This window comes from Bos indicus, chromosome 7 (assembly GCF_029378745.1).
Source record: "Bos indicus isolate NIAB-ARS_2022 breed Sahiwal x Tharparkar chromosome 7, NIAB-ARS_B.indTharparkar_mat_pri_1.0, whole genome shotgun sequence".
Lineage (NCBI taxonomy): Eukaryota > Metazoa > Chordata > Mammalia > Artiodactyla > Bovidae > Bos > Bos indicus.
In genome coordinates, this window is record NC_091766.1 from 103,236,986 (window position 1) to 103,309,074 (window position 72,089).

The following is a 72,089-nucleotide window of genomic DNA, read 5'->3' on the forward strand; positions in this document are numbered from 1 at the left end:
TTACAATTTTAAGAGTGGGAGTGGAAAGTGGTGTTGAGCGTAGTGTTCTCTTATTTAACAGAAATGTCATGGTTATCTGTTATACTCATCAGTGGAGGAATGAGGAAAGGAAAGGGATGTATTGAAAGATATCAGGTTAAAAGGTAAATTGAATCTGCTGTAACAATTTTGAACCAAATCTTATCTAACATATTACCTGATTTGCAGCTCTAGAAAGTATAGGTAAAGACATACTTCAGAAGTCTGTTGATATTAATTTTATATACTCACTTTAGAAAAGCTTATTTTGAAAGAGTTTAAAAATAGGGACAGATTTGTTCAGCAAGAAAAGTCTTTTTAGAAAAGATTCAGTGAATATACATATAAATGCAAATACTTTTATGCCAGGCCCATGAGCAGGGAAGCTTAATACACATTATTGAAAAGAGATGGGTTGGGGGAAGAGAAATATGATCCCGATACACATTATGCAATGCAGGATTTTTGTTGTTCAGTCACTAAGTAGCATTGGCCGTTTGCAACCCCAAGGACTGCAGTAGGCCAGACTCCTGCATCTTTCACTGTCTCCTGGAGTTTGCTCAAACTCATGTCCATTGAGCTGGTGATGCTATCTAAACATCTCTTCCTCTGCTGCCTGCTACTCCTCCTGCCTTCAATCTTTCCCAGCATCAGGGTCTTTTCCAATGAGTCGGCTCTTAGCATCTGGTGGCCAAAGTATTGGAGTTTCAGCTTCAGTAACAGTCCTTCTAATGAATGAATATTCAGGATTGATTTCCTTTAGGATGGACTGGTTGGATCTCCTTGCAGTCCAAGGGACTCTCAAGAGTCTTCTCCAGCACCACAGCTCGAGAGCATCATTTTTTTTGGCGCTCAGCCTTCTTTATAGTCCAACTCTCACATCCATACATGACTATTGGAAAAACCATAGCTTTGACTACATGGATATTTGTTGGCAAAGTTATGTCTCTGCTTTTTTTTAAATATAAATTTATTTATTCAAATTGGGGGTTAATTACTTTACAATATTGTATTGGTTAATAACTGTCTAGATTTGGCATGCCTTTCCTTGGAAGGAGCAAGCATCTTTTAATTACATGGCCACAATCACTATCCACAGTGGTTTTGGAGCCCAAGAAAAGAACATCTGTCACTTTCCTCCCTTGTATTTCCATGAAGTGATGGGTTAGATTGCCATGTTCTTAGTTTTTTAATATTGAGTTTTAAGCCAGATTTTTCACTCTTTCACTCTCATAAAAAGGCTGTTTAGTTCCCTTTCTCTTTCTGATGTTAGAGTGGTATGATCTGCATATCTGAAGTTATTGATATTTCTCCTGGCAATCTTGATTCCAGCTTGTGATTCATCCATCCAGGCATTTCGCATGATGTACTCTGCATATAAGTTAAATAAGCAGGGTGACAATATACAGTCTTTTCATACTCCTTTCCCAAATTTGAACCAGTCCATTGTTCCATGACTTGTGCTGTTTCTTCTTGATCTACATACAGATTTCTCAGGAGGCAGTTAAAGTAGTCCTGTATTCCACTCTCTTTAAGAATTTTCCAGTTTGTTGTGATCCACACAGTCAAAGGCTTTAATGTTGTCATGAAGAAGATGTTTTTCTGGAATTCTCTTGCTTTCTCTATGATCCAATGAATGTCGGCAATTTGATCTCTGGTTCCTCTGCAGAGTTCCAGAGAATAGCAAGGAGAGATAATAAAGCCTTCTTAAGGGAACAATACAAAGAAATAGAGGAAAACAATAGAATGAGAAAGACTGGAGATTTCTTCTAGAAAATCGGAGGGATCAAGGGAACATTTCATGCAAGGATGGGCATGATAAAGGACAGAAATGACAAGGACTTAACAGAAGCAGAAGACATTAAGAAAAGATGGCAAGAATACACAGAATAACTCTACAAAAATGGTCTTAATGACCCAGGTAACCACGATGGTGTGGTCACTCACCTAGAGCCAGACATCCTGGAGTGTGATGTCAAGTGGGCCTTAGGAAGAATTACTACAAACCAAGTCAGTGGAGGTGATGGAATTCCAGCTGAGCTATTTAAAATCCTAAATGATGATGCTGTTAAAGTGCTTCACTCAATATGCCAGCAAATTTGGAAAACTCTGCTGGCTACAGGATTGGAAAAGGTCAGTTTTCATTCCAATCCTAAAGAATGGCAATGCCAAAGAATGTATACCTCCGTATAATTCTTTATTCTGCAAAAGGCTTAAGCCTCTAAAATGCTTTTTTGTCTTTTGTAGAGTTCCTAAATTTCTCCTCTGATTATCAATGGGAAATTTGACCAAAACTGTATATGAATAATTGACCTACTCCCAACTCCTAATTTTACCTGTAAGAACAATGAGACATAGATTTGTTGTTCGATCTGTGAATGAGCTAACTATAGCTGACCTTAGCCAATGCATGACCTCTGCTGGAAGGAAGAGCCTGTGCTGTGTGGGGGAAAAAGCAGCAGCTTCTCAGGGAATAAGAACAATGAGCAGAGCCTGTGATGGGGCCCATCACTGACTCTGCATCTATCAAATATACACTGCTGAAAATTATTTTACAGAATTCTATTAATAGTTTTATATACTTGCATAGTTGTCTCCTTTTATTCTTCAAACTCACTGCAGATGGTGACTGCAGCCATGAAATTAAAAGACACTTACTTCTTGGAAAAAATGTTATGACCAACCTAGACAGCATATAAAAAGCAGAGACATTATTTTGCCAACAAAGGTCTGTCTAGTCAAGGCTATGGTTTTTCCAGTGGTCATGTATAGATGTGAGAGTTGGACTATAAAGAAAGCTGAGCATTGAAGAATTGATGCTTTTGAACTGTGGTGTTGGAGAAGACTCTTGAGAATCCGTTGGACTGAAGGAGACCCAACCAGTTCATCCTAAAGGAAATCAGTCCTGAATATTCATTGGGAGGAATGATGCTGAAGCTGAAACTCCAATACTTTGGCCACCTGATGCAAAGAGCTGACTCATTGGAAAAGACCCTGATGCTGGGAAAGATTGAAGGTGGGAGGACAAGGGGATGATAGAGGATGAGAGGGCTGGATGGCATCACTGACTCGATGGACATGAGTTTGAGCAAGCTCCGGGAGTTGGTGATGGACAAGGAAGCCTGGCGTGCTGCAGTCCATGGGGTCACAAAGCGTCGGACATGACTGAGTGACTGAACTGAACTGATTCTTCATTAGAACTGAAAACAAACCTATAACAAATCTATCAGTCTAGTCGTGTGTGTGTGTGTGTGTTTATTGGAAACAGGATAGGGATGAGAGCTTGACTTTGTAAATGAATGTATAATATACTAAGATGCTAAATATTCTGCATTAGCTTGGGGGACATGGCCTTGTAAATTTGAATTCTGAGAAGCTAGATTTCTTATTGACTGAACTTAGCAACATGAAGTCCTAAAAAACTAAATTTTGGTGCAGGATATAGACAACCTTAATCCAGACGTAGATATAATACTTCAGCAGCCAATCCTGAGAAGATTATTCATGATGCAATCCAGTGCAGCTGGTAGCAGTGTATATCACTGAAGATAAACCCAGAATAAATAACATGCCTGGTGCTGCTAATTCCTTAAAATCAACATAAAAACCTTGCAAGCTATTTCATGCCAGGATTGACAAGAGGTGATAATGTTTGAGAACTCAAAGGACATACTGCAGTGAACAGACCAATGGACAGAGCGGTGTTTAAGGTGTGCTTGGGTGGAGAGTAAAACAAACACGAAGAAGTGAAATTGAAGTGTTTCATAACAAACCGCTTTACTTTAAACTGCCTTGGAATGTTTTCCACATATGGAGAGTTTCAGAGATCAGCATCACATAAAATGGCATTCAGATGAAAAGGGTGATGATTATGCAAAATTGAAAGAGTTTAAAGAGAATAAACTCTTGAGTCACAAAATGAAGATTTCTTTTTTTATCTGTGACCTTACTATCTTTGTGGTATTAATGTAATACTTCAGATTTGTAATTACAGATTTCCACACAGACACGAAGTCTTTGCGCATTATGAACCTTCACCTGTCCATACTCATATCAAAAGCCTCTTTTTATTTTGAAGTGGTGTTTTTAACACATGAAATCAAGTAAGAACTGTCATTTTTTCGTGCTACGCTAAACTCTATTTGGTTTGTGACAATTAGAGATATCACCTTACGAAGTATTTTGTATGTTAGCTACTAAATGGAGAAACATATTAAGTCTTCAGAATATGCTTCCTAAATTGAAGTAAAAATTAGACAAATAATATTTCTAGTAGATTCTCTTTTTTGAAAAATAAAAGAGTTGGAAAGCAATAAATAAAAAGATAATGTGTACCAATCACAACTTAAGAATCTGTATGAAAGTTTCATTCTTTTTTTTTTTTTTTTAGAGCCAGGGAAAATTAAAATTATTTTTAACTAACATCGTCAACTTATTTAAGAAGAAAATGGATAAATGGCTTCTATTCTTGCTCTTAGAAATAATTTTAAAGTCAATGAGATATGTTTGTGTGCTTCCATGTGGAATACAACCTATACTATAACTTCTGAAAGAATTTCTGTATCATTTCCTTTCTTCAATAAAATTATTAATATAAATTTATTGTATTTCTACTAAAAGTCAAAAGTGAAGCTTAGTGTAAGGTTTTATCAAAGATAAGTAGATCATGGCACAGTCCTCAGATCTTTAGGCAATTATAGTTTAATTAAGAAAGGTTTAAGTACTATACTTTTTAAAAATGTACATCAAAATTAGAACATATACTTGAAACAAGTCAATCTTTTCTGGATATCTGAACTTCCACATAAGTCACCTGTGTTGTAGATAATAGACATCTTGTTCTTTAGAAGGGTAGAAAAACAACAGTCATAGATTAAAGAAACACCTGAAAATTTAAGGAACAATATGTTAATTTGACTTATCATCATATTCAAAAGAAGAGCATACTACAGTAATATTGTGTGAAAAGTCTTCACTTCTAATATGCAACACAGACTGTAAACATAGATATTCATTTGACTCTTCTTTCAGATAATTTTGTACCTTGGATAATTTTTTTCACTTGCAAATGAGATATTTTGAAGTTTATGTCCCAAATTACATGGATACGCATTATTTTCTCTTTATGGGGCAGCAATAATGTCAAAATTGTAATCCAAAACATAGATGTTTTATTTCAGTTTCTATTTTTACATAATTTGTGTGAAAATGCTGTCTCATATCCTTAAAAATTATGTTTGTAGACAAGAATGAAGAGAGACTACAAAACAGTATGAAATGAATCAAAGTGTTCTGGAAAGCAATTATATGTTTCTGTACTTTAAAAAAAATTCAGCCAACAAGCTTGTATACATTTTACATTCAAAGTGGTTTACCTTTTTTTTGTATTATCAAATATTTTAAATATCTCCTTTTAAAGTTGTATAAATTAAAAGGTTATTGTGAAAAATGTGAATTATTTATAGTTTTAATTTTACCCTGAAAGTTCTCATGTCTTTTTCTTTATTGTCTTTCTATATGAAATAAGACTGGTTTAAGCATAGGTGTTTGTGAATTTTTCTTTGATTTTTATTTTCTGTGTTGTAAATATAAATGCATTTTGTTAGGCAGGTAATTTTGTTCTTTCTGTCTTATAAATGGAAAGTTCAATGAAAATATAATATAGAAATGACTGGAATGCATTCAAGTCCATTTCCCCTTAACTCTTCAAAAGCCTAAAACGACTGCTATTGAAACATCACACTAAGTCATTTAAACAGAGCTAATTGTTTCTTACCATCACCACAGTAAACATTTTTTTTTCAAAATGAGAAAATTCTTAAATACTGCACAGTGGGATGTTCCTAAAATATTTTTATCTATAAATGAAACTTTATGCAAAAGATGAATTTTAATAGTCACCTATACAGTCAGTGAAGGTTTAAAATAATTCTGTGGTAAATGAGTGGGTTTTGGAATTAGATTCCATGCGTAAAGCATAAAATATGAAAGATGACACGCTAGCAAGGGAAAACAAGTTCTGCTTCCATTGAGTAGCATCCAACATCACAATCAAGGACCACTGAGTAAAGCTGTGGATTTCACCCGGTAAATCATGATTAAGTTTGAGTATGATCCTTTAATGATGTTAAGTAATGAATTTTCCTCTGGTGTTCAAGCAGTAGGACAGGTCCCTGTGGTGGGAACATATGTCTGTCTTTAAACCGCTGATCTGCAATGGTACCCCTTGAAATATTCTCATTATAAGCAGCCTTTCATAATGGCTCCATGTTTTCCTTCTAACAGTATTATTTTCTAAAATGAATTTGCTGTTTGAGAAGTCAATGTCCGTCCCGAGGGATGGCTTCATAGACACTAAATCATTTTAGAAATTAATATTGTTAGAAGGAAAACGTAAAGCCATTATGAAATGTTGAAGGGAAGCGTCCTACACCGTCCTGACAGACAGAGAAGGGAAAGCAATCTTAAATCTTGGCTTCTGTCTTCACACAGACGATAAGGGTGCCAGTAAGTGCTGATTAGGATGGTGGTTTTTATGAGGTAGACACCTGTTAAGTAGGAACTGGACTGTGACCATCATCTCATTTCCCACACACCGCTGAACAGCGATCCATTTTTAATGACTTGGGGCCATCATTTCTAAGCCAGTAGTTCTAATATGGCCCAGGTTGGTACTGCAGTGTGTATTTAAGTTCCCTTATGTACGAGAATGAAACTAAATGGGATTGCTCACTTTTTTGCATATATACAGATTTTTACTTTTTTAACCTAATGAAGATTTATACAGTTTTCACACAACAGCGAGACATAAATGCTATTTAAATTCCCATAGACTATAAACCAGGAGACAATGGAACATAGCCAGTGACATACAGCAAGGTGTAAAATTTTCATGGTCTAAAGATATTGAAATCTTACAGAGTCTTTTATCCTATCACTGTGGAAGTATGTTAGAAATCAACAAAAGATATTTGAAGATAATCCATGTATTTTCAAGTGCAATGTGACATTTAGCAGGAATCTTTGACTTAGCTACTGAAAGTTAAAAGACTGAAAAATCACAGAAGGCTATTGCAGAGAAGAAGAAATGCTCACTTTTGTACAGAAATATAATATAAAATGGTACCTTATGGTAAAATTAAAAAATAATTTTGACTAAAATTTTATTCTCACCTCTAAATTCAAGAAATATGTACACATGTTTGGTGTGTGAATGCTCAGTCTTGTCTGACTGTATGTGACCCCATGGCCTGTAGCCTGCCAGGCTCCTCTGTTCATGGAAATTTTCATGGAAATTTTCCAGGCAAGAATACTGGATTGGGTTGCCATTTCTGACTCCAGAGGATCTTCCCAACTCAAGAATTGAACCCACATTTGCTGTGTCCTATATTGGCAGGATGATTATATACCGCTTTGCCGTCTGGGAAGCCCATAGATGTGTATATGTATATGGATGAAATATACATGCACTCTTAATGTTGTAGCCATATTTGCACATAATTTTATGAAGAAAGACATACATGAATTAATTGCCACATTTCTGCAGACCACTTTAATACCAAATTGTGCTACTACATGTACACTCCACAGAGTTTCTATATAGTATTTTTAAAACATAGCTCCAGACATATTAGTACTTCAGTAAAATATCTTCAGTGACATCCCATTTCCTATCATTTCTTAGCACGGTAGTCCATAACCTATCCAGTCTATCTTTCTAGACTTATCTTCAAATACCTCCACCCTTCCCCACAGGCACCTGTACCTTTACTCCAGATAGACTGATCATTACAGGTCCTGCACTTTCCAGCTCTGGTCCTCTTCTCATGTTACTCTGGCTGACTTAAATCCACCCACTCTGTAAATCTGCTTAGAAAAATCTCTGTGGATTTTCCTAAATCCAAATCAGGTATTGTCCTCTGTCCTCTTATTCAGAATTAATATCTCCTTCGTTAGTGCTCACAGAGAATATTTTTACCTCTCTCATATCACTGGTCAACTGTGGAAATATTTTATACTCTGTTATGATTGTATCTGTTCAAATGGTTATATTCCTAACTAGACTTTAAGTTCCATGGATTCTGGGGATATACCCTTGACAATTGGTTGGCCGGAGACAGTGCCCTGTTTTGACATCAGGTGGTGCAGATTTGGGTCAAAAGCGAAATGGAAGTGGGGCAGTAAACAGACCCTAGGCAGTCAGTTGGTAAGAGAGAAAGCTCCTAAGAAATACTCGTGGATCACATTTTCTGCTTTGCCGATAGTTCACATTGCTTCCTTGAAAGTATTTTTCATCTCCCCCTTAACTCAATAGTCATGTCAAATATTACACTTTAAAAAACTTTGTTGAAAGGGTGTCACTTTTGGAGACTTTCCCCAGGTGAAAGAAAAGTCTGCTGATTCCACTTCCACTCTACAAACCTTTGAGCCCCGAACTGTACAAATATGATAATGGAGATTCAGAGAGGCTTGCTGATGTTCTATATTTCAGTAAGGAAGCCTAACATCCTGATAAAAATAAAGTCTGCTGTGATTTCTACACTTATAAACTGAGATGCCATCTGACAACTGGACAGCAATATGCAAATCGCCTCACTGTGATTTTAAGGCTCTTTCCCTGTAATTCTGCTGTGCACACGGCAGAAAGTCTCCTGTGCTTTTCACACATGTCCAGTGTAATTGTCTTGAATCTGATATGAACCTGTCCTCTGTCCCAGCGCTAACAATAGTAGTACAGGAACTAAATTGGGCTGGGAGAAATCAGCCTATCAACTCCTTTCAGAACAACCTCAATGGTGTTTCTCTATCTTTCTAATTTGGAACTGACATTGATGTTCAAAACTCTAGTGAATCAGCTCCAGCCCAGACATCCCTGGTTTTATGTGTTTAGACATGAAATGAGCTTGGGGTTATAGCTAATGAGCTGAATAACAATATGAGCATCTGCTCAGTCTTCCTACTATTCTTATCTTGGTGAGGTTCCTCTTTGCTTTCCCATCTTCCATGAAGTTTCTTCACATTATAACCTAACTCCCTATTTGTACCTAGGCAGTTTCCAACTGCTGAGCGCCATTTCTTCTTTTTACGCTGCAAGATTTACTCTCATCATGTGGATATTCCCTTTTGCCTACTCTGTATATGGAGTTTAGCAATCTTGCCGTGCCTTGCTTGGCTTTTCAACGTGATTGTTTATCTATGTACCTCACGTAGAGGATTTCATTCTTTACTGCTCTCCTCCAGTACTTCTCTTGCTCTTATTTTTTTTTATTACTAATAAAATATAAATTAAATTTTATGCGATGACTTGCTTTAATTTATTTTCTGTATTGAACTAAGCATTTCATGCAGTTTGGTGATACGTGATTAGGAGACCTTATTCATTTTTTGAGAAACACCATGTTAGGCAACCACTAGCCTGGACTTAATGGTTATCATCTACTATTCATGCTCTTTCATAATCGTCTCTCCCTAAATGGGGTCTAGGATGACTGACTTTCTTCTAAGAAATTGAAATGACAAGCATGATGGAATGTTGCTGCCTAGGTTAGGTTATAAGGATATTGTGGTTTCAGTTTCGTACATCCACCCTTGTTCTCTTACTCACTGGTTCTGAAAGGAGGTCAGCTGACCTGCAAGGAACACAGAAAACAGCCATAGTCCAATAGTCCATAGGTATTGAATCCTGCCAACGACTATGCAATTGAGTTTGGGAGCATAGCTTTCCCTTGGAGTCCTCATATGAGCACTAGCCTTGGTTGATTAGTACCTTGACCACGGGTTTACATGCAGAAGGCGATGGCACCCCACTCCAGTGCTCTTGCCTGGAAAATCCCATGGACAGAGGAGCCTGGTAGGCTGCAGTCCATGGGGTCGTGAAGAGTCGGACACGACTAAGCGACTTCACTTTCACTTTTCACTTTCATGCATTGGAGAAGGAAATGGCAACCCACTCCAGTGTTCTTGCCTGGAGAATCCCAGGGCTGCCATCTATGGGGTTGCACAGAGTTGGACATGATTGAAGCGACTTAGCAACAGCAGCAGCATGGGTTTACAAGAGACTTTGCAGCAGAGCCACCCAGCTACACCATGCTGAGATCTGTGACCTATAGAAAATGTAAACTAACAAATGTTTATTGATGTATGCACTAAGTGTTGGAGCATATATTAATAACAGGTAGCCAATACTGCCATCAAAATCATGAGCTCTTAAAATTATGACAATGAAGAAAAGTGTCTAGTGGTGAAAAAATTCCAATGCCACCCTCTTGTCATTTATAGGAGGATAATAAAGGAGAGTTTCTCACTTGCCTCATCTGTCATTCCTATACCTCCTGGCAATCATCAAGCATAAAATATAAAATTTCTTGCTGCTTTTCTTGTTTGATTAAAAAAGGTTATTGTAACATATTACAATCAATAAATAATACACACTATATCTACGTATCTACTATATCTACACTGGTTTTCTTAACTTTTTTTTGTATTTATTATAATGAGTCAAAAGCATCGACTTGTTCCTTACAGATCAGCTTCACTAATTTTCTAAAGAATGTCTTTTTATACGCATTTACTCTTTTAAGGGGCTTCCCAGGTGCCTCAGTAGTAAAGAACCTGTCTGCCAATGCTTCAGATGTGGGTTCAATCCCTCAGTTGGGAATATTCCCTAGAGAGGGAAATGGCAACCCACTCCAGTATTCTTGCCTGGGAAATCCCATGGACAGAAGAGCCCGGTGGGCTACAATCCACGAGGTCACAAAAAAGCCCACACAACTTAGCGACCAAACAACAACAGCACATCTTTTAAATCTTCTAAGACACTTTGACGTGCAGATTCTTCTCTAAGTTCCTAAAATTTTAATTATAGAGGCTCTTTCCCATGTTAAACTTTCTTCCGCATTTTGTTCTCCTGTGTGTTCTTTTTAATGACTATTTTACATATCTGTTGCTGTTATATAAATCACCCCAAAACTTATTAGAAAAATAACAACCATTTATGTGCCCATGACTCTGAAATTTGGGCAAAGATCATTTCTGTTCCACGTGATTAGCTGAGGTCACTGACACAGTGCATTTGTCCGGAAGTTTGATTAGAGCTGAAACATCAAATATGCCTCAGGTCACAGGAGATGTGCCTCGGTGGCTGTGTCTGCAACAGCTATGGGCTGTCCAGGCATCTCTTTTTCTCTGCTTGGTTTCTATAGCAGTGTAGCCAGAACTTTTTACATGGTCCCTCAGGGTTTCAAGAGAGTGAAACGTGAAGCTGGCAAGCCTTTTTAGGGCAAGGCATAGAACTAATTCAGCGTCAATTCTACATTCTATTGATAAAGATAAATTCTGAGGCCAACCTAGAATATGAAAGAGAAAACAGATAAGATCCCTTGATGGGAGGAGTGACTTCTGTACCCAGCAATGGTGATCATCTTTCGGAATTATAAATCACATGCAGGAATTAGAAGCTTTAGTTATGTGATGCCTATTCCTGATTATATTTTCTAGAATGAAAAACAATTTGGTAAAAGGCAAGCAAAGCTTGCTGAACTTTAATGTATGTGTCTCTGTATATATAAATATTTACACACATATGTATGTGTATGTATATGCTACTGCTGCTGCTGCTGCTAAGTCGCTTCCGTCGTGTCCGACTCTGTGCGACCCCATAGACGGCAGCCCACCAGGCACCCTCATCCCTGGGATTCTCCAGGCAAGAACACTGGAGTGGGTTGCCATTTCCTTCTCCAATGCATGAAAGTGAAAAGTGAAAGTGAAGTCGCTCAGTCGTGTCCGACTCTTAGCGACCCCATAGACTGCAGCCCACCAGGCTCCTCCGTCCATGGGATTTTCCAGGCAAGAGTACTGGAGTGGGGTGCCATTGCCTTCTCCGATGTATATGTATATTTATGCATAAATCAATATCAGCATTTACCTGGTCTGTATACTTGAAATTATAACACTAAGACCATAAATCCTAGAAAAGGTAGAAAAAGAGTGGAACGTTTTTAGATGGAGCAAGGGATATTAAATTCCCAAAATAAACACTACCTGAGTAGCAGAGGAGTCAGCAGAAACTTTAAAGTTTCATAGAAAAAGAGGATAAAAGGAAAGCATTGAGGGAAAAAGAGCAAGTAAAGGTAATCTTTAAAGAGTTAGAACATGCCTGTCTCTATAGTTTAAACAACTGAGAAGAGAGGCAGTTTCCCTGTCAAAAGATATTAATAAAAGAAATAGCCACACGATGTGTTCTAGAGATTTATGGTCCATGTTTTTTTTTTGAGCCCCTGTTGCTTCTAGAAGTATATAGTATTCACATTGTTAAAAATACAGTGGAAGTCGGATAAACTGTGTTTGTAATCTTAAATTTTTAGCTTACTTTAAAATATGAAATCTTATCTTATTTTTGGAGGAGGATTGAGGAGCCTGCTATCAGTGAGTAAAAGTAAATGGAAGGACCTCTGTAAGTTATTTGAAATAGGATATAATGTGCACATTCAGGGAATTTGTGGAATCCTGGCATCAAAGAAGTAAAAAACCACATTTGCCAGAAATTGGAATAAGAGCATGCTCCTAGACAATTAGAATGGTATCCAAAACCTATAGTATTTCTGCAATATTTATTTTGTATATTAATTGCAACTAAACCGTCTTTTAATAACTAGTACATAATTCTATGTACCATCTTTAATCAGCTAGTACATAATTTATTTTCTAAGAATGATTGGTATTAAGCAATTTATTAAGAAATGGTACTAAAATGTTGGTTTTATTTATATATTTTAACATTTTCATTGATATGTAATTTTACACATTAAAATTCACCATTCAAAGTATGTAATTCAGTGGTTTTTAGTATATTTACAGAGTTGTGCCAGCCATTGCCACTGCCAGTACTCAGCCACTCAGTCGTGTTGCACTCTTTGCGACCTCATGGACTGTAGCCCACCAGGCTCCTCTGTCCATGGAGTGTTCCAGGCAAGAATACTGGAGTGGGTTGCCATTTCCTATGTCAGGGGATCTTCCCCACCCAGGGATGGGACCCCCGTCTCTTGCATCTTCTGTATTAACAGGCAGATTGTTTACCACTGCGCCCCTGGGAAGCCAACCCATTACTACAGTTCAATTATAGGACGTTTTCATCATGCCTAGGATAATTCTGGTACACTTTAGGAGTCGCTCTCCATTGCTACTCAGTACCAAACACTCAGGTGCTGCTAGTGGTAAAGAACTCGCCTGCCAATTCAGGAGACATATGAGACTCAGGTTCTATCCCTGAGTGGGAAAGATCCCCTGGTGCAGGGCATGGCAACCCACTCCAGTACTCTTGCCTGGAAAATCTCACTGTCAGAGGAGCCTGGCAGGCTACAGTCCATGGAGTAGCAAAGTGACTTAGCATGCACTGTGACATGTACCCAAGTCTAGGCAACCACTGGTCTTTTCTCTATTACCATAAATTCTCTTATTTTGTATTTTTCACAAAAACATCATGCATTGCATTGTCTTAAACCAGAAATAATGTTGTTACTGTTTACCCATATTTTAAGATTGTGTGACTACTTCATTCTTCTTTATTGCTGGATAATATTCTATTGTGTGAATATGTTTGTTTTATTCCATTCAACAACTGACATCTGAATTGTTTCTACTTTTTGGCTATCTTGAATAATGCTGCTTTGATCACTCATGTATGAATTTATGTATGGACATAGATTTTCATATTGGCTATACCTAGGAGTGAAATTGCTGGGTCATCTAGTAACTTAATGTTTAACATTTTGAAGTATTGCCAAAAAATTGTTTTCCAACGTGGCTTTGCTGCCGTCTATGGGGTCGCACAGAGTCGGACACGACTGAAGTGACTTAGCATAGCATAGCGTAGCATATGCTACCTTCAGTGAGTGAGGATTGTAATTTCTCTATATCTCCTTGCTATTTCTTCTTTTTGATAATCATCTTTCTGGAATTGAACTGCATCTAATTGTGATTTTGATTTACATTCCCTAATGGCTACTAGGACTTCCCAGGTGGCTTGTGGTTTCAATCTGTGGGTAGGAAGAGTCCCTGGAGAAGGTAATGGCAGCCCACTTCAGTATTCTTTCCTGGGAAATCCCGTGGACAGAGGAGCCTAGTGGGCTACAGTCCATGGGGTCACAAAAGAGTCAGACATGGCTTAGTGACTAAGCAGCAGAAGCAGTAGCAGAATGACAAAAAATCTTGAGCATCTTTTCTGGTGCTTTTATTAGGCAAGATGGAGAAATATCTATTCTTTGCCCAATCATTAATTGGATTAGTTGTCTTTGTTTATATATTCTGAAGATAGGTCTTTCAAGGTATGATTTGAAATACTAGCCTTCTGTGGGTTATGTTTTAATTTTCTTGGTGATACCATTGGGTGGCTGAGTTGAACACAACTGAGCAACTGAGTATACAGGATTGATTGGCCAGGATTTTGCTGAGGATTTTTGCTTCTGTATTTGCAAGGTGTATTGATTTTTAGCTTTCTTGAAAATTTATTGTTTTCTTATCCATCTTGCAGTTTTCTTTTCTTAGCCTGATTTTGTTATCAGTTTTTGCTTCATAGAATGAGTTGGGAATTGTCCTGCCTCTTCAGTATATTTTGAAGATTTTGTGAAGAATTGACATTTACTATTTAAAGGGTTAGTATGATTTACCAGTGATGCCATGTAGGTCTCAGCTTTTCTTTTGTGGGGGTTATTTATTACTAACTCAAACTTTTTACTTGTTATGATACTTTCAGATATTGTATTTTCTTTTGAATGAGTTTTGGTAGATTTTGCTTTCTTTAAGGAATTTATCCAGTTCATTTATTTTATTTTGTTAGCTTAAAATGCCTCTAGTATTTCCTTACTTTTTTTGTTTTTTGGCCTTTGTAAATTCTGTAGTAATTCCCCCTGTTCCTGTCATGATTTTAGTAACTCGAGTCTTTTTTCTTTTTCTCGTAATCGATCTAGCTAAATGTTTGCTAATTTTGTTAACATTTTCATGAATAATTTTTTGTTTTATTGATATTCTTTATTGTATTTTATTTTCATTACATTGCCTTATCTTTGCTTTGAGTTTGCTTAGTTTTCTCTTCTTTTTCTAATTTCTTATGGTCTAATTCCTTTAGCTGAATTGAGTATATTTTGATATTTAGTGATTTTATTTTCATTTGTCTCCAAAATATTTTCTAATTAATTTACTTCCAAGTATTTTATAAATTTCCATGATTATTTTTAATTTAATTATCAATTATTTAGGAGTTTGTGTAACTGTCCTAAATTGCTTTCTGTTATTGAATTATAATTTAATTACATTGCACTTAGAGACATATTTTGTATTTTATTTATTTTTTATTTATTGATGCTTGTTTAATGGCTTAGCATATGGTCTTTTCTGTAGAAAGTTCTCTGTGGACCTGAGAAGAATGTGTGTTCTACTGCTATTGGGTGAAGTGTTCTATACATATTTCTTTTTTAAAAAAATAAATTAAATTTTATTTATTTCATTTTTATTGAAATATAGATTTACAATGTTGTGTGAGTTTCAGGCATACAGCAAAGTCATTCAGTTATACATACATATATATCTATGTTTTCAGATTCTTGTCCCTTATAGGTTATTACAAAATATTGAATATAGGTTACAGTGCTATATCGTAGAGTCCTTGTTGCTTATCTGTTTTATATATAGTAGTTTGTATAAGTTAATCCCAAACTCTTAATTTATCCCTTTTTCTGCACTACTTTGGTAACGAAACATCTGTTTTCTGTGTCTGTGAGTCTACTTCTGTTCTGTATATAAGTTCATTTGTAATTTTTTGTTCAAGATTCCACGTCTAAGCAATATTTGTCTCTCTGTCTGGCTTTCTTCACTTGGTATCATTGTGTCCAGGGCCATCTATGTCGCTTCAAATGGCATTATTCCATTCATTTTTATGGCTGAGTCCTATTCCATTGTATAAATATATCAAACCTCTAGTCACATTTATTATTTCTAATTGATTTATAGTGTTTACAAGTCTTCTGTTTCTTTGCTGATCTTCCCTTTTTTCTTTCCATCACTTAAAGTAGGCATATTGAAGTCTGTAACAACAATTGTTCAGTTTTATATTTCTCCCTTAATTATTAGTTTTTGTTTCCTATTTTGGGAGGCTTTTTTCATATTTATAATTTGAAATTAATATAAAGGCAGCATACTAAAATGTATGCAGTGCACCTGAAGACTGCTCAGAAGGCACTTTCTTAATAAAAATATCAAGGTTGTTGTATAGATAAAAATATAATGAACATTTGTGTTGATTACAGTATTTGTTCAAAAACATGTAAACTAAATAGACTACAGTTTTTTGTTTTTTTGTTTTTTTCTCACTGTGTCTAAATAATATATACCAGATTGGGATATTAAAATTACTCCAACTAATAAAGTTTTCAAATTCTGTCAGTTAACTTACTCTTTTAAAACATGAATAGTTTATACATTATTTGCACTGATGGCAATTTTTTATTAATTTTATGTCTCTTGTCAGTTTTAGCATGTTTATTTGCACTTGTTTGAACATAGCCCACAACTATGTCTATCACACTCGAATGAACCAACACATGCCTATGCTTTTGAAGCGCTATATTAACATTACACATTTCTTCCATTGCTAAAGTACACTTGCCTCTACTTAAAGTGTATTTATGACATGTAACTATAAAAAAATAATCATATACAAGTTGAAAAAAATGACAAGATAATTTATACTAGTGAATATATTTACAAATAAATTATTTTAAAAACAATGAGATCTAATAAAACTGAAAGTCAATCAAAAAATAGAGGCTGTGTATTAGTATCATAAACCGAAAACAATGACAAAGTAATGTCAGTGGGGATTTATACTGAACTGAACTCTGGAAGGGTGATAGGATAGATCAAAGCATTGAATTTAGAATGAGCTATTCATATGGGAAAGCAAAAAAAAAAAAGTATAGATTCTAGCCATATAAAACTGTCAGCTTGAAAATATACTGCTTGCATGGTCAATCACTTGGATAGCATCATTCTGTGATATATTAAATATAGAAGCTATTTCTTATGGCTTTTGAAGTATGACAAACAAAATAGTGAGAAATTTTTTTTTTAATGATATGTTCAATGAAAGAAAACTACAATGAAATTCATCCAAGCTAATATTGGATAATGATAGGTATTTATGTTCTTTTTATTTTTTTAATAATTTATAATACATAGTGAAGTCTTGCTACATAATCAAATAGTATTTATCATTTGAGATTACAAGTAGCTTTCCAATTCTATATAATATTCAGCAATAGAAATTAATTCAACTACTAGTTCAAAGTTCTACAATATAAACTTTAATTCAATTAAAAATACAGTATTGAAATAGGAAGGCAAAATGAATCTATTTTCCCATCTCTTTTGTTTCCCAAGTTCTGTGTTACAAGATAGTCTGCACAGGCAAAATATAGGGAAATATCAATATGTCACTCTTACCAGTTGATATTTATTTTTAAATGCTCCTTAAATGATAGGACTTTATACTAACTTTTGGAGCAATTAAATCTTAAAAATGTTAATTAACTTGCAGAAAAAAATAGTGGACATACCTTATTTTGTTTTTATAGTGCGTCTGTTAGTTTGGATAGACATTTTGAAAATAAACAGCCTGGATATTTGAAATGGACAGAAGGAAAGTGAACAAGAAAACCTCTGAAGGAAAATAAGAAATATTGTGGTCTACTGAATATTTGAATTATACTTGAATAGTTTACCAGAGATGTGTCAAAATTCATGTTCTGCTGAAATTTCATTTTTCTCTTCATTCAGTGAACTGAGATGCTGTCTGCATGTAAATAGCTCTGTGGTGCTTTTTTTAATAGCCACGGTCACTTTGTGACTCTAAAAATTAACTCTATGTGAAACCAGAAAATAGGGATCCCTAACTGGGAACAGAAAAATTTTTTTTTTTTATTTTTACTTTGTTTTTACCCTCTACACATTGGTGAAATCTGCAAATATAGCCAACAGTTATATAGTAGTTATAAAATTCCCATATATATGATCTTGGCTTGAGATTGAAAGACAAGATTACATTCATATTCCCCAATTTAAGATGCCCATTTTCAGGACTGATTATGAATTCTGTAAGCAATAAGATTTGGCATGCATGCTTTATTGAAAGTCTCCTTAACAAATAATACCCTTTTTTTTCCCAGTGATTTTTGGTGTTGAGGGAAAATGCTTTCAGAGGACAATTTGTGGTTAATGCCTTTCCGTGGGTAAAATCCCACTGAGAAGTGCTCTAGCTAACTTGCCCTGGGTTGTGTTCCAACTTAGTTTAAGGGACTTTAGGGGACACACTCCTGCTGATTCCACTGTTCTTTCCTGTCTTCCTTTTTTTTGTAATCTTGACCCAAAAACTATTTTAAGTGATGTCTGATTTGGCTTCCTATGGTTCTCAAATGTTCACTGGTAAAGGGTTATTGAAAGAATCTGTGACTCTCCCTTTCTTTTCTTGAATTCAGAGTTTCTGATGTTGATATTAATGTGAAAGGGTCATCCACAAAGAGACAAAGAACACTAATGTTGTAAGGCTTCTCAGCTCTTTTCCTTTATCACAGTTGGGGGACTCCAGACCGTTGGGATCAAATATCTTCTATCACCTCCTTAAAAATATGAACATCTGTGTCATCATTGGCCTGTAGGCTTGTCAGGCTTATTCCTAAAGTATTCCTCTCTCTCTATAGTCCATTGATTGAACATGACAGAACTGTAAGATTTTCAGGCTAAAGGGCACCTTAAAGGTCAAATAGTCCAACCCCTTTACTTTATGGAGTTAGGAAATTGAAGCCTATGGTGAGTAGGTTATTTGTCTGTGGTGTGGACAAAGGTACAGAAATGGAAGAGAAAGTAGTATCTCTGTCTACTAACAAGGGGACTCTACATGGCATTTGGATTAGTGTTATTTTCCCCTGTCCCCTTAATACTTTCCTATCTTACCAAACCTTGCCCAGATCCTAGGGAATCCTCTGATATGATAAGTGAGTTGAAGAGGCAACAGGGTTTAACATTCAGGACACACTGAACAGAGGTTTAAATTACAGACAGCTTACATATGTCTAAAGTGTTTGTTTTTCTAAACATATCATATTACTAATCTAATTTTGATTTCATGCAAAAATAAATGGTAGTTTTTTTTTTAATCCAAGTCTTTGGTAAAAATAGAGTACTGTCTTAGCTAGATCCCTGTAGGAGTGGTGAATAGGATTCTCAGTGGAGGATGTCTACGACAATTGACTTTACAAGCAACTTAGTTTTTGAAAATACATTCTGACTTAAAAATCACCCTGAGGACTTCTGAGAGAAAAAACAACTCAGGATCTTTAGTTACATAGTTCTTTAAGGTATAGGATAACTTGAAGCTAGATGACTCAGCGTGAGTCATGTAAGTAATGGCTTTTGGTAAATTGTACTTGTACGAGGACTTGTATGAGTAACGTAATAAATTCTTCCTACTAGAGTAATAACATTTCAACTGAAGGGAGACCAGAAATAAAGGAATAATGTGATTTATTTTTGGTGGCGTGACACAAATGTATCTATTCCAGGGAAGAGGAAAGGATAAGAATCTTCTGAAAAGGTGCAGAGAAACACATATAAAGACTGGCCAATAAACTATTCTCCTAAATTGTTCAAAGGGATACAAAAGCTTTTAGAGACATCCAGTCCAAACTTCTTCCAAATAAAGGTGGAAGAAACATTGATTTGTCCTTGATGTAAATGCTTTCCATAAAGGTGAATCCACTTCTTAATGAAGTAGTCTCTTCAATTCTTAGCTAGGAATTTTTATCTTCTTTCATAGAGGAGGTGAAAATCTATATCCATGTATTAATATCTACTTCAAATATATACCTTGTCCTTTTCTACAAATTTTAGGTCAAACTTGGAAAGTAATAATTTAAGTACTGAGGCTAATTTCCATTTATCTATGATAGTGAATGAAACTGAAAATATTAAATATCCACAGCTAATGAGAGATATATCAATAACCTTAGATATGCAGATGATACCACCCTCATGGCAGAAGGTGAAGAAGAACTAAAGATCCTCTTGATGAAAGTGAAAGAGGAGAGTGAAAAAGTTGGCTTAAAGCTCAGAAAACGAAGATCATGGCATCTGGTCCCATCACTTCATGGCAAATAGATGGGGAAACAGTGGAAACAGTGTCAGACTTTATTTTTCTGCAATCCAAAATCACTGCACATGTGATTGCAGCCATGATATTAAAAGACGCTTACCCCTTGGAAGGAAAGTTATGACCAACCTAGACAGCATATTGAAAAGCAGAGACATTACTTTGCCTACAAAGTTTCATCTAGTCAAGGCTATGGTTTTTCTACTGGTCATGTATGGATGTGAGAGTTGGACTATAAAGAAAGCTGAGCATTGAAGAATTGATGCTTTTGAACTGTGGTGTTGGAGAAGACTCTTGAGAGTCCCTTGGACTGCAAGGAGATCCAACCAGTCCATCCTAAAGGAGATCAGTCCTGGTTGTTCATTGGAAGGACTGATATTGAAGCTGAAGCTCCAATACTTTGGCCACCTGATGTGAAGAGCTGACTCACTGGAAAAGTCCCTGATGCTGGGAAAGATTGAAGGCAGGAGGAGAAGGGGATGACAGAGGATGAGATTGTTGGATGGCATCACCAACTCAATGGACATTGGTTTGAGTGAACTCCAGGAATTGGTAATGGACAGGGAGGCCTGGTGTGCTGTGGTTCATGGGATCTCAAAGAGTCGGACACAACTGAGTGACTGAACTGAACTGAACTGATCATTCTAAAGCTTTATGATTTTTATAGCTTTATGAGAGTAAAAGTTCTTAAAGGAGAAATGCATAAAACTAGCATATTCATATTTAGTCAAATTATGTCTTCATTTTAATTGACATGTTCACAGTGAACAGAGTATTTTCATTGATAGTCTTGGTTTATATGAAGAATCTTGGAGAGTTTTATTTCTTAAAACTGTAAAATTATTGCTTACTCAACATTATTTAGTGCGAAATATAACAATGTTTAAAGTTTTATAATTGAATGTTTGGTCTCCCGTATTTGGTTTTCAAATTTGCCTACTATAAGTAAGTGTTCTGTTTAAAATGAAAACTGTGTTCTAAATGTTTAAACATTTGTATTGTTTCAAAAGTGGTTCATAATGGCACAATGTGAGGGCCACATGCATTTCCATTGATTGTCATGTTCAACCACTGAAATGTAGGACAGGCAGAGAGTCATCTGCTAACTGCTAAGTCACTTCAGTCATGTCCGCCTCTGTGTGACCCCATAGACAGCAGCCCACCAGGCACCCCCATCCCTGGGATTCTCCAGGCAAGAACACTGGAGTGGGTTGCCATTTCCTTCTCCAATGTATGAAAGTGAAAAGTCAAAGTGAAGTCGATCAGTCGTGTCCGACCCTCAGCGACCCCATGGACTGCAGCCTTCCAGGCTCCTCCATCCATGGGATTTTACAGGCAAGAGTACTGGAGGGGGGTGCCATTGCCTTCTCCGAGAGAGTCATCTAGATGATATTAATGCTTTGATTAGGAAAGCATTAGGAAACTTTCTTTTGCAATTTGAAAACATTACTTTGAACACGTAGACCTGACTATCCAGGACATAGATGCAAATGATGGTAAGATAAGAAGTCATGTTCTCCAGTAAACTCAAGTCCATACAAGCCTGTGAATCTTTCATAGCCAGGTAGAAGAAAGCTGTCCTAACTCTGAAATTCATAGCCTTTAGGGTTACAAAAATTTCGAATGAAAAAAATTTAGATTGCATAAGAATCCCATTGAGTGCTTGTTTAAAACAAAGAATCCTTGACCCTTTTAAGAGCTGACAACTTGCATGTGAGACCTATAGAGTAGTACAAAGCCCCATACTCAGAACGGCCTCCCACATTTACTTTAACGCTCTGCTTCTTTCTTTATTTTGAACTAATGTTTTGTAAATTTTATTTTGAACTAATGTTCTGTAAATGAAGTCCAACGAGACAAGTGAGCATGTGCATTACCAAAGAACATACATGCAATGTGTTTGCCCTCTAATTCTTATCACACCATTCACATATAGCATTTGTGATGTACCATGACAGAGAATTCTGCTTTGTGATGGCTGGGAATTCAGACAGACTCAAATGAATACAGGGTTAGCATGTTACATACAAAATAAGCAGAGGAACAGGGAGCTCTGAGACGGGTTTATTCAAATTTCCTTTAAATCAGAATTTTCCTTCAACGTAAAGGTAGTGAAAATCTAAGAAACATGAACACTCAAGAAACTCCATTATATCTATTCCTACCTTTGTTACTTCCCTGTATGTCCAACCACTTATGCTGAAAATGATGACATGGGCAGAAAAGGAAAGATTAGACAGTCCATAGCTTGTTTCCTTTCTGTCCTTTCTTACTCATCGCTAAGCCTCAGGTAGAAAGTTCTGGCAGAATGTGTGCTTATCAGGAAATGAAATAACAACCAAGTTAGTTTTGTGGAGAGTTTAGCGTTTCTAGTAATGTTGAAATACATTAATGTGTACCATATTCACTAAAATTAGGAATTGCGTAAGTTAAGTAATTCCATATACAGATTATATGTGTTTTAAACTGGCATTACACAATATAAAAATGAATACAAAATTCATGCTACTTTAAATTTTTATTTTTTATTTATTTGAAACAACATTAAATAACAACAGCAAGTATGGCAAGATGAGTGAGAAGGCCAACAGCACAAAGAAAATGGGAGTAAATTTTTCTATTTAATGGCACTTTCTTCCTTCTTTTTAAACAAGAGCACACATGTTTTCATTTTGCACTAGACGCTGAAAATTACTATTTCAGTTGGTCTAGAATAGATTTGGACACCTGCATCTTTAACGAGCTCTGATGCTTTTTAAACATAGAACGTACTGTCCCTATACCTCTCTTTTGATTCTTGTGAAGTATTCCCTTGTATTATTTGTATTTACATGAATATAGTTCTGATCACATAAGGCTGCAAGGTTCATTGAGGTAAGATATATGGAATACTTCAGGTATTCTACAGTGTTTAGCTGCCTGTCTTCCATTGGGCATCTTTTTAGAAAACATTTGTTATATAGTAAAATCATTTAAAGAGATACCTGACAATAGTCTAACGAAGTAAGAGTAGATAAAACAATTTACCAATAAGATTGCATTTATAAAAAAAAAAAAAAAAGTCCACTGTAACTGTCATGACTTACTTTTGCATGAAAAAGCGAAAGTCACCCAGGCGTGTCCCACTCTTTGCAACCCCGTGGACTATACAGTCCATGGGATTTTCCAAGCAAGAATATTGGAGTGGGTAGCCATTCCCTTCTCCAGGGGATCCCAACTCAGGGATTGAACCCAGTTCTCCCACATTACAGGTGGATTTTTTACCAGCTGAGTCTTTTGCATAGTACCCATTAAAACAAGTGTTAAAATGAGTCACTTCCATATATAAATTGTAAACATAAAATATTTCTCCAAATAATTCATAATTTAAAGAAACTATTGAATATATAGGGGCTTTCTTGGTGACTGAGATGGTAAAGGATGTGCCTGCAATGCAGCAGACCTGGGTTTGATCCCTGGGTCAGGAAGTTCCCCTGGAGAAGGAAATGGCAACCCGCTCCAGTATTCTTGCCTGGAGAATTCCATGGACAGAGGAGACTGGCAAAGTACAGTCCATGGGTTGCAAAGAGTCAGACATGACTGAGCGATTATCACTTTCATTTTCATTGGATACATAGTACAGATTCATGCTTTAAAACAAGATTTTCTGAAATAATTTTATTTGCACAAATGTTTTTCTAGTGAAAATTCACTATATTAAACAATTATTGTCTGAACTCTTCTCTGAGTGAAAGAACAGGAGAGCCAAGTTCCATCCTCCAAGCTTCAGCCTGCTTTCCTATTTACAATCTGCAGTACAGAATTGGAGGAAAAAATGTAAAGTTTCCAAATACTTTAATCACTGTATGGTCGCCACCCCCCAAATCTTTCTTATGAGGTTTAAAATATGCCAGTCCCCGACAAAATCTTTCTTATGAGGTTTAAAATATGCATCTTATCTTTTAATTTAAATTATATTTATCTTCACTTTTTTTTTTACTTAAATTTTATTTTATTTTAAACTTTACAATATTGTATTAGTTTTGCCAAATATCGAAATGAATCCTCCACAGGTATACATGTGTTCCCCATCCTGAACCCTCCTCCCTCCTCCCTCCCCATACCATCCCTCTGGGTCGTCCCAGTGCACCAGCCCCAAGCATCCAGTATCATGCATCGAACATGGACTGGCTACTCGTTTCATACATGATATTATACATGTTTCAATGCCATTCTCCCAAATCTTCCCACCTTCTCCCTCTCCCTCTCCCACAGAGTCCATAAGACTGTTCTATACATCAGTGTCTCTTTTGCTGTCTCGTACACAGGGTTATTGTTACCATCTTTCTAAATTCCATATATATGCGTTAGTATACCGTATTGGTATTTTTCTTTCTGGCTTACTTCACTCTGTATAATAGGTTCCAGTTTCATCCACCTCATTAGAACTGATTCAAATTTACTATTCAACATAGTTTTGGAAGTTTTGGCCACAGCAATTAGAGCAGAAAAAGAAATAAAAGGAATCCAAATTGGAAAAGAAGAAGTAAAACTCTCACTATTTGCAGATGACATGATCCTCTACATATCTTCACTTTTAAATTAAACTAAAATGTCCTGGAAAGACTGAGGGGAAGATTCTGACCATTGCTAAGATGTTAAGATGTTAAAACATTATTAAAACAGATCTACTAATTTTTAGAAAATAATTATTTAATAATTGGAATTGAATAAATTCAAAACCAGTGGTTACCTGAGTCAAACCTGTGAGATTGAACTTCATTTTTTTTTTTTTTGTAAAACAAGTGCACAAAACAAGGGTAATTTAGTTAGGAGTTTTACCTTCTAATCTTACAGAATGAAGTCCCTAGGGACAGTCTCTTACAAATGAGAAAGTGTGAAGTTATTCATAAATTCAGGATCCCTTTTAAAAAATGTGTAATAAAGCATTTTATGTATGAATGCTCCAGAGGGTATAATCATTGAATACTTATTAAAGATTACATATGGGCTTTAGTCCTGTGAAAAAGGTGATCTGAGTAATAACAGGTTGTTGGGTAGGAAGAGCTCAAATACTTCTAAGTATCTGAGGCCAATTATCTGAAAACTCAGGAGGACTTCAATGGTAGTTCATAATTACTCATTTGGAGTGGTAAGTCAGTTGAGTTAAAAATCCCTATATAAATACTGCCATAAATAGAGTTGGTCAAGGTAGATGAGAGCAAGCTTGTGCCTGCAGGTGTGCTGTCCATTAACAGCCCCAAGCCGGAGACCCCAATCAGCTTCTACAGTCCTGAGAAAACTGTGCTATTTTATTCAGGACTTTTTTTTTTTTTTTCCAGAAAACATAATTTGGAGCCATGTACCCTACCTTTCATAAATCTTTGACTTCATAGGTTTCCTCTCTTGATCTAAGACCTCCATTTCTATGGTAGTACTTTCATTAGTATAACCAACTAGTTTGAAGTTGTAATGGGGTTTTGTCAAGTTACTTGACATCCTCAGACAGTACTTTCTTCTGTGTGTAGAGTGTGACTGAATTGCACTACAGAGGATTTTGAGTAAAGGTTTATGCAAATGAGCATGTTTTGCAAAGCTTATGCTCCATAATATGCTGTGCTTCGGCGCTCAGTCGTGTCCAACTCTTTGCAACCCTATGGACTGCAGCCCTTCAGGCTCCTCTGTCCATAGGATTCTCCAGGCAAGAATACTGGAGTGGGTTGCCATGACCTCCTACAGAAGATCATCCCAACCCAGGGATCGAACCCAGGTCTCCTGTGTTTACCATCTGAGCCACCAGGGAAAGGGATTCTGCTGGCCCAAATTATCCATAATAATAACATTTATTGTAGTTTAAAATTAAGCACTTGTTATAAGGAAAAGCTTTACATTCTGATAATTTAATAGGATGATTTTCTTATTGTCTATCAATACAGGCTTTTGAAAAAATACGTACATTTTTAAATTTGTTGCCTTTAATATAAATATATCTCTTATTGGTGCTAAAAAATCTGGAAAAGATGTTAGAGCCAATTTGTTGAAAAGCTTGACATGGCATTTTGTGAACATGATGGAAGATAAAGTTCATGGGGGGGAAAATTGGTCATGAATATCTGAGATGATCTGAAGTAATAAAAACCTTGATGAATCCATCTCTGTGCTCCCCGGCCTGTGAAGGAGAGCTGGGTAGTCGTATAGAATGTTGTCTTGCACCCACAACTCCATTACTATTGAAAACGAAGGTAGTGACCTTGTCAACAGTGGGCATACACGTTTTTCCTTGCTTAATAAGAATCCGATATTCAGGCTGCGATGTTCAGGACTATCCCCGGGAGAATGAGATTTCAGTACCTCTCACTCTTCACTCCCTTAACTCCTTGCATCCACACATCTAATCACGGTTTGTGAACTTGCTTTTTCTTACGTGTGTCTGCTCTTATGCATGTGTGTGCAAAGTGTCCGGTTCAATAGTTCACTAAAGAGAACTTTATGTGTTTAAAATTTCTTTCATTGCTACCATAATTAAAAAAAAAAAAAAAAAAAAAAACTCTGACACTCAAAATAGACTGATAATGATCTAATGATAGTTCAGTGTGATATTATGCTCCCCTTGTAACTTTTATATACCCAAACGTAGCTTTGATCATTATTTCCAAAGTCAGCAAAGCTTTTTTTTTTTTTTTTTTAGCTTTTTATTTGATATTGGAATATAGCTGATTAACAATGTTTTGATAGTTTCCAGTACACAGCAGTGCAGCTCAGCCATACATTTACACATATATCCATTCCCCCCAAACTTCCCTACCATCTGGACTACCAAATTACATTGAGCAGAGTTCCCTGTGCTATAGAGCAAGCAAAGTTTTCTGACATGAGAACTGTGTTATGTTCCTAATACCTCATCCGAACCTCTGCTTTACTGTTCATCTTTTATCCTATATTCATTTAATCTTTCTAAAAACAATTTTTGATCAAAGATGAGCTGTTTCAAAAACTCTTTCTTTACTATTTCCGTTACTGTGGCCCTTCACTTCATTCCATGGAGCAAACGGAGGAGAAAGGAAATCTTAAAGAAACCCTGTTCACTGTTAACCGGGACACAAATACATCCAGTAAATAAAAATCCAGAAACAGCTTTTAGGGGCTAAAGAAACATATCAGTGTGAGCAAATATGACATGCTAGATTTTCCATATAAAATGAAACAGCCCAACAAGCATTTAGCTCTCTCCCCACTTTCATAACCCTGATAATTTTTCCAGGCACCATTTGATGCTACTAAATATATATTTCCTCTATAACTATCCAGAGCAAAGGGATATGGGAAGTAATATTGTTGATACATGAAGTACAAGACATTCTCACTTGCCCTTTCCCAGTTGTGCTGGCACTTGCTGACAGTTGTAAAAACTTGTTGTTGTCATAAGCAGAGACAACCCAAAGGCACGCAGGGAATAAATGTATGCTATAATAATAACAAGGTGCCACTTTAAAAAAATATTTCTTTTCAGCTTAGGGCTACATTTAAACCTTCACGTACAGTTCATGAAACTTACAATGTGGGAGAGTTAGTACTGGTAGTGTCTTTGAGAGTCTCTAGGGAAAAAGACTCTGAGATATTGTTATCATTATTACCATCTTGCTAACTGAATCACAGTTAGTGCCTTGGTTATTACACCTAAGGGAATGACTTACTACCCTCTAGGTTGAAATAGAGGACAAAATGAGATTCTTTCATTGTAGGGAGATGGAAAAAAATTCAGGACGCACAAAGGAAAAGACATTCTATTCAACGTCAGTCTTGTAAAACTAGAGAACTAAATTAGTCAGAATCAGTCCTCCACTTGGCCACATAAATTCACTGAGCATACATTTCAACTAAAATGAATGCACATGGAAATTTTTGTACAATTAAATACATTCTTCCTCCTAAAACATACTCATGCTTTACTTTCATAAAAATGCAAAAACAAAAGCAAAATAAAACAGGCAAGAAGATTTCATACCAAAGCAGAGCTGCTCTTGAAAACGAGAGATGTATGTGCCACAGTCTGCATTATTATTTTTTTCCTCTCTCAGTCACTTGACTTGTAAAATTGTAAGATGCTGTTGAAATAATTCAGTCAAATAAAGTAAAAGTAATATTGATGAAAATTCTTTCATTCTTATTGACTCCTGAATATTAAAGTGTAAATATGTAGACTTCCTTCAAGCATTGTAGATGGAACTAAATGTTCTAACTTTAAATATCCGTAAAGAAAATATAAGCTGTATGTTACACTTGAACCTGAAATCACACTGTGTTTTGAGGACACGCTGAGCCCTTAATGACCTATTTTGCTCAGCAATTGCACTTTTTATTCCTTTTCCTTATGTAGCTAATTTTTGTAATTGACCCCTATTGTAGCCCTCATTTATTTTTAAACTAATTGTTAAGTGACTTGTCTGTTTGAAGTAGTTCACTGTGCGTCCAAGGTAAGGAGCAATGGCTGCACTTTGCTGGAGCAGCCGTGAAGAGATACCCCACACCCAAGGTAAGAGAAACCCAAGTAAGACGGTAGATGTTGCAAGATGGCATCGAGGGCAAACACACTGAAACCATACTCACAGAAAAGTAAGTCAATCTAATCACACTAGGACCACAGCCTTCTCTAACTCAATGAAACTAAGCCATGCCCGTGGGGCAACCCAACACGGGTGGGTCATGGTGGAGAGATCTGACAGAATGTGGTCCACTGGAGAAGGGAATGGCAAACCACTTCAGTATTCTTGCCTTGAGAACCCCATGAACAGTATGAAAAGGCAAAATGATAGGATACTGAAAGAGAAACTCCCCAGGTCAGTAGGTGCCCAATATGCTACTGGAGATCAGTGGAGAAATAACTCCAGAAAGAATGAAGGGATGGAGCCAAAGCAAAAACAATACCCAGCTGCAGATGTGACTGGTGATAGAAGCAAGGTCGGATGCTGTAAAGAGCAATATTGCATAGGAACCTGGAATGTTAGGTCCATGAATCAAGGCAAATTGCAAGTGGTCAAACAAGAGATGGCAAGAGTGAATGTCGACATTCTAGGAATCAGCGAACTGAAATGGACTGGAATGGGTGAATTTAACTCAGATGACCATTATACCTACTACTGCGGGCAGGAATCCCTCAGAAAAAATGGAGTGGCCATCATGGTCAACAAAAGAGTCAGAAATGCAGTACTTGGATGCAATCTCAAAAATGACAGAATGATCTCTGTTCCTTGCCAAGGCAAACCATTCAATATCACAGTAATCCAAGTCTATGCCTCAACCAGTAATGCTGAAGAAGCTGAAGTTGAACAGTTCTATGAAGACCTACAAGACCTTTTAGAAGTAACACCCAAAACAGATGTCCTTTTCATTATAGGGGTCTGGAATGCAAAAGTAGGAAGTCAAGAAACACCTGGAGTAACAGGCAAATTTGGCCTTGGAATACGGAATGAAGCAGGACAAAGCCTAATAGAGTTTTGCCAAGAATATGCACTGGTCGTAACAAACATCCTCTTCCAACAACACAAGAGAAGACTCTATATATGGACATCACCAGATGGTCAACACCGAAATCAGATTGATTATATTCTTTGCAGCCGAAGATGGAGAAGCTCTATACAGTCAGCAAAAACAAGACCAGGAGCTGATTGTGGCTCAGACCATGAACTCCTTATTGCCAAATTCAGACTGAAATTGAAGAAAGTAGGGAAAACCACTAGACCATTCAGGTATGACCTAAATCAAATCCCTTATGATTATACAGTGGAAGTGAGAAATAGATTTAAGGGCCTAGATCTGATAGATAGAGTGCCTGATGAACTATGGAATGAGGTTCGTGACATTGTATAGGAGACAGGGATGAAGACCATCCCCATGGAAAAGAAATGCATAAAAGCAAAATGGCTGTCAGGGGAGGCCTTACAATAGCTGAGAAAAGAAGAGAAGCGAAAAGCAAAGGAGAAAAGGAAAGATATAAACATCTGAATGCAGAGTTCCAAAGAATAGCAAGAAGAGATAAGAAAGCCTTCCTCAGTGATCAATGCAAAGAAATAGAGGAAAACAACAGAATGGGAAAGACTAAGGATCTCTTCAAGAAAATCAGAGATACCAAAGGAACATTTCATGCAAAGATGGGCTCGATAAAGGACAGAAATGGTATGGACCTAACAGAAGCAGAAGATGTTAAGAAGAGATGGCAAGAATACACAGAAGAACAGTACAAAAAAGATCTTCATGACCCAGATAATCACGATGGTGTGATCACTGACCTAGAGCCAGACATCCTGGAATGTGAAGTCAAGTGGGCCTTAGAAAGCATCACTATGAACAAAGCTAGTGGAGGTCATGGAATTGCAGTTGAGTTATTCCAAATCCTGAAAGATGATGCTGTGAAAGTGCTGCACTCAATATGCCAGCAAATTTGGAAAACTCAGCAGTGGCCACAGGACTGGAAAAGGTCAGTTTTTATTCCAATCCCAAAGAAAGGCAATGCCAAAGAATGCTCAGACTACCACACAATTGCACTCCTCTCACATGCTAGTAAATTAATGCTCAAAATTCTCCAAGCCAGGCTTCAGCAATACGTGAACCGTGAACTTCCAGATGTTCAAGCTTGATTTAGAAAAGGCAGAGAAACCAGAGATCAAATTGACAACATCTGCTGGATCATGGAAAAAGCAAGAGAGTTCCAGAAAAACATCTATTTCTGCTTTATTGACTATGCCAAAGCTTTTGACTGTGTGGATCACAATCAACTGTGGAAAATTCTTCAAGAGTAGGGACTACCCAGACCACCTGATCTGCCTCTTGAGAAATCTGTATGCAGGTCAGGAAGCAACAGTTAGAACTGGACATGGAACAACAGACTGGTTCCAAACAGGAAAAGGAGTACATCAAGGTTGTATATTGTCACCCTGTTTATCTAACTTATATGCAGAGTACATCATGAGAAACGCTGGACTGGAAGAAACACAAGCTGGAATCAAGATTGCCGGGAGAAATATCAATAACCTCAGATATGCAGATGACACCACCCTTATGGCAGAAAGTGAAGAGGAATTGAAAGGCCTCTTGATGAAAGTGAAAGTAGAGAGTGAAAAAGTTGGCTTAAAGCTCAACATTCAGAAAACGAAGATCATGGCATCCAGTCACTTCATGGGAAATAGATGGGGAAACAGTGGAAACAGTGTCAGACTTTATTTTTCTGGGCTCCAAAATCACTATAGATGGTGACTGCAGCCATGAAATTAAAAGATGCTTACTCCTTGGAAGGAAAGTTATGACCAACCTAGATAGCATATTCAAAAGCAGAGACATTACTTTGCCAGCAAAGGTCTGTCTAGTCAAGGCTATGGTTTTTCCAGTGGTCATGTATGGATGTGAGAGTTGGACTGTGAAGAAGGCTGAGCACTGAAGAATTGATGCTTTTGAACTGTGGTGTTGGAGAAGACTCTTGAGAGTCCCTTAAACTGCAAGGAGATCCAACCAGTCCATTCTGAAGGAGATCAGCCCTGGGATTTCTTTGGAAGGAATGATGCTAAAGCTGAAACTCCAGTACTTTGGCCACCTCATGAGAAGAGTTGACTCTTCGGAAAAGACCCTGATGCTGGGAGGGATTGGGGGGCAGGAGGAGAAGGGGACGACAGAGGATGAGATGGCTGGATGGCATCACTGACTCGATGGACGTGAGTCTGAGTGAACTCCGGGAGTTGGTGATGGACAGGGGGGCCTGGTGTGCTGCAATTCATGGGGTCGCAAAGAGTCAGACACAACTGAGCAACTGATCTGACCTGATCTGATCTGACTTTGGATTGGGCAGATGAAAACTTGCTCCTCAAAGTCAAAGCTGGCATGTGATTTTGCATTTCTGTGCTAAATTACCTTGGTCTGAGAAGTGGTTAAAAGATGAAAGTGCCCCTGGGACAGTCTTCTCAAGTACTTTTCAACTCAATGTTAATGATATGGACTTTTAAAACACTGGAAATATGTTTAAAAATAATCTGGGATGCTTTCTAGGAAGGTACAGGAAAAGAGTGATTTTTACTGAAAGAGGTGACCATTGACTTTAAGTGTAAATCAGAAAAATAAAAGAAACTGTCGTTGATCATTTACTCAGCACTCAAGGCAATAATCAATTTCCTCCAATCAGTTACACCATTGAAGAGTGATGGCAGAGAGCAGACGCTCTATCAGCAAGCCTGTGTCTTCTGCATCAGTTTGTCGCTTTATCAGCAAGCCTGTGTCTTCTGCGTCAGTTTGTCTCTCTGTGTTTTTAGACATAAATCTTTACCATAGAGCTTGTGTTCAGACAACATTCTCTCCTCCCTCCAGGTGTTGAAACACAATAGGGTTTGTGAATTTTGAGCACCTGAGGGAAAATTTGTAATGTGAGTAAAAATTGATATTATTATGTTATAAGAAGTTTTCTACTTTAAAAAAGATACATCTTCACTTCAGTCAATAGAGTGTTTGGACAATTTAGGAAAAAATGGTATAAATTGTATTGAATTACATTTTATATCATATGTGGATATTAATGTAGACAGCTGGGAATATTGATCAGTTTTATAATGCATACTTGTGCAAATGCATTTTATGTATTGTGTAGATATTATTGGCGAGCACTGGCACAAGCATGTTTATTTTACAGCTCTTCATATCGAATCAAGAATGCAGTATTTTGACTCATGCCAGATTAGAAACACCAATATTTTCTGTTGATTTTCTCAGTGAACACAAACACTCATATTTCCTGTTTTGAAACCTGTTATAGTGAACTTAACCTCAAAGTTTTCAGATAATATATTTTCCAACATTATTTCAGACTAGCATTTTCACTGTGTTTTATCTAATACTGAATAAATATAAACTTCTTAATGATATGCAGTAAGGATAAAGAGGACATGAAAGCTATTGATTGCAATATGAATTTAGCTCTCAACAAGCATGTCCCTGAGAAATACAAAACAATAGAAATGAGATCACAGAATATCTCTATTTTCTTATCTTCAGTCTATTTCAAATTGATAGATAACTCAATGCCAAGCTAGAAATAGTTCATATAGTAAGAAACACTTGAATTGCATAGGACCATGGCTGATGTATTTTATTGTATAAAATGTGACTCAGTTTCACTCTTCTAGTTAACTTGAAGGCCATCACAAAACAGTAAATATAAAAAGACTTGAGATATTACTAAATATCAACTGTAGTTGGTAGTTATACATTTATCTTAAGCTTGATGCAAGTTATATTTCCAAGTAACCAGGTATACGGTATGAAGCAACCACTTCCATTTTAAAAGTTACATATTAAAATAATCATTTGTTTGATAAATTTATAAAATGTTGAAGGCAAAACCATCTAATTGAATATGAGCTTGCCAACCATGAAAGATACACCACACCCATTTAAAAGCTTTATAAAGTAATAATTTTGTCACTTAAAAATGTAGTAATAAGAAGTATGTGTATTATGTGTGTGTGGGTACATATCTCTCTCCATAATAGACCGCTTAAAATGTCTATACAGTTATCAAACTTATCATTGTAATTTTTTAAATGTTTTATTTGGTTCCATTATAGTGTGCTGTTATGTGCATTTTATAGTTATTGGAGGCCTAATCCTTGCTTTGTCTACTGTGCTGTATATGGAATAGTTATATTGGATAATTTGTATATATTTGTTCTTCTCAGGCCATATAGTTGCTTGCTAAAATTATACATTTAATGTTTGCTTGAGCCATTAAGTTTTGTGAATGCTTTCTTGTTGAAAGTCATTATTATAATAAGTGGATATTATCCTATCATTTCCATCCCTGAATGGAGGATATCATTATGAGAATTTTCCAATGGATGATCTAAAGAAAAAATTTGATTATTTTTGTTTGAAGGAAATGCAAAGAGATTTGCATTCCCAAGTGATGGGTATCACTGATGTATAAAATTGTGTCTTACTTTTGCTTTATTTGAGATATTATTTTGGTCTCAAAAAAGTGCAACTTTCAAAAGTAAAGTAAAAACTATTTATCTACATTAATAGATATATGTTGTGATTAGTAGACTGTTCAAAAACTAGTGACTTGATTTCTTAATGCCCAAGGTTAGAGAAGGCAACAAAGTATACTCTGATGATTTCAATAATCTTGCATATGCAAAACTAGATGTTTGGAAACCAGAATCACACATAATTTACACATATTGTCAAATGGCATTGTGTATTTAACTATAGCTCAAATATACTGTTAAGACTCTTTGTGTTGAAAATATTAAGTTCAAATGGGTATTTATATACTATAATCAATAATCTAGTCAGATGTTTAAATTGTCAGAAGTCAATTAGCAGTGGCCTACCATATGTTTGAATTTTGACTGTAAGTAAACTACCATCCCCAAGAAAAAGAAATGCAAAAAGGCAAAATGGTTGTCTAAGGAGGCCCTACAAATAGCTGTGAAAAGAAGAGTAGATAAAGGCAAAGGAGAAAAGGCAAGATAAACCCATTTGAATGCAGAGTTCCAAAGAATAGCAAGGAGAGATAAGAAAGCCTTCTTCATTGATCAATGCAAAGAAGTAGAGGAAAACAATAGAATGGGAAAGACTAGAGATCTCTTCAAGAAAATTAGAGACACCAAGGGAACATTTCATGCAAAGATGGGCAGACTAAAGGACAGAAATGGTATGGACCTAACAGAACAGAAGGTATTATGAGGTGGTGAACTGAACTGAACTGAAGAATACACAGAAGAACTGTACAAAAAATATCTTCATGACCCAGATAACCAGGATGGTATGATCACTCATCTAGAGCCAGACATTCTGGAATGCGAAGTCAGGTGGGCCTTAGGAAGCATCTCTACAAACAAAGCTAGTGGAGGTGATGGAATTCCAGCTGAGCTATATCAAATCCTAAAAGATGATACTGTAAAAGTGCTGCACTCATTTCATATATGATTATTATTCATGTTTAAATGCCATTCTCCAAAACCAATACAATATTGTAAAGTTAAAAAATAAAATAAAAATTAAAAAATAAATAAAAAGTCGAGAAGCCAGGAAAAAAAAAAAAAAAAAAGTGCTGCACTCAATATGCCATCAAATTTGGAAAACTCAGCAGTGGCCACATGATTGGAAAAGGTCAGTTTTCATTCCCATCCCAAAGAAAGGCAAGGGACTGTTCAAACTACTTCACAATTGCACTCATCTCACACACTAGCAAATAATGCTCAAAATTCTCCAAGCTAGACTTCAACAGTATGTGAACCAAGAACTACCAGATGTTCAAGCTGGATTTAGAAAAGGCAGAGGAACCAGAGATCAAATTGCCAACATCTATCAGATCATAAAAAAGCAAGCACATTCAAGAAAAACATTTCTTCTCCTTCACTGACTGCACTAAAGCCTTTGACTGTGTGGATCACAACAAACTGTGGAAAATTCTTCAAGAGATGGGAATACCAGTCCATCTGACCTGCCTCCTGAGAAATCTGCGTACAGGTCAAGAAGCAAATAGAACAGGACATGGAACAACAGACCGGTTCCAAATCAGGAAAGGAGTATGTTAAGGCTGTGTATTGTCACCCTGCTTATTTAACTTATATACAGAGTACATCATGAGAAACACTGGACTGGATGAAGCACAAGCTGGAATCAAGATTCAGTTCAGTTCAGTCGCTCAGTCGTGTCGGACTCTTAGCGAACCCATGAATTGCAGCATGTCAGGCCTCCCTGTCCATCACCAACTCCCGGAGTTCACTCAGACTCACGTCCATCGAGTCAGTGATTCCATCCAGCCATTTCATCCTCTGTCGTCCCGTTCTCCTCCTGCCCCCAATCCCTCCCAGCATCAGAGTCTTTTCCAATGAGTCAACTCTTCACATGAGGTGGCCAAAGTACTGGAGTTTCAGCTTTAGCATCATTCCTTCCAAAGAAATCCCAGGGCTGATCTCCTTCAGAATGGACTGGTTGGATCTCCTTGCAGTCCAAGGGACTCTCAAGAGTCTTCTCCAACACCACAGTTCAAAAGCATCAATTCTTCAGGGCTCAGCTTTCTTCACAGTCTAACTCTCACATCCATACATGACCACTGGAAAAACCATAGCCTTGACTAGACAGACCTTTGTTGGCAAAGTAATGTCTCTGCTTTTCAATATGCTATCTAGGTTGGTCATAGCTTTCCTTCCAAGGAGTAAGCGTCTTTTAATTTCATGGCTGCAGTCACCATCTGCAGTGATTTTGGAGCCCCCAAAACTAAAGTCTGACACTGTTTCCACTATTTCCCCATCTATTTCCCATGAATAGTGAAGTGATGGGACCGGATGCCATGATCTTTGTTTTTTGAATGTTGAGTTTTAAGCCAACTTTTTCACTCTCCTCTTTCACTTTCATCAAGAGGCTCTTTAGTTCCTCTTCACTTTCTGCCATAAGGGTGGTGTCATCTGCATATCTGAGGTTATTGATATTTCTCCTGGCAATCTTGATTCCAGCTTGTGCTTCCTCCAGCCCAGCATTTCTCATGATGTACTCTGCATATAAGTTGAATAAGCAGGGTGACAATATACAGCCTTGATGTACTCCTTTTCCTGTTTGGAACCAGTCTGCTGTTCCATGTCCAGTTGTAACTGTTGCTTCCTGACCTGCATAGAAATTTCTCAGGAGGCAGGTCAGGTGGTCTGGTATTCCCATCTCTTTCAGAATTTTCCATAGTGTATTGTGATCCACACAGTCAAAGGCTTTGGCATAGTCAATAAAGCAGAAATAGATGTTTTTCTGGAACTCTCTTGCTTTTTCCATGATCCAGCTGGTGTTGGAAATTTGGTCTCTGATTCCTCTGCCTTTTCTAAAACCAGCTTGAACAACTGGAAGTTCACGGTTCACGTATTGCTGAAGCCTGGCTTGGAGAATTTTGAGCATTAATTTACTAGCATGTGAGAGGAGTGCAATTGTGCGGTAGTTTGAGCAATCTTTGGCATTGCCTTTCTTTGGGATTGGAATAAAAACTGACCTTTTCAGTCCTGTGGCCACTGCTGAGTTTTCCAAATTTGCTGGCATATGATTACTGGGAGATTTATCAATAACCTCAGATACACAGATGACACCACACTTACGGCAGAAAGTGAAGAACAACTAAGGAGCCTCTTGATGAAAGTGAAAGAGGAGAGTGAGAAAGCTGCCTTAAAGCTCAACATTCAGGAAACTAAAATCATGGCGTCTGGTCCCATTACTTCATGGTGATTAGATGGGGAAACAGTGGAAACATTGACAGACTTTATTTATTTATTTATTTTGCTTCAAAATCACTGCAGATGGTGACTGCAGCCATGAAATTAAAAGATGCTTATTCCATGGAAGAAAAGTTATGACCAACCTAGACAGTATATTAAAAAGCAGAGACATTACTTTACCAACAAAGGTCCATCTAGTCAAAGTTATGGCTTTCCCAGTATTCTTGTATGGATGTGAGAGTTGGACCATAGGGAAAGCTGAGTCCCCAGGAATTGATGCTTTTGAGCTGGTGTTTGAGAAGACTCTTGAGAGTCCCTTGGATTGCAAAGAGATCTACCAGTTCATTCTAAAGGAAATCAGTCCTGAGTATTTATTGGAAGGACTGATGTTGAAGCTGAAACTCCAATACTTTGGCCACCTGATGCAAAGAACGGACTCATTGGAAAAGACCCTGATGCTGGGAAAGATTGAAAGAGGAAGGAGAAGGGGGATAACAGAGGATGAGATGGTTGAATGGCATCACCGACTCGATGGACATGAGTTTGGCTGGATTCCGGGAGCTGGTGATAGACAAGAGAGGCCTGGCTGTGCTGCCGTCCATAGGGTCACAAAGAGTCGGACATGACTGAACTGAACTGAACTGAACTGAACTGAAAGAAACAACAGCCTCCTAGGTAAATAGGAGATAATATTGGGACTGTATTTCTGCAAAATTTCAGTAAGTATTTACACACACACAGATACACGCAGAGACATAGTTTTATGGATCAACTACAATGGGCAGCTCTTGGTTAAATAAAGGCAAACGAGTTTTGTTTTATTTTATTTTACTTTTTTACAACAAGAACTTTCATATACCAATACCACAATAACTTAAACTGTCTGAATCTAGGGTATGCATATATTAGGTAAGATATTCCAAAGTGAATTAGCCATAGAAAATGCTTTTTCATGGAATATCATGCAGACATCCCATTCTCTGAAATCTTAAAGAAGCGATATAAATATGTTTATTGTCATTAAATCTGACTAGCAGTCTGAAATCACATCTAATTTAAAGTCTCATTAGTATTTACCATGTTTTTACCCCTTCAGTGCTGGTTCTCAGACATCGTGTTCTCCTTCCCACTTGAATTCTTCCATTCACAGGGGAAATGTTTCTTTAAGGTAACTGGGATGTTGCCTTAAAACTGGGATGTTTCTTTAAGGCAACTCACCAAAGAGCTGATTCATGCCAAGGGCTTTCTTCCCCTTTAATTCTGCTTTACCGTATGAGGCAAAGTTTGTTTGTTTGTTTGTTTTTTCTTTTCCCTGGTAAAATGGAGGAAAATGAGCTTTTATTCAAGTCTGCTGCTACTGCTGCTAAGTTGCTTCAGTAGTGTCCGTCTCTGTGTGACCCCAGAGACGGCAGGCAGCCCACCAGGCTCCCCCGTCCCTGGGATTCTCCAGGCAAGAACACTGGAGTGGGTTGCCATTTCCTCCTCCAATGCATGAAAGTGAAAAGTCAAAGTGAAGTCATTCAGTCGTGTCTGACTCCCAGCGACCCCATGGACTGCAGCCCACCAGGCTCCTCCGTCCATGGGATTCACCAGGCAAGAGTACTGGAGTAGGGTGCCATTGCCCTCTCCGTATTCAAGTCAAATATGAAAGGTGTTTTGTTGGGAGGTAAAGTTGAATTTGGGGTGACAAAGGTCCCTCAGAGTACCCATGTTCCTGCTGAAACTATCTCCCCTCCAGCTTTGACATTCCTCACATCAAGACTGAAGGTGGGGGCATCTGAGAATCCCCCAAGCATATGGTGAGACCACTTTTGATCGCCAACCCTTCTTGTTCCAGAACCAAACTTTTAAAATATTGCTCAATAGAAGACCATAACCAGAGCTGATTATCACATTCTGTAAAGAAATCATAAAAGTTAATCCAAATACTCTCTGCATCCTCATTTATGTCCATATCCTAAGTAGGCCAAGACTCTTAGGTCTCCCTAATTTCTTGAAGACACACGACTCTGTGTATCCACTGAGATAACTCATTCTCTCACAGTGTAAACTCTTACGGTGACCACTGAACAAAGAAAATTCCCTCTACCTTCCTTGTGTCTGAATGTTTCTGCTACTTCTTGTTCTAACTGAAATCTAGCCATCTAAGTACACTGTGTCCAGAGTAGGACTCTCTAGTAGTCCTTCACTCCACCCCAAGAAGCAGCAGTCCTGGAGCTAGGACACATTTGCATCTCTCCTCAAAACAAACAAGCAGATGAACAACTTGTTTAAATTGTATCAGGGAAAATTGTGAATGTGAATGTTTTCCTAATGATTGTAATCACCTACTAAAAAACATCACTGATGTTTTATCAACTTGTTTACTACCTTCCTTCCACCAGTACTTTTATTTTTATTCTTTGTGTCATCGATCAACATCTATATAGATAATCTATGCAACATATTTTAGTTTTATACTTGCTCACCTCCAATAATTTTGTTCTACAATTCACTTCAATCACCCATTCCATCATCATTCTATCTAAACATTATCATTACCAATTTCTGGACTACCTTTGTAATCTTAATTAAAACCAACACACCTCGTATTTTCATATTAAAATATGATCTCTTCAAGAACTCTAACTCTCCATGTTATTTGATTCTACCATGACCTCTACCCACTGAAGCCAATAATTTTTTGTTGATCTCCTTACTTTTGAAGTTACTAACATACATACTAATCCTCACTCTAAATATGACCACAGAAGCTTTAGACTGCCCTCAAAGACACATACTGCATTTCCCGACAGCGTGTTTTCCTTGTTTTTTCCCTTTGCTAACAATTTTTCCCCTCCTCCATGCAAACCAATTGCTGTCAGCAGTATTTAGAATTGCATTTGGTTTCAGGATACCACAAATAAAAAATACATGGGACTAATTTTATCAGTATCCTTATTCAGTGAGTGAAAGTGAAAGTTGTTCATTCATGTCTGACTCTTTGCAACCATGCAACTTTATAGTCCATGGAATTCTCCAGGCCAGAATGGGTAGCCTTTCCCTTCTCCAGGGCATCTTCCCAACCCAGGGATGGAACCCAGGTCTACAAACATTGCAGGCAGGTTCTTTATCAGCTGAGACACAAGGGAAGCCCAAGAATACCCAATTTGACTCTATTGAAACTACTGTTGTCAGTGTCACCAGAGACCTCTATCTTGAGGTATTCAATGGCAGATTTTCACTGTCTTATCTCAGTTTGTTTTATCTTATCTGACGTTCTAAGTCTGCAGAAGCATATAATCAATCTCTCTTCAAACACTTGTTCACTCAGTTACTGAGACTCACATTTGTGTGTATGTTTTTATACCTCACTAGCCATTGTTATCAGTTATTTTTACTTGATTATTCTTTTCCCAGTTCTAAAAATTTGAGACCGCTCCAACTTTCTGATGAAGAATCTTTTCTCCTGTCCATCTGTAATCACAACTATATCACTTGATTTTAGTTACTATACATAAAATGATGACACACAAATTTGTGATACCAGCTTCAGCTTTGCCCTTGAAATAAGGATTTCCATATCCAATTGACTTACTGATATTTCTCCATGGATCTTACTAGAAACCTCAAGCATAATATACCCCAAACTAAACTTTTGATTACTCAAAACCATGCCTCTTATGGTATACCACATTTCAGTAAATATTATAATCACTCACCCAGCTGTTCAGGCCAAAAAGCTTAGTTATGCTGTAGCTCTCTGTTATACTCACGTTCTGTATTTAGCATTAGAGAATACTTCAGTTCCGCCTTCAGAATATGTCCGGAATCTGATCACTACTTGTCTATACTTTCTCCACTGTCACGTTTATCCAGGCTCCATCATTTCTTGCTCTAAAGAGCCTTTATTTGCAGCTATGCTTCTATTCTTATGCCTTCATTATATTTATTGTATGGTCTTTTAAGACATAAGTCAGATCATTTTTCTTGCCAGCTTAATATCCTCCAGTGGCTTCTTGCTGGGTGACTGTATCAGCAAGTGTGAATAGCAGGTACATATTGGTGAATAGATCAGATACAGACATAATGTAGCCACATTAAATAAGATTTGTGTATCTAAATGATTTATAGATAAGTCAGTAGAGACCCATGGACGGAGGAGCCTGGTAGGCTGCAGTCCATGGGTTCGCTGGGAGTCAGACGCGACTGAGCGACTTCACTTTCACTTTTCATTTTCATGCATTGGAGAAGGAAATGGCAACCCACTCCAGTGTTCTTGCCTGGAGAATCCCAGGGATGGGGGAGCCTGGTGGGCTGCCGTCTATGGGGTCGCACAGAGTTGGACACGACTGAGGCGGCTTAGCAGCAGCAGCAGCAATAGAGTCAGAATTCACTGTAGAAGGATAAGAACACAATATGAGAGATCTGACCAGAAGTTTTAGGGTCATAGAACCTTCTAAGTTGAAATGTTATGTCAGTGAAAACCTGGAGTCGTAGCCCACCTCCTGGATGTTCAGTGATTTTCAGTCGGGCTTATAGCTGCATGAAGCTGGAGCAGCCCAGCATATAATCTTTTAGGATACTTATCTCTGTCCATTAGCCTGGGCCAGAGTTATCACATCATTCTCGGAAATATATTTGCCAGAGTATAGTAAATAACCTTTAGGTATGAACAAAATTGTCATTTCTCATCTTTAGCCTTTTTATCTAACAACTTGGTCTATCTTTCCTTAACCAAGCTGAGAAAGTGGGCTCGGTTGTCCTCCAAACCCGTCTGCAATCATGCTCCAGGATTTATCTAGCACTTGCTGTCACACTTAAAACAGAATCTAAATTCTTTACTAATGCCTATAAAATCCAGCTAAATCTAGTCCCTGACTGCCTCTCTAAACACACTTATTACCACCTTCACTTTTTTTTTTTTTTTTTTTTTTTAGTGTGCATCAGATACCATGGCTTCTGATCCTATGTTTAAACATGCTGTCAACTCCCTGGTATCAGAACTTTGTACGTTCTATTCTCTGTACTATGATGCTCTTCCTCCAGAAATCCAAAAGGAATTACCCCTCACTCCATTAGGTTTTGGCTCATTGTCAGTTCCTCGGAGAGAGCTCCTATTCCCAATCTGAAAGGTCAACCAACTTCCCTTTAGGTTACACTGCTTTAATTTTTCTTCATAGCACTTGTTAGTTTTTGAGACTTTTCTTGTTCGTTAGTTTTGCTAAATGAGTAAAAAATAATTTATGTAATTAAGTGTATGTGTGTATTTACCTGAAATGTCAAAGTATAAAAAAAACAATAACAAATCCCTATTAAACTTTTAGTTTAATTGAGAAAGCTCATAGGTTTTCTGTTGTTTCACTTCACATTCTAATGAGTATCAAAATTAAGTGTCACTTTAATTAAAAAGCAGTTTAAATGTATGTAACCAACGTCGTCTACCCTGACAGCTTATTCTGACACGTTAGTAATTTCAAATTCATTCATCTAAAATGGAAATCAGCATTATATTTAATGAAATCGAAAGATTATTTGACTCAAAAAACTCAAATGAAAGCACTCCCAAGAACTAAGAGAATAAGGACTCTTAAGAAGGAGATGTATGCTTTTTTCTGATATTTGTGTTTTCAACTGAAGAGCAATTCTTCCTCTGTCTCACCTTTGGGGAATCAAAAATGAGAACTCAACAAGAAAAAAAAAGTGTGATTGTCTGTGTTGTTTGCTCTTGAAAACTTATTAAATTCTGAGAGAAAACAAGATTCAAAATAATTGAAAATGCTCATTTTCAATTTGCCTTGTTCCTGCCAGTGGATGCTACTGTTGACAATGTAAAATGTGAAATTAACAAAATGTGAAATTAACAAATACTATTATGTATTTCTAATATGTGTTTTTTAACTAAAAATCACTTAAGTCTTTAACATTGGTACTATCATCACTCCCCCCCCTCCAACACACACAAAACATGTGCGCTTAACAAATATAATGTATATACAAAAACACAGTTTTCTGATTTACCAAAAAATGCACCATGGCTAGGATTACAAAAAATTCCATGAAGAGGGAGCATAGTTTCTTAAAGCCTTTGATCCAAGGAACAAAATACTGTTTTGGACTAACCAAAGGGTCTGCTGTTGACCTCACTGGTATCTTAGCGTCAATTACGGATACTTCTTCATTTTTGATGTTGTTGTTGTCGATGAGTGTATCTTCTCCCTGAAATTAACTGTGCATGTATTGCTGCTTCTCTACTTAACTCAAACACTGAACTCTGTCTATGTGGCTGGTTTCACATTTTACAATTGGTCAAGACAATTCCCAGTTCTTTAAAGAGAGGCTGTAGCTTAAGTTTTAACACTTGATGACTAAATGCCCTTTTATTAATTTTCTTCATCCTTCTGAAATTACATTAGATTTGTTTCCCTATCCTAATGCAGGTAATAGTTTTGCAGAATGAAACAAAAATATACTATACTTTATTTTGTGTATATCTGAAAAAAAATTTTGTTTTCTCTGGTTCAATATACCATAAAATTTGTTCCCACATAGAATGATGTTGTCTCTTTCTTGCTGTGAAAATGTCAAGTTCAATGTGAGGGAAAATGTGAATTAAGCACTAAAGTAAATTTTCTTTACTTAGTATACTTGAAAGAAACTGTTAGAACAAATTATATTAAAAATTAAAATACTAGAAAGGCTGTTTAACAACATATATTAATATTTTATTTATTAAAATACCACTATTATCTGAGAGATTTTATAAGGAACAGATAAAATATCTTGTAAAAATATGTTTTACTTAATAGAAATCTGTTATGGTAGCATTAGCTTCCTTCATCTTATCCAATCCAATTCTTTGAAAGATTTCCCAGAACACTCTCCCCAAGTGCAGATAGAAACAATGTGTTTGCTTTAGTTTGAAGATACATGGAGGCATTAGAGTCACCTTGGGGTGTCTCAGGTCTCACATGCATGGCGTCTCTTAACATTGGTCAGATAATTCGACCAATGCATCCCTGGATCTTCCCTTCATTTGTAAAGAATAGAAAACCGATTTTGTTATTGAGCTAACTGAACTCATCAGAGATTGCTGTGAAACATATTATGCAAAAAAAAATTCTTTAAATAAAGTATCTCTCATTCTATATATTATCTTTGGAAAGATGACCATTAGGCCGTCTCATTTTGCCCTCCATCTCTCCTGAGTTCTTTATTTTTAATCTTGTCCTACTCTGAGCTGTATTCTGGGTAATATCTTTAGATAATTTTCATTTCATCAAATCCGTGTCTTTAGAATTGTCTGAAATACCGTTTGCCGTGTCTGGCATACATGTTAGTACACAAAACCATTTGTTAACCCATTTTCAAATACATTTGCTCTCTCTCCCTCCCCTGCTGATTTAAGCACTATCTTTAAAATATGTATACATAATGGGCCAAAGAACTGAACAGACGTTTCTCCAAAGAAGACATACAGATGGCTAACAAACACATGAAAAGATGCTCAACATCATTCATTATCAGAGAAATGCAAATCAAAACTACAATGAGGTACCATCTCACACCGGTCAGAATGGCTGCCATCAAAAAGTCTACAAACAATAAATGCTGGAGAGGATGTGGAGAAAAGGGAACCCTCTTACACTGTTGGTGGGAATGCAAACTAGTACAGCCACTATGGAGAACAGTGCGGAGATTCCTTAAAAAACTGAAAATAGAATTGCCATACAACCCAGAAAATCCCACTGCTGGGCATACACACCGAGGAAACCAGAATTGAAAGAGACACATGCACTCCAATGTTCATCACAGCACCGTTTACAATAACCAGGACATGGAAGCAACCTAGATGTCTATCAGCAGACGAATGGATAGGAAAGCTGTGGTACATATACACAATGGAATATTACTCAGCTATTAAAAAGAACACATTTGAATCAGTTCTAATGAGGTGGATGAAACTGGAGCCTATTATACAGAGTGAAGTAAGTCAGAAAGAAAAACACCAATACAGTATATTAATGCATATATATGGAATTTAGAAAGATGGTAACAATGACCCTATATGCGAGACAGCAAAAAAGACACAGATGTAAAGAACAGACTTTTCGACTCTGTGGAAGAAGGTGAGGGTGGGATGATTTAAGAGAATAGCATTGAAACATGTATATTATCATATGTGAAATAGATTGCCAGTCCAGGTTTGATGCAAGAGACAGTGCTCATGGCTGGTGCACTGGGATGACCCTGCGGGATGAGATGGGGAGGGATGTGGGAGGGAGGCTCAGGATGGGGAACACATATACACTCACGGCCGATTCATGTGATGTATGGCAAAAACCACTACAGTATTTTAAAGTAATTAGCCTCCAATTAAAATAAATTAATTAGAACAATTAAAAAAATAAAAACAAAACAAAAATGTATACATGACATATTCATATGTTATTTATATAAATATTAGGTATATATTTTGTGTACATGCTTCCCTGGTGGCTCAGACAGTAAAGCATCTGCCTACAATATGGGAGACCTGGCTTTGAGCCCTGGGTCATGAAGATCCTCTGGAGAAGGAAATGGCACCCCACTCCAGTATTCTTGCCTGGAAAATCCTATGGATGGAGGAGCCTGGTAGGCTACAGTCCACAGAGTCACAAAGAGTCGAACACGACTGAGCGACTAAACTTTTTTTTTTGATTACACAAATTCACGTTGCTGGCTTATTTACTATTTTTTATGTGCAAAATGATACTGGCCAGTAAATATCCTTCATGCTGTCATTGCATGGATTTGGTATCAAGGGTGGGAGATTTTCCTCATTCAGAAGCCTGGAATGCCAGGTTTCTTGAGAATGTTCCCTGGTGGCTTAGACGGTAAAGCGTCTGTCTACAATGCAGGAGACCTGGGTTCGACCCCTGGGTTGGGAAGATCCCCTGGAGAAGGAAATGGCAATTCACTCCAGTACTAATGCCTGGAAAATCCCATGGACAGAGGAGCCTGGTCCATGGGGTTGCAGAGAGTCGGACACGACTGAGCACTTTCACTTTTGACAAGTACTGTATCATTGCTTGATATAGTTTTCACCAGGTAAACTTGTCAACTTGTCACCACTACATAAACAATATTACCAGTATCTAGAACTTCCACTCTGGGAGATAGTAGAGAACAGGGAAGCCCAGTGTCCCGCAGTCCATGGGGTTGCAAAGAGTCAGACATGACTTAGCTACTGAACATCAACAACAGAACTTCCTTGCATTCCATTCATTGATCTTACGTTCCTCAAGGATAGCCACTTTTCTGATATAAATGACATAGATTAGCTAAGAATGTTTTTTTTAACTTGATAAGAATTAGCTTTTTGATATCTGATATTTTAAATTCAACATTAGATTTGTAATTTTCATCCTAGCTGTGTTTAACAACAGTTAATTTCCATAGTTCAGTAAAAATGTTTCATGTGAATATGTCACAATTAATCTATCCTATTGTAGATAGGCACATGGATTGCTTCATTTTCTAACATGAATAATGCTTCTATAAGTAATTTTGCACATGCCTTTTTGATACATATATTTTTCTGTTAGTCTGTAGGGGAGGAATTGCTGAATCATAGAATCTGTGAAATAATTTCCCAATATGGTTGAACCAATTTGAATAAATTCAGTAGGCAGATTTTAAGTACTAATTCAACATACTTAATGTGAAGTATTCTATATATTTTGGAGAAGGGAATGGAAATCCAGTATTCTCGCCTGGAGAACTCCATAGACAGAGGAGCCTGGTGGGCTACAGTCCATGGGGTCAAAAATTCAGACACAACTGAAGGACTAACACACACACACACATTCTGTATATTTACAATTCTATATTAAAATAAATTGTTTTTGAAGACTACTTCAGAATAGGTTCAGATTTACAGAAAAGTTTTCAATATAGTGTTCAGAGTTCCCATATACCCCGTATCCAGTATTCTCCATTTTTACAGCCTGCATTATTAGTATGGCATATTTGACAAGATTAATGAATCATTATTAATACATTAGTATTAACTAAAGTTCATGCTTAAAATTTCCTCAGCTTTTATCCACTATTCTTTTCTTTCTTTCTTTTTCCTTTTTTTTTTTTCCCACAAAATCCCATCTAGGATACCAAGTTATATTAAAAACTTTATGTCTCCTTAAGCTACTTCTTGTCAATGACAATTTCTCATACTTTACCATTGATGACCTCGAAAATTTAAGGAGTGGTGGTCAAGTATTTTATATAATGTCCATCAACTGATATTTCTCTGGTATTTTACCATGATTATACTGAAGTTGTATTTTAAAGAGGAAGATCACAGAAGTGAAGTGTGATTTTCATCATATATCAAATTGTATACTACTAGCATGGCTGAGTTGCTGTTTCCATTTTGTTTATTTGCTTGGTTATGGTGGCAAAACATATACCATAAAATATGTCATTATTATAACTTTTCCAAATTTTATTGAGGTAATATTGGCAAATTAAAAATTATATATATTTAAGTAATGTGATATAATTTTTAAAAGATGTACAAATGTGATGATTTAATTATACTGTGAAATGCTTACCACAATCAAAGTAAATAACCTCATCTGGTAACTTTTTTTTTTTTTTTTTCTGCAGAGAACACAACATCTACATACACTCTTAGAGAACTGCAAGTGTACATTATAGTGTTATTAATTATAATCACCATGCTGTATATTAAATCCCAAGAAGACAGTCACCTTATAATTGAAACTTTGTACACTTTGAACAACATCTATTTCTCCAACACCCTTGCTCCTCACAGCCAATATTTGACTCTCTGGTTGTATGAGTTTGACTTCTTTAGATTTCCCATATAAGTGAGATCATATAGTATTTTATTCTCTTCTTTCACCCTCATCGAGAGACTCTAGTTCCTCTTTACTTTCTGCTGTTAGAGTGGTATCATCTACGTGTCTGGGCTTCCCTAGTAGCTTAGATGGTGAAAAATCCACTTGCAATGCAGGAGACCCAGGTTCTATCCCTGGGTCAGGAAGATCCCCTGAAGAAGGAAATGACAACCCACTCCAGTATTCTTTCCTGGAGAATTCCGAGGACAGAGGCTGCAGTCCATGGGGTTGCAGTCAGACATGACTGAGTGACTAACGCACACATCTGCATATCTAAGGTGATTATTTCTCTTGGCAATCTTGATTCCAGCTTGTGATTCATCCAGCCCAGCATTTCATATTATGTACTCTGCATATAAGCTAAATAAGCAGGGTAACAATATACAGCCTTGTACTCCTTTCCAATTTTGAACCAATCAGTTGTTCCATGTTCGGTTCTAACTGTTGCTTCTTGACATGAATACAGGTTTCTCAGGAGATAGATAAGGTGGTCTACTATTCCCATCACTTTGAAAACTTTCCACAGTTCGTTGTGATCTACACAGTCAAAGGCTTTCTCATAGTCAATGAAGTTGAAATAGATGTTTTTTCTGGAATTCCCTTGCCTTCTCTATGATCCAATGAATGTTGGCAATTTGATCTCTGGTTCCTCTGCCCTTTCTAAACCCAGCTTGTACATTTGGAAGTTCTTGATTCGGGTACTGTTGAAGCCTAGTTTGAAAGATTTTGAGCATAACCTTACTAGCATGTGAAATGAGCACAGTTGTGTGGTAGTTTGAATATTCTTTGTAACAGCCCTTCTTCATGGATCACAGATTTGTCATGGTGAAGGGACTTGTATAACTCAGTGAAGCTATGAGCCATGCCATTCAAGACCACCCAAGATAGATGGATCATAGAGAAGAGTTCTGACAAAATGTGGTCTACTGGAGGAGGGAATGGCAAGCCTCTGCAGTGTTCTTGCCTCGAGAATCCCATGAACAATATTACACTTAATATATGTATCTATTTGTGTAAATATATATATGTAAACCTACATATATAGAGATATCCTTATATAGATATCTCACACAAGTTATTTATCTATTCATCCATGATGAATACTTTGGTTGTTTACATATCTTTGCTACTGTGAATAGTGTTGCAATGGACACGAGAATATATATTGTTTTCAGATAGTGATTTTAATTCTTTTGAGTATGTACTCAGAGGTGGAATTGCTGGATCAGCTGGTAGTTAAGCTTTTAATATTTTGAGGAAAGTCTGTGTTGTTTTTCTTAATGGCTGACCAATTTACATTTCCATCAACGGGCTCCCTTTCCTCTACCCGCTTGCCATAACGTACCATCTCTTATCATTTTGATAATAGCTGTCCTAACATGTGTGAGGTAACATCTCACTGTGGTATTCATTTGCGTTTCCCTCATAATCAGTGATATTGAACAACTTTCTGTCTATCTGTTGGCCATTTGTATGTCTTCACTCAAGAAATGTCTAGGACCTTTGCCCAACTTTACATGCAGCTATCTATTCTTTTGCTACTGGATTTTATGGGCTCCTTAAGTATGTTGGGCATTAATCCCGTATCAGGCACATGGTTTGCATGGGTTACCTCTGCTTCTGTAGGCTGCCTCTTCATCTTGTTAACTGTCTCTTTTGCTGTACAGAAGTTTTCAGGTTGATGTACTTCTGCCTGTTTCTTCTGTTTGTGCTTTTGATGGTATACCCAAAAAATCATTGCCAAGACTGATGTAGGGGCATTTTTTTCCCCACTCATTTCTAGGAGTTTTATAGTTTTATTTTTAAATAGTTTTCTACATTATTGTCTACATTAAATCTTTAATCCATTTCAATTTCGGATCACTGTAAGAAATGGGTCTTTTGTATTTAGATATCTAGTTTTCACAACATAATTTATTATAGAGACTATATTTTCCCCATAACTGTTCTTGGCATTCTTAAAAAAGATTGCTGCTGCTGCTGCTGTTGCTGCTAAGTCGCCTCAGTCATGTCCGACTCTGTGCGACCCCATAGACGGCAGCCCACCAGGCTCCCCCGTCCCTGGGATTCTCCAGGCAAGAATACTGGAGTGGGTTGCCATTTCCTCCTCCAATGCATGAAAGTGAAATTGAAAGTGAAGTTGCTCAGTTGTGTCCAACTGTTTGCTACGCCATGGACGGCATCCTACCAGGCTCCTCCGTCCATGGGATTTTCCAGGCAAAAGATTAGTTGACCATATTTGCATGGGTTTACTTCTGGACTGTATAGTCTGTTTTGTTGATTTGTGCTTCTGTTTAATATGCTAGTGGAATACTATTTTGATTTCTGTTTTTCTGTAATACATATATAGTTTGAAATAATGAAGTGTGATGACTCTAGCTTTGTTATTAAACTATTTCTCAAGATTGATTTGGTATTTTGGGTCTTTTGTGGTTCCATATAAATTGTAGATTCACTGTTTCTATTCCTCTGAAATATATCATTGGAATTTGATGTGTTACATTCAATCCGTAGGTTGCTTTGGATAATATGGGCATTTTAAAACTACGAACTCTTCCTATCCATCAACATGTACTCTTGTGTCTTCTTCAATTTGTTTCATCAATGTCTATCAGTTTTGAGTGTACAAGTCTTTTGCCTCCTTAGTTAAATTTTTAAGTATTTTATTCTTGTTGATGCTTTGTATATGATATTGTTTTCTTAATTTCTTTGTTGGATAATTCATTGTTAGTGTATACAAATACAAGTGATTTTTATACATCGATTTTATATTCTACAAGTTGCTACATTCATTTATTAATTCTAACAAATGCTCTATGGAGTCTTAGGGTTTTCTTCATATAAGATTATGAGACACCGATGTATAGATCAGTCTTATGGATTCTGTGGGAGAGGGAGAGGGAGGGGAGATTTGGGAGAATGGCATTGAAACATGTATAATATCACGTATGAAACAAGTCACCAGTCCAGGTTCGATGCACGATACTGGATGCTTGGGGCTGCTGCACTGGGACGACCCAGAGGGAGGGTATGGGGAGGGAGGAGGGAGGAGGGTTCAGGATGGGGAACACAGGTATACCTGTGGTGGATTCATTTTGATATTTGGCAAAACTAATACAATATTGTAAAGTTTAAAAATAAAATAAAATTAAAAAAAAATAAAAAACAAAACAGAAACTGACAACAGGCCAAAAAAAAAAAAAAGATTATATCATCCACAAAAAGAGGCAGTTAAACATTTTCCTTTCTGATTTGGATGGCTTTAATTTCCTTTTCTTGCTTCATTAATCTGGCCAGAACTTCCAAATACATGTTGGATAGAAGTGGTGAAAGTGGGCACCCTTGTCATTTCTCTTACCTTAAAGGAAAAGCTTTCACCTTAGCCATGGATTTGTCATATATGGCCTTTATTTAATTGAGGTACATTCCTTGTATTCCTAATTTGTTGAATATTTTATCATGAATAGATGTTGAATTTTATCAAATATTTTATTCTGCATCTATTAAGATGATCATATGATTTTTATCCTTCATTCTGTTAATATGGTGTATCCCATTTATTAATTTATATATGTTGAACCATCCTTGCATTCTAGGGGTAATCCGTCTTTTTCATGGTGTATAATCCATTTGATGTGCTGTTGAATTTCATTTTCTAGTATATTATTGAGTAATTATAATCATTATTTATAAGAGATATTGGTTTGTAGTTTTCTTGTATTTTCTTTTTTATTGGTCTGACTTTGCTTTGTTACACAGATCTCATAGAATGTGTATAAGAGTATTCCCTCCTCATTAATTTTTTTGGAGAAGAATTGAAAAAGAAAAAGACCCATTTAAATGTTTGGTATGATTCACTAGTAAAGCATTTATCCCTGAATTTTCCTTTGTTAAGTTTTTGATTATCAATTTAGCTTCCTTAGTAGTCTTTAATCTATTCAGATTTTCTGTTTCTTCATGATTCAGCCATGCTGCTTCATTTTTTTCTAGGAATTTTCCATTTCATCTAGATCTATGATTTCATTTCCCACTGTTTCTTAAGATGGAAGCACTTTGTAACTGAACCAGTGGAATCCACACTCTTTTGCATGATCAGGGGTGCAGAGCTTTTTCAGTAAACACAAAGCACTGTCAAGTTAGCACAGAAATGGCACCAATGAAACACCAGGTTTTGGTAAATAATGAAGGAAGGAATGAAAAAAATGAATGTAAGAAAGGAATTTAAACATTCAATTCTGAAATTGTCAGTTCAGTTCAGTTCAGTCGCTCAGTCGTGTCCGACTCTGCGACCCCGTGAATCGCAGCGGGCCAGGCCTCCCTGTCCATCACCAACCCCCGGAGTTCACTCAGACTAACGTCCATTGAGTCAGTGATGCCATCCAGCCATCTCATGCTCTGTCGTCCCCTTCTCCTCCTGCCCCCAATCCCTCCCAGCATCAGAGTCTTTTCCAATGAGTCAACTCTTCACATGAGGTGGCCAAAGTACTGGAGTTTCACCTTTAGCATCATTCCTTCCAAAGAAATCCCAGGGCTGATCTCCTTTAGAATGGACTGGTTGGACCTCCTTGCAGTCCAAGGGATATCTAAAAATTATAGAAACTAAAAACGTGGCTCTTATTGAAATCTGACCATTTTTACTATAAAGTTATCTTCCCCTTTGGGATTCTACAGAGCTCACAGCTTTTTGAAAATGAAAATATAATATCCATTCATATCTCTTTAGTCTATATCACTAGTTGGAATTGGAATCCCAGTCATTTTGGCATTCTTACATTATTTTTCTCTGTCTTTCATGCTTAATGTACTGTTTTTACATGTCAATAAAATGTTCAACTTAAAGCACTAATAGTTCAGGCACTGGTCTATAAGAGTCACTCATTTTTCTGTGACTATTACCATGGTGTTGAGATGAGGAGTTTACTTACTTAGAGATCTTAGAACAAGTCAGTCAGTCTAATCAATAATCTTCTTTTATCAATCATGACTTCATTAAAATAAATTTTAAAAAGTGTCTCTCTACATGAAAATCTTCCAAATATTTCAGATGATGATTAAAGGCACAAAATACTCAATAAAATTGACTTGGAAAGAGATGCAATGGAAAATGTGTTCATCAAACTCTTTAAATTACCTTCACTACTAGAACTATTTCCCTTTGATTTCATACACTAAGATTTTATAAATATGTTTAGCTAGTTGTATTCTAGATATATTCCGTACAATAACATAGACACTAGCCAAATGTGACTAATTATATTAAATGGAATTAAATAAAATTTGAAATTTATTTTCTTAGTCCAAACAGTCATACTATAAGTGCTCAGTTGTTGCACTTGGCTTGTGACTATTATGGATAGAGCGAATATAGACCATTTCTATCATCTCATAATTTTCTGTTTGACAGTACTGTTGTAGACCTTAGTGGCTAATTTAGATAAAATTTCATTTTATTCACAGTATTTCAGTAATTCTCTTCCCCAAGATCCCACTGGTCACAGGGGATTCTCACTTCGGCTGTTGGATAGGTCTCTAAAACTCACTTTTCTCTTTTTCTACTCTCTTAAGCTCCCTCACGCAAAGCAACTCCAGGCTTCCGCTTTAGGCATCTCCTCTGCCTACATTGTTATCACTTTCCAGGCAGAGCATTGTTGCATCTATGGATTCAGAATGGGGAACAAAGTAAGACTCCTTGCTGTTCTGTGACTCTGAAGAGAAATATTAAGCTGCGTAGAATGTAGGTGTCAACATTAAAAAGATGCTGTTCGTATACATTCCCTCGCCATTGTCCCTCGCCCTGCTCACATTGTACCTGAGCTTTCTTGCAGACGGCTCATGATAGAGGTTTAAAAGCTTTGATTCTGGAGCTACAGCCCTGTTCTGTGATAAAAATAAGCTTTAATATTTTCTTTTTCCTTTGCTTTATCTGTTTTTATGTGGGCAGCAGATAAATTCCAGAATTCCTAGGAGATGTTCTAATGGAATCGCAGGTTGAGCTGCTAGCAGTGTTAGTATTTCAAGATAAAAACATAATGCCATGCATCTTTATATCAGATGTTGTGTTGCAAATGAAACACTATCTCTTCCATGTAAAATCAGCCTCTCAGCCCTGCCTTTGAGCCATTTTTCTTTGATTCCACAGTGCCAGTGTACAGTTTAGGTAACCCACTTCTTTCCCCTCTGAGGCTGTATGGATGAATTATTTCAGCGTTGTTTCATGGAAGGGGTGTCGACTCACTAGTTGTAAAGAGAGAAATATAATTAAACCTTGATAAAGAGTTTGTCACTGACTCATAGAAAATAGGCTTGTGTCTTACTTGTCTTGAACTCACAAGAATGGCCTAAGGATTGGTAACTTTAAAAGTCAAGAGTAATATCCAGGCAGGGGGACCTGCACGCTTCAGTTCACTAAAAGAGTTACAGAAGATTGCAAATTTATTACATATTATGAAACCATATTCATTGGCTCTGAAACTTGCTTAAGAGTTATCTACATTATCGTATACATGATAAAACCCTCGGAGAATCCTTAGGCAGTATCTTTGGAGACATACACCACGATGGGGTCTGCCTGATTCAGTGTTTTACACTGTGATTTCGATTGATAGCTTGCTGCATGTCTTTCAATCCCTTTAACTGAATAAAATAAAAATAAAAGTCCCTGCCTACAAAGTTAAGATAACTTGCAAATTAAAGAGTCACAGTTTAATCCCTTAACCTTTCTTTGATTCAGAATCTTCTTTCCGGCCCCCCACCCCCCAAACAGACTTAGATTCACAGATAAGGTTTATGACTTAACAATCGCTAGGCCTGAAAAAAATGCCCTTCACAAAAGAACGACAATGAAAGTAAAATCCGGCACTAAAAGCAATAAAAAGATCAGGGGAATAAAGTGTCCGGGGGTGTAAGGGTGTGGGGGATTGAAAGAAAGGTTCAGAAATCTTTTTGGTCCTTCCAGTCTAAAGGCCATTGTGAAGTTAAAAAGTTGGGAGATAAATGTTAAATCTCACAGAATAAAAATGCTAAAGAATAGCTCAAATGACCAGAATGAGAATTTAAGTTTAAGAAGTAGATGGAATAAACAGCAATAGGCATCAGAATTAAAAGAGAGACTGACAGAGTGAGGGATTAAGGAAAATCAGTTATGAAATTTAGGTTATGCGATGTAGCTAGCCTTCCCAGGTGGCCCAGGGGTAAAAAATCTGCCTGCCAGCGCAGGAGATGCAATAGACTGTAGTTCAGACCCTGGGTTGGGAAGGTCCCCCGGAGGAGGGAATGACAGCCCATTTCAGTATTCTTCCCTGGAAAATCCCATGGATAGAGGAGCCTGGCAGTCTACAGTCCATGGGATCACAACGATTGAGACACCACTTAGGCACGCATGCACCATGACAAAGTCAGATAGTTTGCCAAGGTTGCAACATCTAGGTATTTCTCTGTGCATGCTGACTAGCTATTGAGACATTCAAAATCACAGCGAGGCATCTAAGTCCAATAATGTTTTTGTATCAGTCTTAACCTTTTTGGAGCTATGCATTTTTTTCAGAGTGTGACGAAAACATGTGCTCTCCTTTCCTGAAAACTGAGCGAGGCTCATGTACACACATGAACCCCTCATCCTTATTTTGTATTAACGCTTTCTATAGCATCTGTGGTTTGTCTTCCACTCTTTGCTATTCTAATTCCTGTGAGCTACATTTTGTTACTGTGTATAAGAGCCCTTTCTCCTGACAGATGTGTATTTGCAGTAAATTATTTGCCACTCTGAGGGTAAACTTGCCTACATGTAAACTAAACTGGTAGCTCTAGCTTTGCTTTCTTGAACAATACAGAACAAATCTCATCTACCTGGTGGACCTTTTCATATCACAAAATAAAAGGTGTGATCCACGTACTGGCTTTTGTAGGCCAACTTCTTCACATTTGATGCCTAGCTAAAAGGATTTTGTTCTTTTTTTTAATATATATTTATTTATTTTATTTGGATTTTGTTCTTGTTGTTCAGTCGCTAAGTCGTGTCTGACTCTGTGCGACCCCATGGACTGAAACACACAGGGCTCCTCTGTCCTCCACCATCTCCCCGATTTTGCTCTAATTCCTGTCCATTGAGTCAGTGATGGTACCTAACCATCTCATCTGCTGCTGCCCACTTCTCCTGTTGCCTTCAGTCTTTCCCAGCGTCAGGATCTTCTCCAATGAGTTGTCTCTTTGCATCAGGTGGCTAAAGTATTGGAGCTTCAGCATCAGTCCTTCCAATGAATATTCAGCTAAAATAATATTTGCTAGAAAAGGAAGATTAAACATTGCTAACGTGATGTTCAGTGGCCTTTCAAATGCTATATAAAATTAATAATAATTCTAATCCAGCTTGCAATATTATTACTAACCCTATAATTCAACTTCATGCAAATTGACCAATATGCTGTGGACTTTCCACCTAAGACCTTTATGCTTATGTGCTTATCCCTGCCTAGAGTTGACATTCAATGCCTGCCTCTTCAAATCCTACCCATTTTTTTTTTTTTTTTCATAACACTGGTAACATATATACAGTGCTATATATGTAAAATATTTAAGGTTTTTACATATGTTATATTATTTAGCCTCATAAGAAAATCTATAAATAATATCACCAGTTTTACAAGCAGGGACCGTGATGCACAGGATGTTGAAAGCCTACAAAGTGATGAACCCACACAACTCTTAGCTACCTCATTGGCCTTAAAACATCCTTCGTATACCACATCGTTGCATTGCTGATCCTCTTCATGATGCCAATTGCCTTGCTGTTCACACTGCCCACAGTGTTCGCTGAACCCAGGTTAGGCAGGACTCGACCTAAGATGCTGGAAGGAGGCTTGAGGAGCCATAGGAACTGCAGACACCCTTGCTGTCTCTTGGCTGGCACAGCAGCCACAACAGCCTGGCTGACGCAGCAGCTGTAGCAGCAGCCACAACATACCCATAACGTAGCCATAACAGAGCCATAACGTAACCTCATGTAACATAATTGTGATGTCGCTCCAATGTAGCGCCAATGCAGCAGAAGCCAGAGCTTTCACGGCGAAGCTCACACAGGCGTTCTGCACACAGTATCCCATGAGCAAGCCAGTACCTCGCGACACACATCACAGCGCTGTAAGTGATCTCAGCTGTTCCATAACCATTATTTACAAAACGTGGGGCGACAGCCTGACCATGCCATTTGGCTAATTTGCTCTTTCTCTATATTCATACAATAATTTTCTTTGTGATAATCTGATATCTCTTTGAGGGCAATAACAGGGTCCTAGTATCTTTAGCTTGAGAAATAAATGGCAACCCACTCCAGTGTTCTTGCCTGGAGAATCCCAGGGATGGGGGAGCCTGGTGGGCTGCCATCTATGGGGTCGCACAGAGTCGGACATGACTGAAGGGACTTAGCAGCAACAGCAGCAGTATCTTTAGCTAAGCTAAACCTATGGAATTGTAGTGGGCAATTCATTTACAATATTGCCATATTGGAAGGGAACATTCAAAGAGAAGGCATGGGAAAGGCATGATTTTAAGATTTTAGATTTCTTGATTTGAAATCTCCAAAATTTCAAGATTTTAGAACTTGGAGTTTTATAATCAGGTGCTCAAAACAGGAGAACTAGGTATGCAAAGGATTGAGAAATGAAGAAGATTCCCAGCCATGGGGATTATAGACTAAAACAAATGGGTACATCAGGGTTTCTCAGAACGAAATTGTATATACAAAACCAGCTGCATTTTCATTTGTGCGTAAGTATGCTCAAAAGGTGGGCTTCCTAAGTGGTGCTAGTGGTAAAGAACCTGCCTGCCAAAGCAGGAGATATAAGAAAAGTGGGTTCAGTCCCTGGGTTGGGAACATCCCCCGAGGAAGGGCATGGCAACCCACTCCAGTATTCACAGCTGGAGAACCCCATGGATGGAGGAACCTTGCAGGCTACAGTCCATGGGGTCGCAAAGAGTTGGACACAACTGAGCAACTAAATGCCGCTGCTGGATGGCGCTGGAGTAGCCATGAGGAGATACCCCACATCCAAGGGGTATGCCAAGGCTGCCTTTTGTCACCCTGCTTATTAAACTTCTATGCAGAGTATATCATGAGAAATGCTGGGCTGGATGAAACACCAGCTGGAGTCAAGATTGCCGGGAGAAAATATCAATAACCTCAGATATGCAGAACACCACACTTATGGTAGAAAATGAAGAACTAAAGAGCCTCTTGATGAAAGTGAAAGAGGAGAGTGAAAAAGTTGACATAAAGCTCAACTATCATAAAACTAAAATTGTGGCATCTGGTCCCATCACTTCATGGCAAATAGATGGGGAAACAGTGGAAACAGTGACAGACTTTACTTTTTTGGGCTCTAAATAACTGCAGATGGTGACTGCAGTCATGAAATTAAAAGACTCTTGCTCCTTGGAAGGAAAGTTATGACCAAACTAGATAGCATATTAAAAAGCAGAGACATTATTTTGCCAACAAAAGTCCATCTGGTCAAAGCTATGGTTTTTCCAGTGGTCATGTATGGATGTGAGAGTTGGACTATAAAGAAAGCTGAGTGCCAAAGAATTGGTGCTTTTGAACTGTGGTGTTGGAGAAGACTCTTGAGTCCCTTGGACTGCAAGGAGATCCAACCAGTTCATCCTAAAGGCGATCAGTCCTGGGTGTTCATTGGAAGGACTGATGTTGAAGCTGAAACTCCAATACTTTAGCCACCTGATGTGAAGAACTGACTCATTGGAAAAGACCCTGATGCTGGGAAAGATTGAAGGTGGGAGGAGAAGGGGACAACAGAGGATGAGATGATTGGATGGCATCACCGACTCAATGGACATGAGTTTGAGTAAACCCCGGGAGTTGGTCATGGACAGGGAGGCCTGACGTGCTATGGTTCATGGGTTCCCAAAGAGTCGGACACGACTGAATGACTGGACTGAACTGAGCAACTAAATAATATTAAGATGTTCAGTCTTAAAATTGCTTCTGCCTCCTGAGAGAATCAAGTTCAGAGAAAACCCCACATCCTGGAATTCTTCTGCAAATCACAAAGCCTAAATCCTACAGTCTTTTCTAAGTCTTTTCTAACATCCTGTTGGGCTTCTCTGGTGGCTCAGTGGTAAAAGAATCTTCCTGTAATGCAGGAGAAACATTTTCAATCCCTGGATCAGTAAGATCCCCTGGAGAATTAAATGGCAACCCACTTCGGTTTTCTTTCCCAGGAAGTACCATGGACAGAGCCTGGTGGGCTGCAATCCATGGGGTGGCAAAGAGCCGGACACGATTTAGCAACTAAATAACAAACACCCTACTGCTTAGATGCCCCATGCTTCCTCATAGGGTGCATTCTCCCTTAATGCAGTGAGTCAATAAACCCTGTTTGTTTCTTTAAAGGTGCACCTTGCTGGTCTTTGGCTAGAAAATATTGGTGATATTGTGTTTGAATTCTGTAATCTGCTCATCTTCATCAAGTCTGAATGAAGGCTTCTCAACCACTCTTGATTTTGGGATTTCAAAACCAAAAGCAAACAAACAACATCCAGTCGAATGTTTAGGCAAAATCAGGAAATTATAATAGATGTTTGTATACCTTCAAAAACGGGGGGAGTGGGAGACCTTAGTAAACAGTTGTTGATAATGATTCTATCAGGAAAATCTGGCCAAAACAGGCTGCCAAAGCCTCTGTTTAAGAGACAGAGAATGTTCCTCAATTAGTAACCAGTCACGTTATGTTCCCTGGAAATGGTTCCTAAGATATTATACTCTCCTACATCTGAATCTCCCTCTGAGTGGTTGCCTCTGCTCTTGAATATTTCCTTTTCCTTAAGAAATGGGTGTGCTTGAAGAGGAATAGATTTTTCAGTATAATCTCTGTGAAAGTTGAAGGCCCAGAAGCTTCTTTTCTTGACTTGTTTGTGACCCATTTTGACGAAGACCATACAGTTATTTTAAAGAATTCTTAGTTATTTTGAGTCTAATTATGGATTATTTAATGCTCCAAGAATCATATACATAATTCTCTTTGGGCTTGTTAGACTCTTTGAAACAATATCTGCAGAAGTCCTAGAAGTTGTTTCTTTTCTTTAAAATGTATGTATTCAAACATTAACTTCAAATCTTTAAAGTCTTAACAAAGTATTTTACAGCAATGTTCTTGAATGATCCTTATTCTGAAGCCTTTTTTTTTTAGTCTTTTGTTTTTGTCAAGTTGAGTAGATCTAAGAAAGAGGTTTTTTAAAATTATTTTTTATTGAAATATGGTTGCTGTATAATATTACATAAGACTATATTGCATACAATATAGTGATTCATCATTCATAAAAGGTTATACTCCATTTATAGTTATTATAAAATATTATCTGATTTTCCTTGTTGTATAGTATTTCCTTATAGTTTATTTTATATGTAATAGTTTGTACCTCTTACTTCTGTACCCGCTATTACCCCTCCCCACTACGTTCTCCCCATGGGTAACCACTATTTTGTTCTCTTTATCTGTGAGCCTGCTTCTTTAGTTTGTTGCGGTTTTTTTTTTTAGATTCTACATATAAGTGATATCATACTTTGTCTTTCTCTGATTTATTTCACCTGGCATAGTGCCTTTTGTGTTGCTACAAATGGCAGATTTTTTTTTCTTTTCTTTTTATTTTTTTAATTTAATTTTATTTTTAAACTTTACATAATTGTATTAGTTTTGCCAAATATCAAAATGAATCCACCACAGGTATACACATGTTCCCCATCGTGAACCTTCCTCCCTCCTCCCTCCCTATACCCTGCCTCTGGGTCGTCCCAGTGCTCTAGCCCCAAGCATCCAGTATCGTGCATCGAACCTGGACTGGCATCTCGTTGCATACATGATATTTTACATGTTTCAATGCCATTCTCCCAAATCTTCCCACCCTCTCCCTCTCCCATAGAGTCCATAAGACTGTTCTATACATCAGTGTCTCTTTTGCTGTCTCGTACACAGGGTTTTTTTCTTTTATGGCTGAGAAGTATTCCATTATACAGAGAAAGCAATAGCACCCCACTCCAGTACTCTTGCCTGGAAAATCCCATGGACGGAGGAGCCTGGTAGGCTGCAGTCCATGGGGTCGCTAAGAGTTGGACACAACTGAGTGACTTCAATTTCACTTTTCACTTTCATGCATTGGAGAAGGAAATGGCAACCCACTCCAGTGTTCTTGCCTGGAGAATCCCAGGGACGGGGGAGCCTGGTGGGCTGCCGTCTATGGGGTCGGACACGACTGAAGCGACTTAGCAGCAGCAGCATTCTGTTATAGACACACATACATGTGTGCATACATACCATATCTTCTTTACGCATTCGTCTGTTGGGGGACACTTAGGTTGCTTCCGTATCTTAGCAACTGTAAACAATGCTGCTCTGAGCACTGGGGTGCATGTATCTCTTTGAATTAGTGCTTTTGTTGTTATCAGGTGTATACCCAGGAGGTGAAATGCTGGGTCCTATGGCAATCATATTGTTAGTTTTTTGAGAAATGTGTTTTCCACAGTGGCTGCCCCAGTTTACAGTCCCATGAACAGTGGATGAGAGTTTGTCTTTTTCCACATCCTTGCCGACATTTATTATCTGTGTTCTTTTTGTTGATTAGCCAATCTCATAGGTCTGGGATGATAATTCATTGTTGCTTTGATTTGCATTTCCTTGATGATTTGTGATGTTGAGCATCTTTTCATGTGACTGTTGGCTATGGGTTTTATTTTTTGACCTAAAAATTATTCAATGCTCCATATTTCCTCAAAATTCTATTTGAAAGCTAAATAGTCCTTTTTCCCGTCTTTCTCTTTTCCTGTATGCCCCTCTATTTTTCTCCTTCTATGCAACTAAATGCTGTCAATTAACCCTTTATCTATTCCCTTATTACTTTAGCACTGTGAAAACTGCTTTATCATGCTTCTAGCCTCCATTGTTAGTTTCCTCACCGTCTTTTCAACTTTCACTACCAGTTTGTTCACCATTTGTCCACCCAAAGCACTTCACAAATTCAGTGGAGTATGGTTAATGTTTTTTAAAGGGTTGCATCCCAGCTTTAGGTTCTAATTTAAGTTTCAGCTACTTATACTTAAAACAGCAACCAGTTATTTGCTTGCTGTTTTACAATCTAGGCTGAACTCAATTGGACAGTTTATTTGTTGATTAAATCTGGGGTCACTTTGCATGGATTCAGTTGTCTAACAACTCTCCTAGGGCTGAGTGATCCAAGGTCGGAGCCACATAACTGGAGGTTAGCTGAGGTTTGAGGTCAGAGAATCTTAGATCTCCTCTGCACGGTTTCTTTTGAAGAATAGTCCAGGTTTTTTACACAGTGGTGGTAATGTTTCAAAAAAACAATCATCAGTGCAGAAGTACTCTATCAAGCCTCAGCTTCTATCAGTTTTGCTAACACCTACTTGCTAAAACAAATCACAGGGCCAAACTCATGTAAGTAAGCAGAAACTAAGATACTACATTACTAGATGCTAATGTAATAATCTACCCATTTTTATCTATAGATATTTGGGCAATGGGTAGTAATATTTTTTCTGAATTGCGTATCTTATCTACAATGATATATTAGCTCTATAATAAAACTATATTAAGTAACAATAAAAACGAATTGTCTTTCCTGTACAATCATGTATTTCTAAGACAGAAACAACTCTTTATACTTTAAAACATTAAAACTTTATAATAAAATTACAATTAGTTTATATGTTATCAAAACAAAGCAAATTTCCAAAATTGTATTGAAAATATTTAATGATATTTGTATATATTTTTTGCTTTCTTCACCTATATGCTGTAGCAGAGTGTGTTAGCATACCATAAGAAAGTTTGTAAATAGCAAATGCATTTTCAGTTTTGCTTGAGCAGTGTTCTTATAAAGAAAAGCCAACACAGATATTTAGGTAAATTCATATCTGATTATTTTGTTTAGTACTTATCTGACACTTAGTTGATATGTTTCAAAATAAGTCACACCATCGTTCCAAGTTTATTTTCTGGTTTTCAAGAACACAATTTCTCCAAGAAATCCACCATGCATAATAGTTTTAAAAGATCCCACTTCCAATGTACTATAACTATCTAACATTTTTACAGCAACTTGGTTGGCTTCAACTAGAAAGATGTCTTTTTTTAATAGAATAACAAATAATGCAAAATCTTTATGCCTTCAGGTACGTAGAGGAAGAGTAGCTGGCATAAAATCTGTGTACTCTTATGTATCTTCTGATAATGCAAATGTTTCTAGCCATATAAAAATCTGGGAAATTGCTAAATCTTTTTTGTAAACATGGCAAATAAAATATTTTTATGATCACCTCTTGCTCCTCCATTCATTACATAGATAACTTTTGAGGTCACATAGACTTCTTTATGCTTTTTTCAGCATTACCTTTGGCATTAATAAAATCATTTTTTGTTTAAAAGAACCACTTCCATCTCTTCCTATGGGCCTTTTTAAAGTGAACACAGATAATAGTTTGCAAAGAATAAGTATGCAACCCTATAAATTGAAAAAGAATAAAACAGAGTAAGTTTTTTGATGTCTGATATCTATACTCACTTATCATTTGTAATTATGAATCCTCCACAATTTTATTTGGTTTATTATTAACCAAGATAGTCATTAAATAGAAAATCAGAAAATAGGGGAGAAAAGAAAGAAATAAGACAGAATTGTGACTTATCCTGTTTCTTATTGTGTACACATGATAATTGATAAGGAAATGTATAATTGTCGATTGTGTGGATTTGAGGGAAATGTGCTGCTATACTCTTTAAAGTTTTTTTTTAATATGTGAAAGTATACATACATATAGGTTTGGGAAAGGAGAAAAAAACGGACAGTATCCAAATACAGCATCCTAGTATCCTTTCTGAGTCAGTGAAAAACATATGGGTATATAATCAGTCCTAAGGTCTGAAATTCTGTGTGTAAGTTTCACTGACAGTTGTAAGCAGAGATTTATTTGGTTGTATTGTTTGTTTCTGCCATTGAATGGGCCTGGTTAACACATAATACAGATGCACAATGCATATTAGAAGGGAGGGAGGAGGCCAAAATGGGCAGAGAAAACTTTGTGTTTAAATTTTTCTTATCTTGCCTTAAAATACAAATTTTTATTTCATCAACTCAAAGCAGATGGGATAATATCAACAAACTAGAGAAAACTCATTAAAAAAAAAAATCAAAGGTAATAGGTACAGGAGAGATGGAAGCTAGTGTACAAGACGGATCCGTACATCAAATTCAGGCTTGGAGGAGGCAGATAAGAGAGCAGGAGAAGACCTTGAAGTGGAAATCGTGGATGGAATTTGTCAGACTGCCTTAAGAACTGCTGGGTCAGTCAAAACTCCCCCTTCGTCCATAAATGCAGGGCTGCTGGCTACAGCATTTGCCTTCCCCTGGACTTCAAAGAAAGGATGAGAGATTTTCCTGGAGAGGACACAGCAGATGGGTTTTGGACTGAGGGGAGAGAAAGGGCAGATTCTAACATTACCGTGAAGCCCCTGAAAGAGCACAGGAGTGAATAAGCTGAGCCTCTCTCCACAGAAGAAAGGAAAAAGAAAAATTATCACTGGCTAAAACTAAGTAATTAAGAAATCATCATTTTCTTTATCTTTGCTTTAGGATTTCTGGTCTCAGCTAAAGGAGGATTGACTCTACTCTGAAAGTAATTCTTTTTCCTCTTGGCAAGCAGAACAATCTAGTTTACACAGGGCTCCCTGGATGACTTCTTGACAGAGAGACATTGGTATTGGATCTGGAACTGTCTAATTATTTATCCTTCCAAGGCCAGTGATAAGATAAAGATAATAAAATAAAGTAGATGAAAGAGTCATGAATTGAAATAAATTTTCTGGATTATAAATTGAGCTTCTTTGCTTTAAATAATCTATTTCATATTTGCTAATCCTCCTGCTTAATTCTGTCTGGACACGGAGTAGTGGATGTGGGTGAGTTAAGCTAAGGCACAGGGAGGAGAATCTGAGCAGAAAGGTTTTTGAAGTTTTAGCAGCTTGTTTATAATACTGAAAATTCTTAAAACAGAAGGTGCATCATTTGTAAAGGCTAATGTACATGACTCTGCCTCTTCCCTTATCCTTGTTCTCTTTCATCAGCATGGATAACCACAAACTGAATAAATAAGAATACATGTTTATAATACTGTCCAAATCTGTTATTGTAATGGCATAAACATTGCTAATCAGATAAAATCATATGACCTAAAAAAAAAAAAATGAAAATCACACAGACTTTTCCTTTATTTATCCTTCTCCTATACAAATAACTATAGCAATGCTATATGAAAAAGAATACAAATATTAAGATAGTGTCCAAAGAGTACAGGTTGACTCAACCTTGTCTAAATTTATAAGTAATGTGTAATCTCTTAGCTTCACTTTAAACTGGATTGACTTTGCAAGATTATATTATGACCTTGACATCCATTTGTTATTTTATAGTTATCTGTAACATTTTCATCTAGATTAATCAATATGCTACAACATTGACCCTTTTAAACTCAGTGTTCTGAGAATATTCACAGAGTTGTGCAGCCATTGGCGAAATCTGTTTAGAACGCTCTTATCATCTCAAAAATAAACCCTATAACCAACAGCAGTCATTTCCCATTCCGGTCCCTCTCTACCCCTACATTCATCTTTTGTCTCTATAGATTTGTTTATTCTGGATATGTCATATAAATGAAATCAATAACACATAATTTTATTGGGCTGGCTATTTTTACTTAGCCTAATGCTTTCAAGATTTATCTGTGTTGTAATCTGCATCAGAATTTTACTCCTTTTTGTTGCCAAATAATCTACCACCGTTTGTCTTTCACCTTTTGACCATCGTGAATAATGTTTCTGTAACACTAGTGCACACTTTTTGTGTGGACGTCTGTTTTCTGCCTTCTTTGGTTCACGCCTGAGAGTGGGATTTCCGGATCACATGCTAGTTCTGTTTAGAATCCTGAGGGGCTGTCAGCCTGACAGACCACAACGTATACTATTTCTCACTCCAATGTCTTCGTATTTTTACTAGCACTGTGTATCATCTGTCTTTTTTATTATAACCGTCCTAAGTCGGCAGTGCTGAGCATCTTTTCACGCGCATGTTGGATATTTGGGCTTCCCGCCTGCATGCAGGAGACCTGGGTGCGATCCCTGGGTTGGGAAGATCCCCTGGAGAAGGGAAAGGCTACCCACTCCAGAATTCTGGCCTGGAGAATCCCATGGACTGTATAGTCACAAAGAGTTGGACACGATTGAGTGATTTCCACTTTCACTTTTTTTCTTTCTATTGGATATTTGCACATATTTTTTGGAAGAAATGTCCTTTTAAATACTTTGCCAATGTTTTAGTTTGTCTTTATGCTACTGATTTGTAAGAATTCTTTATGTATTCTAGATACAGGTCCCTAATCAGATATTCAATGTGCAAATATTTTGTTTCACTCTATGGGTCATATTTTCATTTTCTTCATATGTAATCATAAATCATCCAATTTTTTTTTATCACGATTCTTGTGTTTTTGGTGTCCCTAATCTTTAAGTTCTCATTGTGTACCAGATATTGTGCTACCAGACATTGTAATAAAGATGACTCAGAATAATATTTGGCTTCAAGGATTTCACAACCTATGAGTGTTATATTTAAAGAAATTGATATGCTATATGTGTATATTATATGAGCTATAAAAGAAAGGAAATAAAAAATAGAAAGGAAAAGAGATTGTTTTCCTTGCCTTTTTATTGTTTGTATTATTATTCATTTTTAAATTAACCTGAAATTTTAGAAGTATATGCTAAAATCTTTATTAACTAATTTCTTCAACAGATATCTATTGAGTGCTACCAGTGTGACAGATGTGTATTATGTGTTGAATGTATCAGTGAATATAACAGAAAATATTCCTATTTTATGGAGGTTGCATTTTATTGGAGAGAGAGGAGAGTAAACCAAAAAAAATAAAACAAGTAAATTATATTCTACTTTAGGAAGTGCTAAGGGGGGAAAAAAATGGAGAAAGAGAGGTTGAAGGCATTAGGAGTCCCTGTGAGTAATGGGAAAGTTCCAGGTTGAAAAGGATTAATGTTATAAGTACCTTTTCGAAGGAGGAATTTGAAAGAGATGGAAGGGTTGGCCAAAAAAGGGTATCTGAGGGAGAGAGAGGAGAATCTGAAGCAAAGAACTTAAAATAAGAACATCTGGGGAGCTGTAAAACAGGGGGAAAGAACAATGTTGGGGTGAACTAAGAGCCTTAGAGTTAATTGAGACAAACTGCAAAAGACCTTGTAGGTCATTGAAAGATGCAACTTTTTTTTTTCTTTTGATGATATGCATAGTTGCTGTGGGCTTTTGAACAGAGAACTAACACGCACTGTGTTAAAAGGACTGCTTTTACTGATGTGCTGATAACACACAGTGGGTGATGAAAATGGCAGGTCAGATAAGAGCATGATGGAAGCAAGGGAACATGTGAGAAGAAATCGATCGGAGAAGTGACCAACTCAGGTAAATGATTCAATGCTGAGAAGTTACAGGATGAAGTCCAAAGTTGGCCATTGGTCCTAGCAAACTGAGGTCCTAAGGACCTTGTCGAGAGCAGTTTCTGTGAAATGGTAGGGAACAAAGACTGACTAAAGTGAGTTTCAGAGAGAAAAGAGGAGAGAGACTGGAAAACTGGAAATACAGACAATTCGTTCAATAAGTAGTGTTGTATAGGAGAGCGTGAAATGGAACAGTGGGTGGAAGCAGGTTTCTGAATGTGTTAGTCACTGGGTTGTGTCTGACTCTGAATGGAAGCACAAATGGGAACAAAAGTAACTTTATTTACGACTTGTAAAATTCAGCATTTGCAAAAGTTCATATATTGACACAAAAGTGTTACAAATGCGACTAGACTAGAAATTTAATTTTTTGCTTACTGAAAATGCTGAGAGCCTTGGTGAACATTTAATTTTTTTGTTTTATTCTATATTGAGTCCTTTTTCCTTTTTCTTAATAATAGTAGCATTTCACTGTGATGGTTTCCTCTTTGGTGTTTTACTTACTAATAATGCAGTGAAAATATTCTTCTTTCTTAGGAAACAACATTGATTACTTTTTTCTGAAAAACACTGTCTGGATTTTAATTCACAATATCATGTCCCTGCTGAGTCTTAAAGAAACAAAAAGAAAGAAAAAGTTCTAAATGAAATTCTAAGAATCAGTAATCAGGCAATTGAAATCAATTTTTCAAACACATAAAAGGGAAGCCATCAATGTGTTTTGCAACTCTCGCAGACTCCAGACTGATATTGATTTCTTTATTGATTTTCTTAATATTTTCTGGGGAGTATTATGTGTGCATACTAAGGAACTGGCATTTTAATACCCTTCTTTGGGGAAAAACGTGTAAAAGTTTTTGTTCAAAAGAGATGCTAAATAATTGTACCACTTCAATATAAACCGGTGAAAAGTTGGCTGCTTTTGTTTATTGCATCGGATGTGTCTCCCAAGGCTAGTTTCCCAGAGTCATTTTAAAAAGGCAAATGCCTCTAGATTATTTACCTCATTATAAGACTTTACAATGAGGTCTTCTAGGCACATGCCTCTCCTATTAAAATCTGATCATGATGTGCTAAAAAGTCAAGAAACGTCCTTTACTAACATACCACCAGGCATTTCTAAATAATAAGCCTTTTAGGGCTTTAGCAGAATGGTTAGCAGGTCCACCTCAGAACTGTTTTGAAGAAGCCTACTAGACAAGAGACAGAAATGCAGCAGTTGGTCTTTCTCTTCATTCTTCTATTTTCCGTGCCTTCTTTTGGGGCTTGGAGATAACTAATGATGGTAAGTGAAGTGAAGTCAGAGTCACTCAGTCATGTCTGACTCTTTGCGACCCCATCGACTATACAGTCTATGGAATTCTCCAGGCAAGAATACTGGAGTGGGTAGCTTTTACCTTATTCAGGGGATCTTCCCAACCCAGGCATTGAACCCAGCTCTCCCACATTGCAGGCAGATACTTTACCAGCTGAGCCACCAGGGAAGCCCAGTGATGGTAAACAGAATGCCAAAAAATAGGCTGTCATATTTGTTTCTGAAGAATCTCTTTGGCACTGACATACTTTCAAGGTCTTTTTTAAGAAATATTTTTTCATTTTCCTGTTTTCTCAAGATAATATAACATTAATAATATTTGTGAATATATAAAAAAGTTTATTTAAAGACCATTGGATTAAATGTGATTAATTTGCTATATTATCATAATTTTAAAATATATAGCATGATTGAAAAAGCATTTTAGTAATCCAAATATGTTCAAGTAAATGCAACTTTCCCCCAAATATTGGAAACTTAATTTTTATAGAATGTCACTTTATGAGTCAATATATGTATGTCTATGATAAATAGTGCATCTTAAGTAAACTAAAAAAGTTATCATAGATCTGTTTGAAATTTCAGCCAAGATAATGCTTGCAGATGATATAGTAGGTATATAATAAAACAGCTCATCAGTAATTTCTCACATGGAAAACAATTTTTAAAAATCATAAAGTAGATATGATGTTTTCAAAGTAAATAGAAATATGTAATTGTCATTTATTGTTTAAAATAGAAGGCTACCCTGTTATTCTAAACAAGACAGAAAATGCTGGAAAGGTAATCACCCTGGCTTCAGAGGTAACCTTCATCTAATATGAAGGTGAATATGGCTTCTCTCTAACAGCATAAGAATTAAAGACTCCTCAAGAGCAAAATCAAAGAAAACAACCAAAAACCTCAGTTAGGGTCATTTCTACAAGCAATAATTTAGAAAAGATTATCTTTTTGATCATTTTCATTAAAGACCATACTGAAAAAATGATAGAGTTTTGTTTGACAAAGACATGCCATAATTACTATGCTACATTCTTTTCAAAATGAAAATCTGTTTCTAAACTGTGAAGAAAAGTGGGTGATATTGCTAGGTGTTTTTCTTTTTGATTCCTAATCTCTTCACATAAAGAAAATATATTGTGCAAAGGATGAGAAATAGTAAACTAGTTTAGAAAGAGAAGAGGTTTTGTATGTCCCGAGATTGTACTTATATTTCTCACTCATAATCCTGGGGAAGCAGACACAGACTTTCTAAAAAAAAGATTGAAAAATGTTTATTATTTTCTTTTGTTAATGTGCATATGTTAGCATTTTATATTTAAATATTAAGGCTATTTAGTTCCAGTTGAATATTCAGAAGATTACTATATAACAATGCCACAGCCCTTATATGGTTCTAAGTTAAAAGACTTAAGTTAAACGATGACTCGCTCTACATAAGAAACAAGAACCCACTTCACTATTGTATTACTCCTGTAGAGAAAATAAATGATAGAATAGTATCTGAACTCACACAAGTGATACTTACACAGTTGAAATGATATATTTTGTTTGTTTAGTTTTCAGCATTTAAAATCAGCTAATTTAAGAACACGGAATATGCAGTTACCATTACAATGAAAAATGTAAATATGAAAACCTCACCAAGATTTTATTTTCACCTTTGTGTAAAGTTCACTAAAAAAAAAAAAAAAAAAAAGGCCGCCTTGGAACGTAGATGCAAGCAGAAAGAAGAATAAGAAATGAAAAAGGGAATATCTTCAGCTTCAGAAAGGAGAGGTGCACACATGTAGCCTCTGACCAGTCTTGGAGAGACGTGTAGACGCAGCACTAAGGACGATGGAGGCAGTGGGTAGGTCTACAATGGCAGTTGGCGAAAGACGCAGCCAATGGGGACTTGGATGAGGGTTCAAAAGAGATAGGACTTTTAATTACAAGCTTTTGCATATTATTTTAACTACACAATGAAGTTGTAGCTGTTAAATAATATACTGTATGAGAGCAGGCATTTTTCATGTGATTTTCCTGAGTCCAAAACGTTGTTAGCACTAGTAGGTCCTCAATGCATACATGTTGAGCTAAATGATTTTGGAAGAATTTCCATTATTTAACACTAGCCATAGGTTCAAAACCTGTCTCAGTCAGTCACAAGGTCTTGGAGGAGCTGCTGAAATTTTAATTTAGGTATTATTTATGTGTGATTTTTTTTTTTTTTTATGACAGTGGTAGACTTCAGTAATTATGACAGAGACAATTGGCTTATAAAACCTAAAATATTTACTGTCTGGTCATGTACAGGGAAAGTTTGCTGACCTCTGCCCTAGAGCAAGATAAACAAAGAAATAAGGGAGAGTTCCTATCTCCCCAGGCATGTGTGGGGAAGCCACATACCTCTGCAGAAATGTTCAAACTGAAAGATGTTAATTTGTCACAGGCCTGGTTCAAGCCTCAGGGTGGACTGCAGGATCCCAGGCTACCGTGACATCCATAATTAGCACACTCAGGTCACCCCACAGATAGAGCAAAATTTCAGGTCATATGAAAATGTGGTTTCCAGGGACAAAATGGAGGGGCAAGTAAAGAGCTTGGGGGTTCTCCTCTGGTTTTGCCTAATTTGGGAGCTTTACCCATCACTGGTCTTAGATCCTGGGATGTTGAAAGCAGTCACACGAAGGGTAGAGGTGGTCATTGATAAAGACTTGAGATTGTGTTGAGTATGGAAATAGCTTTATGGTTTTTTGAGAAGTCAGGTAAAAGCAATGAAGAGTAGTGAGGAAAATAAATAGTAAAATAGTATCAAGTGACTTCATGATAGACTAATACAAAATTTGAAAGAAAATAGTTTATTTATCATGTATGGGTGTGAGAGTTGGACTATAAAGAAAG